This window comes from Lactuca sativa, chromosome 1 (genome assembly GCF_002870075.4).
Source record: "Lactuca sativa cultivar Salinas chromosome 1, Lsat_Salinas_v11, whole genome shotgun sequence".
Classification (NCBI taxonomy): Eukaryota; Viridiplantae; Streptophyta; class Magnoliopsida; order Asterales; family Asteraceae; genus Lactuca; species Lactuca sativa.
The window spans coordinates 22099103-22171191 of NC_056623.2; the positions used below are offsets into that span (position 1 = coordinate 22099103).

Here is a 72089-nt window from a genome sequence, read left to right on the forward strand (position 1 = left end):
ACCTAAGACATCACAACTTTCCAATTTCAAATGTGCAGTAATAAGAAAACCTTTTTTCAAATTCCTCATTTGATGAATGTTATAAACCTTCTTAAGACTTGTCACTTAATGTCATAATCTTAACTCTAAGACTTGTTTTGGAACGAAGTATGATTGGCTTCTTGATTTAACCATTTCTTCAATTCTCGATTCCTCTTCTTAGACATACAATTGCACTAAGACTCACTTAGAGGATCAATTGAGATATGGTTCTTAATCATTAAGACCTTTCATAAAACATAATAAAGGTACTCTCCCTTCTTCTTAGAATAGAGAAACTTTTATCTTTCTGCCTACTTGATTCTTGTTATTCGTTCTGCTATTGATTTAAACTCTTTCAAATCAACTCGGAATTACACTTTATCTTATAAGTATAATCATATCCACTAAACCTTTAGTAAATCATGACGAATATCTTTGTCACTCTTGTGGTGGACTTGATCAACACACAACCTTGTGTACTTGATCTCCTAGTCCTTCACTTGACATTTTGTCAACGAATTAGTCTAATTTCCAAATATGAAACTTCTCATTCATCATGTAATACTTGTTGTATGATTCCAAGTTTCTATCCAATTGAAACTTGGGCGATGAGAAACTTTCCCTATTTGATAAATTCTTGACCTTTCCACAAATAACATAATTAAGAATCGAATCCATTATTGCTAATAATTGAAACTTTCAAACATCAATTTTTCATACACGCCATTGCAACGATAAATAAATAATATAAAAATCAAAATTTATTTTATTGCGGAAAAATTTGTCCTTACAATGCAATTCAATTGAAAAACTATATTGTTACATATTCCTAAGCAATCTATTCTAACTCCACGTAGTAGCTTAAGATTCTAATCTTCAAGTAATGCGATCGTAATCCATTTCTTCACGATTAGATTCCGCTCACTTCTTCCCTTAAGCTTCCTCTCTTTTCTTTGATCCTACAAAACATCGAAATGTAATCTTATCACATCATGTATTAAGAATCTAGAATAGGAACTTAAAAGAGTTAGTTAATGAATTTTACCTAAAGCGGAGCCATACGTTTTGACTATCCCATCTCTTAGATCTCTTAGGTAAATAGGGCAGCTTCGTCTCCAATGCCCCTTCTCTTGGCAATAAAAGCAAATTGACTTTTTTGGAACAGCACACAGAACTACTTTTGACTTTGCCTTTCTCTTATCATCAAACTTTTCGATCATGGCATGCCTTTCGTTATATCCATAGAGGTCTGGAAGGCCGATCCACCAATCAACTTTGCTTTTCCAGTGCGCCAAATCATTGTTGATTCAACAGAAATAAGCATATAGGTGAGATCAATGAGGGTTACGTCGTGGTTCATCATATAGTACTCTCTTACGAACTTACTATATGAGTCAGGAAGTGATTGAAGAACCCAGTCAACAGCCAGCTCCTCACAGACAACAGATCCCAACATTCTTAATCTATCAATGTGTGACTTCATCTTTAGGATGTGTGCACACACTGATTTTCCTTCTTCATGTTTACTTGCCAAAAGGGCTTGAGTGAGTTTGAACTTTTCAATCTTTTGAACTTGTGGGTTAGGGAGAATAATAGGAGGAGGTGGAGGAAGTGAAGCATGATCTCATGTTCCTCGATCGAATCGTGGAATATCATCTTCATGTGAAAAGCTTGTTCCACAGGATTTGGGAAGACCATAGTTGTCATACTTTGACATCTACAAAATGGGAGAAAAATTAAATTCAAGTTAGTTGATTGATTGAGTCCTTAATAAATCACCCAAATAAGATATTAAGGCTAGGACCCAACACAATACTCTACAACCTAGAAAAGGGATGCCCGCAAAATATTAAGAAGGAACGAAGTGTGTGATGTGCACGACCAGCCGGCTCAAGTAAGTATTCCCCAAAGTACCCATACAAGCTTATGTTATGTTTATCAATTTCAGTAGAACAACATGCTAGAATAGGACTAAGGATCTATGAGTGATGCCTTATGTGCCTGCTTTATGTGCTTCAGCATATGAAAAACTGCATGCTAGTATAGACAGTAGTAGGATAGTCTGTTTAGGTTATGCTTGGTAGTATGAGCTTAGCATTGTATGCTAGTGCAGTTTCTCGTTATGAGGGTAGAGTTGCTTGAGTAGTTTCCTGTGTCCGAATGCAACTTGCTATGTGCTTTGTGGGACTCCGAGTAATGGGAGTTAGCCATTAGGTGAATACATCACATCACATATGATCAGGGTTGAATAATCTCAGAGTGTTGGATTTGGCCCTACTGTGCAGCTCTCGTTTGATTCTAACCGTTGTAGGGACGAGTCTGTTACTCGAAGGATTATCTGAGACTCACCACATGTGATCGTATTCAGGTAATGACTAATTGGCATTACAAGGAGGCCTTCAGCAGCTGAGGACCGAGTAGGGTGGAGTTAGAGATTTTCCTAGGGCAAGCCCAGGATGAGTATAGCAGTGATCAGTGGTAGTGAAAGGGACCTGGTGGAGTCAAGGCAGTCCTTGGAGAAGGTATGGATAGATATGGAAGGTAGTATGGGCCCGTACTACTGAAAGCAGAGGATCCGTACCCGAACCGAGGAAGGCCAAGATAAGACCAGGGAACTTGTAGTAGGTGTGATCCCTCCAGAGATATCAGAATCGCTAACAGTTATTATTTATGTATTTCAGAATGGTGGTACTACGCTCGAGGCTAGCAGTTGGCAGTACAGGAGAGGGATCGGGTTCGGGATCGGGTTCCGAGCCAGTAGATGAGGGGCTACGCGAGTTCATCGCGTCAGAGATCACCAGAGGCATCCTTGAGTCGACCCCCATTATCATTAGGTCGATCAAGGAATGGATACTGGAGTTGATGGAGGATCGCCTCAGGGCATTCAGGAGCGACATGGCATCTGGCCAGTCAGGATCTCGCACACTGTCCTTCAAGGACTTCCGGGGCAGTGGTGCACCAGATTTTCACGGGGCGAAGGACCCCATAGCTGCCAGGCGATGGATTGCAGACATTGAGTCTGCACAGTTGACTAGCTTCTACCCTGAGGGGTCGAAGGTGAGATATGCAGCAGGATGTTTGAGAGATCGAGCTAGGGATTGGTGGGAGTCCGTTGGTGACTCGTTGGGAGCCTCGGATGTCGAGGATATGACCTGGTCGGACTTTGTAACCAGGTTCAAGGCAGAGTTTGCGCCGACTATCGAGCTTCAGCAGCTGGCCAGGGAGTTCCTAGGTATGAGACAGACGACGGAGACTGTGGCGGAGATCACCGCCAAGTTTCGGGAGAGGGCGTTGCTGTTGCCCCAGTACGTGGGTGATGATGATATAAGGAGGACCCGCTATCATGACATGCTACGAGCTGATATTCGGGAGCATGTAAGTTTTTCAGTTTGCCCTACCCTAGACTCTATGATTGCCAGGGCAAGGGAGAGGGAGATAGATCTGGAGCACATCCGGAAGAGGAAGGCGGAGGAGGGGCATGTTATGGGGGCTTCGGGGAAGAAGCCCAAGGGACCAGATGCGGGGCTGAAAGGCCAACAGGGGCGGGGCCGCTGCAGGAAATGCGGCAAGACGCACGAGGGAGCATGCAAGTTGGGATCGTCAGGCTGCTACAAGTGCGGCAAGTTAGGGCACTTCAGCAGGGATTGTACCGCCCCTGCACCTGTGATTCAGACATCGGAGTTGTTGTGTTTCCACTACAACCAGAGGGGCCACAAGAAGGCCAATTTCCCCCAGTTGACAGCATCAGCGCCGGTTAAGGCGCCAGCTCCAGCTACCTTGCGGATTATAGATGGCCGACAGGGCAAGGCAGAGGCTCCAGTGGTGAGGAGCCGAGCGTTTCAGCTGACTACAGAGGAGGCACGCGTCGCACCCGATGTGGTGACGGGTATGATTCTTTCCCTCTATCTTATTTTTATGATGTTATGATATTGATATGCGCTCTGTGTATATGCGTTAGGATCGTTCCATGTGAACGATATTCCTGTTCAGGTGTTGTTTGACTCGGGTGCCACCCGATCATTTGTTTCCCTTGCGCTTAGCAAGAGGTTTACTGAGTCTTCGGGCATATTGGATTGCCCTTTAGAGGTAGAGATTGCCGATGATCGATCGGTGCGAGCGTCAGCAGTATTCAGGGATTGTGTCCTAAGGTTATTTGAGGAGCGTTATTTGGTGGATTTGGCTCCCATCCCTTTGCGGGGGAACAAGGTGATTATAGGCATGGATTGGTTGAGCCCTAATGGGGCGGTGATAGATTGCGCACAACAGTTAGTGCGGATCAGGACCCCAAGTGGGGGAGAGTTGGTGATCCACGATGAGTGGCCACAGTGTGGACCTACAGTATGTTCAGCAGTGAGAGTTATGCGCTACCTTCAGCAGGGTTGCACGGAATATGACGCGTATGTTATGGATACCCGGGAGAGGGGTAAGGCGGCGGTGAGCGAGGTTCCAGTGGTGCGAGACTACACTGTTGTGTTCCCGGAGGAGCTTCATGGAATACCTCCGGAGCGTCAGGTAGAGTTAAGGATCGACCTAGTTCCTGGTGCGGCTCCGATAGCCAAGGCACCCTATCGGTTGGCTCCCCTCGAGATGCAGGAGTTGTCTACGCAGCTGTAGGAGCTGCTAGACAAGGCATTTATTCGACCGAGCAGTTCACCCTGGGGAGCCCCGATCCTGTTTGTGAAGAAGGACGGGTCGCATCGGATGTGTATAGATTACCGGGAGATGAATAAGGTGACGGTGAAGAACCGTTACACACTCCCGAGGATTGATGACCTCTTTGATCAGTTACAGGGAGCATCTTGGTTCTCCAAGATCGATTTGCGTTCAGGTTATCATTAGATGAGGGTCAGAGAGGAGCATGTACAGAAGACCGCGTTTCGGACGCGTTATGGCCATTATGAGTTCGTGGTGATGCCGTTTGGGCTCACCAATGCTCCTGACGCGTTCATGGACCTCATGAACCGCGTGTGTAGACCGATGTTGGATTGGTCTGTGATAGTTTTCATTGATGACATCTTGGTTTATTCCAAGACGCAGGAAGAGCACGAGGAGCATCTGAGAGAGGTTTTGGAGACCTTAAGGAAGGAGAGCTTGTACGCCAAGTTCTCCAAATGTGAGTTTTGGTTGCGCGAGGTGCAATTTCTTGGGCACCTCGTCAACCAGAACGGGATTTCAATAGACCTGGCCAAGGTGGAGGCCGTGATGAGGTGGGAGGTTCCGAAGTCTCCATCCGAGATTCGGAGTTTCCTAGGATTAGCAGGCTACTATTGGAGATTCATTCATGCTTTCTCCAAGATAGTCGTACCCCTGACACGGTTGACTAGGAAAGCCGTGGTCTTTCGATGGGGGGGGGGGGCTAAGCAGCAGGCCGCGTTCGAGATTCTGAGGCAAAGATTGTGCGAGGCGCCAATCTTAGCCCTTCCTGAGGGTGTAGAGGATTTTGTGGTATACTGTGATGCGTCTATCTCGGGCTTAGGCGCAGTATTGATGCAGAGGGGACATGTCATTGCTTATGCCTTGAGGGAGCTGCAGTCTAAGGAGGCAAACTACCCGACGCATGATTTGGAGTTGGGGGCGGTGGTCTTCGCCCTCAAGATTTGGCGGCATTACCTTTACGGGGTTCGATGTATCATTTACACAGACCACAAGAGTTTGAGGTACCTCATGGATCAGCCGAATCTGAACATAAGGCAGCGTCGGTGGTTGGACGTGGTGAAAGATTATGATTGCGAGATCCGTTATCACCCGGGAAAGGCCAACGTGGTGGCCGATGCGCTTAGCCGTAAGGCGGCACCAATCAGGGATGTGTGTATGAGGATGACGGTGGTAACTCCACTGTTAGAGCATATTCGGGAAGCTTAGCAGGAGGCTATGAAGGAGGAACATCGGAAGAGTGAGCGAATAGTGGGTCAAGTCACCTCCTTCGATTATGATAGCCGAGGGTTATTGACACTACACCGTAGGGTGTGGGTGCCGTATCACGGAGGCGTGTGCCAGATCTTGATGGATGAGGCGCACAAATCCCAATTCTCTATTCATCCAGGGGCGACGAAGATGTATCGGGATCTTCGTCTAGACTATTGGTGGCCCTGCATGAAGCGGGATGTGGCGTGGTACGTTGAGCGGTATTTGACCTGCAGGAAGGTCAAGGCCGAGCATCAGAGACCGCACAACAAGATGTAGCCGTTGGATATCCTGTTGTGGAAATGGGAGGATATTACGATGGATTTTATCACAAAGCTTCCCCGGACGGCGCGAGGAGTAGATTCGATTTGGGTCATCGTGGATCGGTTGACCAAGAGCGCCCATTTTATTTCGATTCAGGAGAGTATCTCGGCCGAAAAGTTGGCCGATATCTATATCAGGGAAATAGTGGCGTGGCACGGGGTGCCAGTGTCAGTGATATCAGATCGAGATGTGCGGTTCACTTCTAGGTTTTTGAAGAAGTTTCATGATGAGTTGGGCACTCGTCTGCATTTTAGCACCGCCTTTCACCCGCAGACGGATGGTCAGAGCGAGCGGACCATCCAGACATTGGAGGATATGTTGCGGGCATGCATGCTAGACTTCGGTGCTAGTTAGGATACCTATCTTCCCTTGGCTGAGTTCTCGCACAACAACAACCACATGAGTATTGACCGTCCCCCATTCGAGATGTTGTACGGACGGAGGTGCAGGACCCCGATATGTTGGGGTGAAGTTGGCCAGAGGGTCATGGGGAGCACCGAGGTGGTGCTTAAGATGACCGAGAGAATCCAGCAGGTTCGAAGCAGGCTTCAGACTGCGTAGAGTCGACAGAAAAGTTACGCCGACAAGCGTCGATCAGACCTGGAGTTCCAGGTTGGGGATATGGTTCTCTTGAAAGTGTCGCCTTGGAAAGGCGTCATTCGATTCAGGAAGCGGGGCAAGTTGGGCCCGAGATACATTGGTCCGTTCAGGGTTGTAGCCCGGGTGGGCAAGGTGGCATATAGGCTGGATCTGCCAGCCAAGCTCATTCAGATCCACAGCACCTTCCATGTATCCCAGATGCGGAAGTGCCTACTGGATGATTCAGCGGTGGTGCCGCTAGAGGATATACAGGTTGATGACAACCTGAATTACATTGAGCGCCCAGTCGCAATCCTCGACCGGAAGTCGAAGGATCTAAGGAACAAGAGGGTGGAATTAGTGAAGGTGCAATGGCAGCACCGAAAGGGTTCGGAATGGACTTGGGAGCCGGTTGAAGAAATGATGGAGCATTACCCCGATATGTTTCAAGATCGAGCAGCAGACTTCGAGGACGAAGTCTAAAATAAGTGCGGGAGATTTGTAGCACCTGGTTCCTGGTATGTAAAATTTATCTAAGTGTTTTGCATTTTCATCCTTGGACTCGGCGAGTTGTAGGCCCGACTCGCCGAGTAGAGATGGGATTTGGAACACGTTTAAGTTGGCGACTCGGCGAGTCCATATTCTAGACTCGGCGAGTCCCCGTTGTCTGATGAAACCCTAAATTTCAAGGGTTTGCACCCTATTTAAGTCATCTTATGCGCCCCCAAGCTCGCCCCCTTCACCCTCAGAGCTCCCTATATCGTCCAACCCTTGTTCCTTGTGAGATTGAAGTGCCTTGGTGTGTTTTCTTGAAGATTTTGAGAGGAAAGGAGAGTAGATCAAGAAGAGAAGATGGAGGCCAAACATCTTGGTGTTATTTCAGTGATTTTCTTGAGGTATAACTCAGCTTCCCTCTGTTTTCATGCTTATAGTCCCTTATAGCTCCATTAAAGTCCTTCTTGAGCCATTTCCAAGCTTGATTATGAATTAGGGTTTGTAATAAGTTGATTAACCCTTAGATCTAGGCATGATTGAGCTCCAGGAGCTTGGATCTACTGCCTTTATGGAGCCATATTGCATGAAAGCCCTAGATATACTCTTTTAGTGCATTTTGAGCCCTAAAACCTTCATTGGTGTTTATTTACACGTAAAGTTGGAAACTTTACGTGTTCATCAAGCCCTAGAAACCCAGATCTAGGTATGGCATGAGCTGGATTCGAGCAAAATCGATTATATAGTATTTGCATGTGAAAGACTCGGCGAGTCGTTCATCGGACTCGGCGAATCGAGTCGCGAGTCCCCGAGTTTTCCCCCTTTTCGTGTTTGCGGAGTGGAGTAGTGAGTCATGGGGTGTGACTCAGTGATTCGGAAGCCAGACTCACCCATAAAGGAACTCGGCGAGTCAATGCCCTGGCTCAGCGAGTCCAAGGCAATCTTCTTGCCTCAAGAATAGACTCGGCGAGTTGTTCATACAACTCGGCGAGTCTCAGCATAGAGTGTTCTTCGGATGAAGATGAACTCGACGAGTTGTTCATACAACTCGACGAGTAGGATGATGGACTATTGGACTTTGGTTTAGAAGGAAAACTCGTCGAGTTAATGCCTAACTCGACGAGTAGAGACGGGATTATGGTCAGACAAAGGGATAGAGACTCGGCGAGTTGGCTCAACTGGAAGTTGACTTTGACTTTGACTCATGGCTTGGTTAGGGGTAAATGGTCATTTTACCCCGAGGTCGATTAGCAGTATTTGACTGAGTGTTTTGTGGGGATTATAGCCGGAGGATTTCCGGGGAAGCAGCAGCAGAAGACAGTCAGTTCCCATGCAGAACAGCAGCTACCTTGAGGTGAGTTACCTTCCAGTAGCGGTGGGTCTACGGCCACAATGTCGGCCCACCAGTAGGAGTTGTATGATAGATGATTGTCTCTGTGATATTCATCTAGGGTTGCTACTACCTTTGATATGTTATTGTGCTAGTATAATATGATGTTATGTGCTAGTGACAGTAGGGGGAGATAGTCCCCCAGATTACCGGTCGATAGGGCCGAAGGGGTGGTCATGCCCAACCATGCTAGATAGATTATGTGATATATGTGTTATGTGGCAGTAGTAGGGGTGGAATAGCTCCCAGTACCCGGTCGAGAGGACCGAAGGGGAGACCAGCACCCAGATATGCTAGTCAGTATCCGGTCAAGAGGACCGAAGGGGAGGCAAGCTCCCAGATATACTGGTCAGTATCCGGTCGAGAGGACCGAAGGGGAGGCCAGCTCCCAAATATACTAGACAGTATCCGGTCGAGAGGACCGAAGGGGTAGGTCGGGCACCCACATATGCCTGACAATATATGTATGTTATGTGATTGTATGGTATGTGGTATGTTGGGGGAACTCACTAAGCTTCGTGCTTACAGTTTTCAGTTTTGGTTTCAGGTACCTCTTCTTCGAAGGGGAAGGAGCTGGAGCGGTAACGGCCCATCACACACATGCCTTGTATTCCGCGCTATGAGATCCTCCTGGGAATTTGTACTCTGACATTATTATGTTTTATAAAATGTTTTTCAAGACATGTGATAACTTTTATGAAATGATATGATCAGTGAACGTTTTATTTCTAATGTTTGCTAAGTATATGTTTTAAAAATGAAATTTTTGGCTCGTATTTTTGGGATGTTACATAAACTCAAACATCAACTTTCATCAGGAAAGTTTAGTTCCATTCACGAACTGTTTTGAACATCTTAAACTTTTTAGTTTTCAAAAATGTATTAGGTGCAAATAGTTCAGGTTTATACCTTTAAAATGACTACTTGCACATATTCACACGATTTTTCTACAATTTATGGTGATTTTTACAAAACTGCATATCACTGTAGCTACGAATTCGGACCAGTCTGTGAATTTGAACGTTTTCAAACCAGTTACAGGCTTCTAAAAATCACAATAAAAATTATGAACAAAGTAGACACATTTTCTATAGCCAGAAAAATGTATCGTATGATTTTTCTGTGATTTTTCTAAATCAGTGAAATGGTAAAAAAACGAATTTACAGTTTACAGCTTTCATAACACTTTGTAACATGTTGAGCAAAGTGTTAATCCTTGAGGAATTCATATTTTGCATGTGTTTTCTGTTGTGATAAAATTATATAACAGAAAAATGTTCACTAAATTGTAAGAATCCTTTATTATTACAATTATTACAAGATGAGACATAATAAACATAGTTATGGTTTTGCTATACATTCTACTTACACAGTAAAGGTTTCCACACATTACCAACATTTTGATAAACTATAATAGGTATAGTTTATGTTTCATATACATTACAAACAATTAGGATAAACTATAATAAATTTGTGAGCCATTCGCTTCACGTTACTTCCAAAGTAACGAAATCAAAAGTCCTGTAATTGTAACCAAAGTCTCTTGTAGGGAGAGCATGATAGTTGTATATAGATCTATATTGGGTCTGACAAACCCACACCTTAGCTGCATGCAACATCTAGACCGGCAGGTCTGGGGTGACAAACGTCATTAACATTCTGACGCCTGAAGAACGTCATATACAAGGCCGACTGAGTCATAGTATGGTTATAATAACTCACATGGGGTATTAACAAAACATAAGATTTACGGGATTTTCCTTTAATTAAACGAGTTTATGTCGATTTAAACTTGCATAATTTACAACTTATATGGAAAATACTAGTACATTATTGGTCTTGGCATTTAAGGCTACAATACATTTTTAAAAGGAAAATATTGGATTTTTTGAAACAAACATTACTTCTACAACGAAATGATTTCAACATTTCATTCAAAAGCTTATGAACTCACCAAATTAATTGTTGACACTTTTTCAAAAGTACTTGTATTCTCAAGAAATCAGTAAATGAGGTAAACAACTGCTTTTGAGGATGGGACGCTAAGGCGTCTAACATTTCATTTTTGTCAACATAATGTAATTGATTTAGAAACATGTAAACTTATACTATGATGTAACCTTTTCAATTATATTCATGTTGGTTTTGTTTTCTGTGGTCACTATTATACTCGTTGTTATGATATTGTACATGAATTCCTCCACCTCCGGACGTTTCCGCCATCCTTGGTTTGGGGGTGTGACAGATTGGTATCAGAGCATAGTTTATAGTGAACTTAGTATATCAAACCATATAAGATATACAAACTATAAACACAATGGGACTAAGACTTTCTGATTCAAACCATTTTCCATACAATTATACTTTTATAATATATATATATATATATATATATATATATATATATATATATATATATATATATATATATATGTATGTATGTATATAAGGTATAAGTACATCCATGCATGCCGGTATAGTGGCACACCTAGGAGAAATCACAAGAAATAAAAATGGATGAGTTGTACACTAACATTATGCCTTGGGATATGTAATCAAGTCTAGGAGGAATATATCTTGATCAACTATATTCGTCCAAGAAGTGACTAACATATGCTAGGGGATAGTAGTAGTGGGCATCAAGTCTATTAACCTACCAACACTCGTACAAGAACTACAATTAGAGTCAAACAACTATTTAAAATACTATAGGAGTATTTTATATTACTAAAAGTTCAATTTTATTTTAAATTCATTTTGTGCCTCTTACCCCCCTATTCTCGTACAGACGACATGGCGGGATTCCATCTACCTGGAGACCCTTACTTCCCTAATGAGGGCAACGCTGGATGGCTCGAGGCAAAACCCGAGGATATGATCGAGGAGGATCCTGAGGAAGACCCCGAAGAGGCCAAAGAAGAAGAAGAAGAACCCTAGGAAGAAGAAGAAATGGAGGACGAAGAAGAAGAGGAGGAACCGGAGGAAGAAGTCATCAATCCTCCTTACATCGCCAGGGTGCCTGAGAACCGTTTCGGCTACAACGGGCATGAGCCCCATTGGGCAACAGTGATCGAGAGGTGGAGCCATCAACAACGACAACGATCACCATAGGGCGATCAACGAGGTTACTGCGACCTCAGTCACGGGGGACCGGCTGACAGAGCCCTCCCCGTCATGGTCCAACAAATCACAAACCTGGGAAACCAAAATAGGGAAATGGCAGATTAAGTTTAGGATCTCAACGTTGTTGCAGAAGCCACCAATGCACGCACCAGGGAGTTGGAAAGGGACTTCTATCCCATGGACCAACTTATCGAGGACCTTACCGCCGCTCGAGCAGAGGTAAGGGAGTACCAGGTGAGGCACGCAGCTCTCAAGGAGAGAGTGATCGTGACCGAACGCCGGATTGCGGAGCTTCAGGGAGCCTCGACTGTGTCTCAAGGCCATAATAGACCAGATGCCACCCGCCTCGGGTAGTGCTTGCACTACTCACATTTTGTTATAAAACTAGGATTTCGAGTATGTGTTGGTGCTATTCTTTATTGCATGTAGGTTCGACCCTACGACTAAGTGATTACACTGTTTGAGGGATCGTTATGCTGTCAAAATTTTTCTTCTACATTGATGTAATGTAGATCTCCTATGAGGTCAAATTTTCCTAAGCATTATGTACCCAATTTACATCAATGAAATCAACTTGCATTTTATTCGGTGTTTGACATTGGATCTCATAACTTGATAATACAAACGATTTGCAAATGATAACTCTAAAATTCTTAAGGTGTACCTCGAAGTTATGTGTAACTAAGGGGCGATCGACTTACAAATGATGAGTCCGCCTTAGGACATGTTCCTTGTTTGGTTGTGGGTTTAGGACAAACTCATTAGGTTCAATGGTTTATCAAAACTTAATTACATGCAATTGGCGTACATCGAGTGAATTTTAGGAGTGGATCAGGCACAGAGCAGAACACAAGCTTTCGGTTGAGTCACTATTACTAAATTCATAAGTTTATTTTTAAGTGGTTCCTAACCAGAGTGAAAACGTTCATTTTTACAGACTAGTCCCAAAATGTTCTGAAATGAGGGACTCGCCGAGTAGGTGCTGGGCAGAGAAACCCGAATTTATCGGGTTTGGGACCTATTTAAAGGTCCTTATGGACTTCATTTGCAGCCACTACACATTGAGAAACCATAGAGAGCAGAGAGGAAGCTTGTAGCACAAGAGGAGGGCTAATTCATCATCCTTTGGTGTGTCTTAGAAAAGGTAAGGAAGGATTTCGAGTTGGGATGTCTTGTGGGACTCAAATCTTCCATCATTTCATTCAGAGCTGTTGTGAGAGGTAAGGATTCATGTCCATCTTCGTTTGATTTCATGAATCTAGGGTTTATTCATGCTTTATTTTGCTTGAATCTAGAGTATGAGAGGTCCCATGGTGAAATGATTCCTAGATATGGACCTTAAGAGGTCCAAAGAGTCCCTTCCATTCTGCTTTATGCCTTTTCCTTGGAGTTATGTGCTAGGGTTGTCATGATATGAAGGATTTCACCAAAATAAGCATAGAGAGTCTTGCATGTGTGCCAAGATTTGACCTTTACGTGGTTATTGGTCATAGGGAAGTTAGATCTATGGATTAGAGGAACGGATCTGACCTCAGAAGTTCAAATGAGTGTTGTCATGGAAGCAACTTGCCGAGTTCATGAGAGGACTCGACGAGTCGAGTCGGGGTTGCCCCGCGATTCATACCAGGTGTAACTCATCGAAAAAGGGGTTGGCTCGAAGTGTCAAGCGAGGCTAAAAGGAGGATTCCGTGGACACGTGTGGACTCGTCGAGTCGCCCATGTGCACTCGACGAGTCGGGTCAAAGTTTGACCGTTGACTTTCGTTGACTTTAGGGTTTTGGTCAAGACTGACTTAAGAGAGTTCAGGGAAGGGTAGAATGGTCTTCTACCTAATCTTTAGAGCTGATACATTGAGAGAGTATTGATCGGGGATGTTATTTGAATAATAGGAGGAGGCCAGGTCGGGACGTTGAGCACGAGAGTTCATACAACTTCGTTTGAGGTGAGTCTTCTCACTATACTTTACCTTGAGTGGTAATTAGAGTTATGTGGCACAGTTATTGTATGCTATTTATGTGATGTGTTGCACTGCATTATTTCTATGTGATTTATGATGTATGTATATCAGAGTATATTAGAGTTAGAACCGGAAGGTTCACAGAGCTAGGACCAGAGGGTCCACAGAGTTAGGGCCCAAGGGCCCGCAGAGTTATAGCCTCGAGTGGCTAGTATGAGTTATGCGTGGTATTTTGGGGAACTCACTAAACTTCGTGCTTACAGTGTTTTGTGTTACATGTTTCAGGTTTTCTCAGGATCACGGGACGGCACCGGCTCGATTGTACACACCAGAGGAAGCGTTTGTTTTGGAGGATCCTGGTTTATTAATTGATTGAACAAAAGAGTCATGTATTGTAATTTAAATAAAAATGAGATTTTTATGAAAAGTTTTAAAGAGATAAGCGAATTTAAATGAAACATTTGTTTTGAAAATTTCGGTTTTACAAGTTGGTATCAGAGCCTTGGTTTGAGGGATTCAGATGCACCTTCGGGTAAATCTGGACTCAAACTGAGGAAGTAAGAAAAGTTTTCAAAGAAATGATTTTCTAAAAGTGAATAATCGTTCAAAGAGAAAGCGAGAAAGAGCAGTGTGTACAATCAGCCAGAGCCCGAAAGGTGATTTCCCAAAATACCCTTACTTTTGTGTGATGAGATATTTATGATGCATTTTATGAGATATTATGCATGCTAGATACAGGGTAGGTATTTTATATCCTAGGACTAGAGTGGCCCTATTTGTGATGCCTTAGCCTAGGAGTTGCTGTTATATGTGATGTACTTTTGAGTATGAGTGAGAGTATTCAGTTGGAATCCTTTTAGGGGATTTTAGTAGAGGAGTAATCTAGGAGAGACGCCTAGATGAGTATTGTGGTGCTTATCGAAAGAATAGTTAGAACCCGCAAGGGGTAGAGTTGCAGAGTTCGGTGGTACTTTTGAGAATGAGCAGAGTAAGCGGAGTTATCACCCACAGTGAGTTCTATGTATTCTTCGATGCCCGAATGCTGCTTGCTTCGTGCTTTGTGGAACTCTCGATGATGGGAGTCAGCTACCAAGTGAATATGACGATATTCAGGAGGTAGATGGTTGGCATCATTAGGATCTCTTCAGCAGCTGATGGTGGAAAAGTGGGAGGACCAAGGAAGAGCCTAGGGAGTAACCTTAGCCAGATGAGTACGCTGGCGGAGTAGAGCATTTCGCTAAGGAGCGAGCACGCGTGGCGGAATTAGTGAACGAGAAGGTTGAGCAGCTACTTAGGAGCTCTGGAATGGTCCGTGTGGAAAGTATGGGTAGATGTGGCAGGTAGTATGGGCCCGTACTACCGAAAGAAGAGGACCCATACTCGATACAGGGAGTATTCTGAAGGTTCTAAGTAGCAGATTGAGGAGCGATGTTATGGTTCGTGTACCATGCATCGTAGCAGATTGAGGAGTGATGTTATGGTTCGAGTACCATACATCGGAGCAAATTGAGTAGTGATGTTATGGTTCGAGTACCATACATCGGATCAGAGTGGGAAGTGATGCCATGATTCGAGTACCATGCATCTTAGCAGATTGAGGGGTGATGTTATAGTTCGAGCACCATGCATTATAGCAGATTGAGAAGAGATGTCAAGGGCTGAGTACCATGGTTCTTAGCAAATGATGCTTGTGATTCTTCGGTTGTCCGATCAGGATTGATTGATGGACTTTGGACGCGATGGGGTTTTAGGCCTGAGCGCCATGATTGAGTCCGAAGAGGCATCCCTTGAGAGGGAAGTCAAGAGCATTTCAGAGTACCTTGGTAAGATGTCAGATGTAGTCGCAAGACTCAGGGATCAGTAGAGAAGGCATTTATGGGGGATTGCGGTCTGTGTGAGTAATCAGCCGATGGAGGAGATGTCACCTTCTGTGGCTTGTTGGGTGCTATTTATGTTTCCTATGGGAAGTAGGAGAGGCGTGAGATTTCAGTTTTGGGTTTAGGAGTAAACCCTACGGGTTGACATTGATGACGAGTTTTTCCACCAGAGTATTAGGCAGCATGTCTGCCGCAAGGAAATGATCTACCATGAGCAGGTAGTTAGTGGGGACTGAGATGGTCAAGGACCACATTACACCCTAATTGAGTATAGTAGGGCGTGTGGTAGCGGTATCAGCGGGTAATCCAGACGAGTATATCAGAGCGGTGGCTCTTCTGTCTATGATGGGTATTGAGTATGGTAGTGGAGTCCCTGTTCTTGTGATGATTCACGTGTTGGGACGGGGGTTGAGAAGTCGAGGATGAGGAGTATGATGATTTATTGTTTCAGTCTAAGAGTCAGAGATAGTACTGGACAATTGAGATGTTCGGTATTGGGATGGTATGAGGCTTCGAATGACTAGAAGCAGTCGTGATGAGAAGTTCCTGAGGATTTCATCGGAGAGTTAGGGTATTTGAGGTTTCTTGATCCCTTCGCGGGGAGATCATTGGGCGTTGGGTGGCACCTTCCAAGCGTAGGTGCGATGTTTCTTGTGGAACCCGTCTATGGGGTAGATTGTTGATGCGTCAATTGGTGATGGTTCGAACCCTAAGTGGGGGAGAACCGGGTATTTTATTGAGGGAACCAAAGATTTGTGCAAGAGCGGTTAGGGGTTGGATACAGAGACCTACGGCTCGAATTCATGAGACCAGGGTCATTGGTGATCAAGGAGAGGTGCAGAGCGAGATAATGCATGTGGTACGTGTCTGAGAAAGGATGAGAGTCTCCACGGCAGGTGGTCAATGATCAGGAACCTGGTGGTGGTTAGGGTCTTTTCAAGTGGAAGGCTCGTAAGGATGGTATGGGCAGTTGAGAACTTCTGAGTCGAAGTATGGATTGTATATGCCCCTTTTGGGTAGATAGAAGATGATCGAGCAGCCAACTCCCAAGCCGGGAAGTTGAGCACGAGATTTCATCCGACTTCGTTTGAGGTGAGTCTTCTCACTATACTTTACCTTGAGTGGTAATTAGAGTTATGTGACAGAGTTATTGTATGTTATTTATGTGATGTGTTGCACTGCATTATTTCTATGTGATTTATGTCGTGTGTATATCAGAGTTAGAACCGGAAGGTTCACAGAGCTAGGACCAGAGGGTCCACAAAGTTAGGGACCAAGGGCCCGCAGAGTTATAGCATCGAGTGGCTAGTATGTGTTATGCGTGGTATTTTGGGGAACTCACTAAGCTCCGTGCTTACAGTGTTTTGTGTTATATGTTTCAGGTTTTCTCAGGATCACAGGACGACATCGGCTCGATTGTACACACCAGAGGAAGCGTTTGTTTTGGAGGATCCTGGTTTATTAATTGATTGAACAAAAGAGTCGTGTATTGTAATTTAAATAAAAATGAGATTTTTATGAAAAATGTTAAAGAGATAAGCGAATTTAAATGAAAATTTTGTTTTGAAAATTTCGGTGTTACAAAAATTGTATGAACGTGTGCAAGTAGTCCTTAAAAAGGTATAGACCTGAACCATTTTCATATCGAACAATTTTGAAATATACAAAGTTTAAGCAAGGCAAAATAGTCGGTGAACAGACCACAACTTTTCTGTAATAAGCTGATTTTTAAGTTTCGATATGTTTTAGTGACATAATTTGTATTTTTAGTTTGTAACACCTTTATATCATCCAAATATGATTTGTTTACTTGTATACCCCCCCCCCCTCTAAAACTTGACTAAAAATGAAAATGAGGGGTATGAACTCACCTTGAGTATGTTTGTAGTTGGTTAAAGGGATGAAGATGAAGATCCTCAAGCTTAGAACACTTGAAGATGGTATTACCCTACATATAATAACATATATAAATGTGTGTAAATGCAACAAAACTAGTATGAATGTGTGTAAAAACACTATATCTATGGAGGAAAGCTTACTAAAATTTGAAGAACCAATTTATGGAGAAGTAACCTTGAGAAAAATGGAGTGTTATTGAGAGAATGAAGAAGATGAAGATGGTGAAATAAGAGGGGGAGGGGGTTGGACGAAATTTATGGGGGAGGGGGAAGGTAGGGTGATGGGATGTTTGATTGGTTGTTTGGGGAATAACAACATGAGTTGCATGGTTACTTGTTGGATAAAGGCTTGGGTTGCATGGATATGTGTTGGATAAAAGGTGGCAAAGTGGAAACATCAAGTCACTAGGGAAAATCCTACCCTTTTACTCCCTAAACCAAAATCCCTTTGAAATTCCCTTAATATGGCCGAAATCCCAAGTGATTTCGGCCTAGACTTGTTTGGTTTCGGTTTTAGCCCCCTTTTAGCTCGTGATTTTGGTTTTGAATCCTCCCTAGCTTGTGTTTTCGGCCTAGGGTGTTCTAGGTGTGAAATTTCGGCCTTGAGTGGTCCTAACAAAACCGAAATCTTAAGGGGTGAGGTACTTAGGCCAAAAATTATAAAACATTGTTTTAATTCTATGATTTATGTTCCAATCATTTGGCTTTACTTACCCTTTAAGTGTTTACTATCAACATGATATTTAAAGTATGCATATATACATATATATACACTTATACAAACAATGCCCTTTTTGGCTTTCAAGTTTTATTGTAGCAAGGTTACATTGTGGTTTTATGTTATACATTGATACGCCCTAGACCTTGCTTGCTCCAAAATTTTCTAGTTGTCACATGATTCCTAATTACCACGACGTAGTAAATCGAAACTTCGCGATCGTTGAGATTGACTTGGAGAATACGAGATATACATGAGGACCACGACGTGGTGATCATATTTTCAGGAATCTATATATTTCAAGCATCTAGACGATTTTAAGGGGGATTTATGACTTTTATTGATCCTTGGTCGACAAGAAACCTCAGAGAAGCTGTTTTGAGGGTCTAGAAGGCGACCAAAAGACCGTTAAGCTGACAGGAGCGAAGATCTGAAGGATTGGAGAATGGATTCATGATGAAGATCATTTGGTTTATTATCGTGACCATGTATAGCATTCCTCTGTGATTCCTTTATGTGTTTACTTTCTGATTTGGGTATTAAAACCTTTTACTTTGTGTTTATGATTGAATGAATCTTTGAATTTATGGTTTCACTGCTATTTGGATTGTTTATTCTTATTTAATTTATTTTGTCAAGTTTGATTGAAGATCCATATGTGTTAAAGATTGTTCCCTATTGCTGAATTAATAAAGTTTAGATGACCATCTGACTGTGTTAATTTGAATCATAGTTGCCCAGTGACAATTGGTGATGACTAGAGTTTTGACCAAAATCTATGTTAGGAAATAAAGTAATGAACTTTAATGTGTGTGCATAAGTAGAATGACCATTCTCTACATGATTTAACTCCTATGATCATTAAGGTTAAATAAGATCAAATATTGTTTAATACGAACTAAATACTGTTTTGCATGATTGTTTGTTCACTTGATCAATGAATTAATAGTTGTGTTGAAATCAAATGATTACTAGTTGTGGCCATGACACTAGTCATATTAGGAATCAGTGAATATGAATAAATATCCATTGTATTAGTAGTTAGCCATTAATTTGAGATATAATTTATCTAGACCAAAGTACCTAAAGAAATTTGTCTTCCAGTCAGTTTATTGATATCTGATGTTAAGTGGTATTTAAAGTATTTAATAAAACTCTTCTTAATGCTTATGTGTTTTGTGTAACTTATAATCAAGCATTCTAAAATTAATTCACCAGCATTCCCCATGTGTTCGATACCTGGTCTTACCACAACTATACTATTGCATGACTAGGTACACTACCTAGTGTGTTTATTAGTTCGGTTGAGATAAAATCAGTTTTATAAATTTAAAAATTGAATAATTAAAATATATATAAAAACACATATTAACCACCTGCCTCCGTTTGTTCCATTCGTTCCTAATCAGACAAAATTAAGGATCGAAAATCCTGATCCCTTTCCCTACCTTCGACCTTTTCTACTTCCGTTCTCCCTCCTTCTTCAGACCGGTCGAGTATTGATGGTACCCTCTGTGGTATCGGAAAGCGCTGGTGCTTCCGGTTGTACTTTTCTTTCCCGATCAGTTGGAGATTTAACCCACATGGGGGCATCGGAGGCTGACGCTTCCCCTTTCTCACAACTTTCTTGAATTCAGTTAGGATTCCATAGATCATCCCCCTTTGACTGATGCATTTGTTTTGCTCAACCTAATTATAAGTGGACGAACGCCCCTTTCCCTTTGTTGGATCCATTTGGCGTAGATTAGTCGAATGTATACGAAATGGGTTTTGATTTTGACCTGGTCAAAGTAAAAAAAAAAATCAAACTTGCATTTAAAATGAACAAAATACACCCTCACTTGAACCATTTATGCAAAATCAGTCCATTCCCCAAGCTTTAGTGTAATTTATTCAAAACAACCCCCAATAGTTAAATTCATTACGAATCGGTCCCGAGAGTATTTCAAAGTTCGAGAATTGTAGATTTGCGATTTCACACAACAGGGTTCTCAAAAGAAATCAAATTCGAACAAATGGAACTCACGCTTCAAGGGTGAGTTTCGACGACCCCTCTTTTACCATTTTAATATTTGGGGAAGAATACATGCGTGTGTATTAAAGTTTGATGATTTTCAAGTTTTATGTAGAAAATAGCACCATACTTTATTATTTGTCAAATGTTTATGAAATAACAATTTAAAATTGTGATAAATCACCAGTAAATCTATTAAGTTAAAGTAGATTGTTAAAAAACGATATCTTTATACCTTATGTGAAATATGAATATAATTAGGGAAAATAACATAAAAACACTTAAGTTTTCTAAAAACTGTTCATTTTACCCTTTAAGAAGTTTTTGGGTTAATAAAGTCGGAAATTTGTCTATTTTTTTTTGCGATTTTACCCTTTTGGCAGGTTACCCGGTTTGGGTAACCGGTTGCATGGCACGCCACATCTGCGATGACTGAGACAATTCATATGACATGGCGCTGACTATTAATTAATTTCGTTTGCTTATTTTAAAAAAAGAAGCGAACATGGGGACAACGGGTTTCAAACAACCGGCCTCACAAACAATATAATCCTGCTTTACCACTAGGCTGATCCACATTTTATGTAATTGCTCCTGATTGCTTACTTATATTATATAACCCTTATATTACTATTATTGTTACTTTTATTATTATTATTATTATTATTATTATTATTTTAAAGTTTTATTTATACATATAAATACTTAAGTACACATTTATATATTTTAAAGCACGTATATATACCTTTAAAATATATTTATGTATTATAAAGTTGTATTTATATGTCTAAATATGTATGTATTTTGTATAAAAACATATTTATACATGTTAAATGCATAAATAAATTTTTATAGAAAAAAAAATACGTTTTTAAAGGTATTAACATATTTTAAAGGTATTAACATGTATTAAAGGTATTTATATAATTTATATATGTGGTTTATACAATATAAACCAGATTAAACCATATTAATAGGTACTTTCATATTTATATTTATGTTATTATTTTTATGCGGAATAAATATAAATTCAAACATGTAAAATACAAATAAATATAATTTTTTAATACATTATTATATTTTGTAAATATATAAATACGTATTTAAATATATAAATTTGTTTTTAAACGTATTAGTACCTTTAAAATATATTTTTTAGATTTAAAAACGTATTTTTTAGCTTTAAAAAAGTATAATACGTATTTTTATATATTTAAAAACGTATGTTTTAGCTTTAAAAAAGTATTTCCATATTTAAAAACAAAATCTATATTTAAAAAATACTTCTGTGTATAAAAATATATGTCTACATTAATAAAAATATCTGATAAGAATAAATAATAATTATTATAATAATCAAAATAATCTAAGTTATTTAAATAATAATAACAATATTTCAGTGTTAGTTGATATATTTAAAATGCCACCAGAGAAGACACAAATAACGTTACAACCTAATATTAATAGCGTTGGTTAGCTATACCGAAGACCGGGGTTCGAGTCCCTCGTGCCTTGTTTATTCGCAACAATCTTTATTTTTAAGGAAATGATTTTAGTGCCACGTCAGCCACAAATGCACAATCAGTGCCAACATGGCACGACAGTTGTGCAAGGTAACTGACTGATGACCCTCAAACCGGTTAAAGGGGTATAAATGCAAAAATTAAACAAAACTTTCGGTTTTATTGAACCTAAAAATAGCCAAAGGGTAAAACCAAACATTTCTTGAAAACCTAAGGGCTTTTATGTCATTATCCCATATAATTATTAAGAAAAATCACAAGATTATAATTAGATTGCTATAATAATACAAGTTGACATTATAATTCATAAAAATGATGATTTCATATGTATAAGTTAAAGTATCTCGTGGAAGTATGAAAAGATATAAAAATGACCCGAAATATTATTCGCATATAAAATGAAAGTATAGTGTCATAAATTTTGGAAAGACTAAGTTTATGAAATTATTTAATTATTAGTTAAAATTATCAAATTTAACTTTTAATATATAAGGTTGTGCAACGATGAATGGAACATGTATTAATATATTTTTATATTAATTATAAAAATATAACTCGGTTTACTAAGTTATAGATTTGTATTGCAATAAATAACATGAATCGACTTCATGACTTAAGAGTCGTTATTTGCGAAATATTGTATAAAATTAATCATGTAAATTATAAATATTATGGAAATTATTGGGTTCATGTTGGTTGAAACCTGGAAAATATCATATGAGAAGCCGTTATGTTGCCCAAATTTCGTCATAACAGACAATAAGAAATTTGGAAATCCATTAAGTCTTATAAATCCTAAATACTAAAAAAAAGACTTCAATCAATATTATTCCTAAACAATAAAACTATAACTAATCAACAATATTATACCTGAGGGTTTAGGATTAGGATGCTTAGAAACATTGTTAGGACCCATCATACCCACGGGACGTTCTATATGAGTTATGTTTGCTCTAAAAGCTTTATGAGTTAGGATCATTTCCTAAGCCGCATGTGCTATGTTTTGTAATCACACTAAGACCATACATCTTAGCAAATTTCCTTTGTATCATAACCGTTAATTCGTACGGAACGAGGAACGTCGAGTATATGTTCTGGATCACATACTTATATGGGTTGACATCCCGCCATCGGTTGCTAGCTACAACCATCGGCTGACGAGTCGAGCTTGGGCGTTGGTGTTTCCTTCACTAATTTTTTCATCACGTCATCAAATACGTGGTGTGGTCTTTCAACACAACCTTTCAGTTTTGGTGTAGAGGTGTTCGTCACAGTTCGATTATGAGCTCATTATAGATCCCAAATTTGCCTTGTTACCGTATAAGATTGATATTGGGTTTATATGGGGTTTTTGTTCACTCACACTAGTTGGAAGAGACTGTATCTATTGGGATAGTTTTTGATTCGAAACGATGAATGTCAATACCATAAATTAAGTTATATGACACTTAATTAATATCACGACATGACTGATTAAGGTTTAGAGTTGAGAGAGGTAAGGTATGTATGAATAATAAGTGTGCAAACCTTTGCTCATTTTGGAGAATATTCAATCTTGTTAATTTAGAAATTTTGGTAAAAGCAATTAGGGTTCATGCCAGTATTATGTTTAATTATTCTTTGAGGACCTAAATGTTTAGTTGAACCTATATACGTTATAATGATTTTGTGGCCCCCTTTATTCTTGTGCAATCATGGGACAAAAACACAACCTCGCTTAGTTTAAGGTACGCAACATGTTTAGCATCGTGTACTTGAAATGTATCCAAGAAGACCAGTACCTTTAACCAATAAGGGTTAAAGTTAAGCTTCCTTGCTTAAGCATGTAGGGATTAAGTGAAAAAAAAGTGAGAAATTAAAAAAAAAGAGAGAGAGAGAGAAATTACCAAAAAAGTTGGAAGAGTTTTGGAGCCATAAAAGAAAAAAATTGAAGATCAAAATTCTGAAGAATTCAAAAAGTTGAAGATACCAAAAATCAAACAAAAAGGTAGGGAATTCAAAGAAATCAAAGATCAAATGTTAAAGAAAGTAAAGAATTCAAAGAGCTCCATTGTGGTATCAAAAGTGTAATTTTTCTAGATTATGTGTGCTTGGGTAGTTTAACCAAAAATACCTTGAGGTTAAGAGAGTTTTCTGCGGATGGATTCGGAGAGATGCATAAAATGACCATTGTTCAAAAGAAGTGAGCGAATGTTTATGAGGATTGTAAGTATTTAGAATTGAGGGGGTCCTTAGGAAAAATTTTAAAAACAAATGCATGCGTTGCGGTCTTGTCATAATGGATGGGTTTGATTAGGATTGTTTTATGTGATATTAGTGTGTTAAAATTCAGTTTTGCTTGGGGGCAAGCAAAAGTCAAGTGTGGGGTATTTTGATATGTGCATATTTAGTTACATATTTTGTCTAAAATCTTAATACTTTTTGGCTACTTTTTCCTAATTATTGAACAAAAGGTACTTAATTTAGTTTAAATTGTATTTTTAGCCTAAAAGACATGCTTGAGTTAAAAAGGAAGCATAAATAGCAAATGGAAGCTCGGGGAACAAACAAAGAAGAAAATGGAGTCAAAAGAATGAAGGACTCGACGGGTTGGCCTTCTACTCGCCGAGTAGACACGAATCTTCGCGAACCATCAAGTACCTTACCACGCACGAATTTTAAGTGATGGACTCGCCGAGTTGGTCTATGGACTCAACGAGTCGCCCCTGTTTTCATAAAACTATATAAAGGGCATAAACTCACGAGACAAAGACTTATCTCTAGAGACTTAGCTATGATTGGAGGTTTATTGAAGCTCTGGAGTTTGAAGATTTCACCCTAGAGTTCAATTTGAAAGTGATCAAAGGCAACATATCTCTATTTATTCGTAATCTATTGAACAAAACCATGCTTTTACTTCTAGATTTAGTTTTTGAGTTATTTTTTGCTGTAATTATGAGCTAAAACTCGTATCTTCTGTTTAGGGTAGATGAAATTGCTAATATAGTTTGATTTTATGGTTTGGATTATCTAATTTGGTGAAAACTGTTTTGCTAAGCTTGTTATCGATCCTTATGTGTTGACAATAACTGTTTTTCTGTTAATTACCAAGTCTATTAAGTTGCATGAACATCCTCTTAATGACTTGCTTCATATGATTTATGTGAAAACAACATTATATGCGTAGTATTAGTGAATATGAACCTATGATTAATAGAAAACATGTAAGTTAATGTGTAAGCTTGTATGATGAACAACCATACAAGATGTTGATTAAATTAATCATTTTATTAGCTAACTACAAGTCTTACTTAACCCGAATAAAAAATACTAGGAAATTCATTAGTTTAACCAATTGGTCACTGTTTAAATTAATTTGTTTTCTAAGGATTAGTAATAGTGAACACAAGTCTAATCACATTTATTGGTAGCCAATGACAAAATAATCCATTGCACGTACCATAAAATCAACTATAGAAACAAGTGAGTCGAACCTAAATAGAGGTCTCTTTTAATATTGAATCTAGTTATCTTCAATTACCTTAGCTGCTATTTGTACATTTTTGTTTAAAGTATTAGTTAATTGTTAAGTTTCTAGTATTGAAAAACTCGAGAAAACCCCTTATTTTAATTGTTTGTTTTAATTAGGTAATTTTAGTATTTCATTTAGCTGTTACCGTTCCTGTGTTTGATACCCTGCTTGCTTAAACTAAACTACTATCGATAGGTACACTGCCTGCGTGTGTTTGTTTTTATTTGAGTTTGTTAGGATTAAAACTAGTTCGTCTAACACACATCAACCATCCAAGTTAATGATCCTTCTACACCCTCCGCTCTACACTTCTCTGACTGCAGCAAATCATATGTAAATCTTGTGTAACGCCCCGATTCTCAGGTATTGTTTAAATAAGAATTTTTGGGTTAAGCTCTACTCGACGAGTTGGTTGACCTACTCTTCGAGTAGCAGCAGGGTGGAATCGCGTGTTAAGTGACCTACTCGACGAGTCCATATTGGGACTCGGCGAGTAGGAGTTGGCAGATGAAACCCTAAATCCCAGGGTTTGCAACTCTATTTAAAGGAGCCTCAGCCTCCTTTGGCCTCTTTGCAGTCTTTGAGAGCCCCTTAAAACCCTAATATGCGTGTGTGTGTGCCCATTGTGTGTTTGAAGCTTGAAAAGAAGATCTTTGGAGGGAGAAGGCTTGGAGGAGAAGGAGATTGGAGCAAGTAGAGTGTGGGAATCAACTCCTATCTCAGTTATCATCTTCTGGAGGTAACCTCATCACCTTTTCCCCTGTGAATCTCTTCTTTTGGTTGAGTTTTAGGGTTTTTGGTGAGATCTTAAGTTGGAAAGATGAGCTAAGGGCAAGATCTGAGGTTGTAACTTCAGATCTGGGCCCTCCTTGGATTCTAGAAGCATAAAGTTTCAGTTTTGGTCATGATTAAGGTCCCTCTTGAGCATGAAGTTCCATTAAGAACTTAAAATAGGCATTTAGAGCCTTTAAAGTCATGCATGCACGTAAAGTTTGCAACTTTACGTGATAAGCATGCCCTAGAAGCTTGGATTCGTGATTTGGAGCCGCTGCATGGCTCAAAACAAGTATGTATAGAAAGAGGACTAAATAGACTCGGCGAGTCGCAAGGTTGACTCGACGAGTCACATGAAGATGGCCGTGAACTCGATGAGTTGGATGAACAACTCGGCGAGTCTGATGAAGATTACCATAAGACTTGACGAGTTGAAGAACAACTCGGCGAGTTGGATGAGTTCTCCCTGGATTATGTGTGCGTGTGTATCCATCGAGTTGCAAGGAGGGAACTCGACGGGTGGCCTTAAAGTTTGAACGAGGATCGAAGGAACTCGACGAGTCACCCCGATGACTCGACGAGTTGGATTGTACTTCAAGGAACTCAGCGAGTAGCCGAGGGTACTCGATTAGTTGGGGTCAACATGGACTGTTGACCTTGACTGAGGACTTTGAATTTGACCATGGGTTGACTGGTGGGTTATGGAGTACCTTATAAGGTTAAGTACTTATGAGTATATTGTACTATGATCATAGGTGGTGGAGCCTGTGTCGAGTGATCCCGGAGTTGGAGTTTATCCTCTGAGTCAACATTTGCAAGGTGAGTTATCCTCACTATATCGATAGGGTCTACCGTACTAAGGCCGACCCTTTTAGTTGTTACTATTATGGTATGCTACCTGGTTATGATCTGTTAGATCGGAATCAGGGTACACAGTATGTTATGCTCTTATGATCCGTAAGGATTGGTATGTTAGTGACCTGTTAGGTCGGTACTCTAGTTACGAGAGAATTCTATGATTGATGATCAGTGTGATAGATATGTTTGATGTTTGTATATCCCAGTATATGATAGATATGCGCACATGGTTATTTGCTTGATTGGTTGGGTTGAGGTGGTCCTGCTTTGTGCTGAAGGCCAACATACCTTATGAGCGGTTCGAGGAGGCTGCAGGCCCACGAGGCAGACTAGTCATGCCGAAGGCTCGAGATAGATTCAGATAGACTGTAGGCCCAGTAGGGCGGTCCAGTCATGCCGATGGCCAGTATGCATGTTGATTGATTGATTGTTATTGATATGGCATTGTCAGTGTGGTATTGGTATTTTGGGGGTAGCTCACTAAGCCCTCGGGCTTATAGTTTTCAGTTTATTGTTTCAGGTACTTCAGGAGATCATGGCAAGGCGAAGGCGTGACCGTACTGCTCCTCATCCTTATGTTATGATTTTGGGACACTCTGATGGATATTGATTTGAAAATATTTTTGTAAACAATGCTATTTGATTTTTATTATGATCGAAAAAGTTTAAATTTGGTGTAAAATTTATGGATGTTACAAGTTGGTATCATAACCTTGGTTTGAGTGAATTGGAGGAACACTCGTGTGAATCCAGTCTCAAATCAAGGAGATTTTCGGAAAGTAAGTTTTAAAAACGGTTTTCAAAATAAAGGATGGAGGATGCAGAGGGTACGATCAGCCGGAGCCTGTAAGTAAACCCCAAAATACCATACAATTATTTGATATTCTGATATGTTAGAACAACATGCTACTGCTAGGCTAGGGATCCTCAGGAATCGCATGATAGATTTGCCTGATTATATGATACCTATTAGCCTAGGGTTTCTTGCATATGGATTTGACATCATAACTGTAAATGTTTAGTATATGCATCACGACTGTGTATAGTCAAGATCTTATAGCCTGAGAATGTCTGATTCGACCTTAGGGTAGGATGGGATATTTGAAAGTATATCGGGTCCAGCGTTATGTGCGACTAGCATACACTAGCATTGCAGGGGTTGATGGAAGTTCCATGAAGGTGTGAGTTGTGCAGAGCTGTGGGATCAGTTGTGAGATAGGCGATGTCCCCTAGTAGTGAGGGTTGAGTGCGCATTATGTTGAGTATAGTTTTAAGGCGTTGTGGTGATACTTGAGACAAATATGGGTAGGTGTGGAAGGTAGTATGGGCCCGTACTATTAGAAGCACAGGACCCATACGCGTAGTAAGGAAGTCACAACCCCTAGGATTTGTGGGTTTTGGTCTCCCGATATTATGTTGTTTATCTGATGTCTTGAGTGTACTTTTTAGTATGGTGGTGACAAGATGTTTTGCTGTTGGGTTCGGATCAGGATCGGGTCCGGATCAGGGTCGGGAGACAGAGGGTCAGAGGTGCCGGTAGCACCTGAGCCCGTGGTTCAGATAGGGACTGAGGAGCTAGATGCCAGGATCCGGGAGATTCTACACGAGGAGGTCGCTGCAGCTTTCCGAGCGCAACTACCAGAGATGTTTGGGTTGATCAAGACCGCGATGGTTGAGTATTTTGATGAGCGATATGCAGCTCTGGCAGAGATAGCAGCCACTGCAGCCACCTCGGCTGTAACTGCGGCAGGGGTTGGAGGAGGAGCCGACATGGCTTTCCAGTACCGGGACTTCGATAATACGAAGCCCCCGACATTTGATGGTACACAAGATACGATCAGGGCTATGCGGTGGTTGTCTGATGTGGATGGTTGTTTCTTCACGTGCTCGTGTACTGCTGACCAGAAGGTCAGGTGTGCTCTGAACCTGCTTAGGCTCAGGCCATTATCCTTTTTGAAAAAATGAGGGTTGCTATGGTCATCCTCATCTTCATCAGCATCCACATCCTTAACCCCATGGTCATCCTCATCCTCATCTTCATCTTCATTTTCATCTTTGTCCTCATCCTCATCCAAATGGCATGTCTCAATTTCCTTAATTAGTCCTGCACCATCAATCACTTCTTCCACTATGTTATCAATAACCTCTTTTTTGTGTTCATCCAACCATTCATGCATGTTACTATTACCAAAATGGTCTACATACATAGGGAGTATAACACCACATTCATAAGCTATTGCTATAAAACCGACATAATCCATCTCATTGGAAATTAAGGTCTAACCTTTGGGAAAATCAATATATGGCTAGCAGTAATAGAGTTTCTCACACTTTTCTCTAGTGAACCTTTCGATAAACTCATAACACCTGTTCTTGTCCATGTCTGCGAAATCGATGTCCGACAACCTCTGAGTAATCCCCTCGGTGTAGCATATGGGGTATTTTGTGAAGATTCATTGGAAATACACATCCACTTGTGTAACAACCCGAAATTTCATATCACTTCTTGTACCACAACTTGTAATCCAATCCGATCAACCAAACGTCATTTTCAAAATCGTTTCCGATTTCGCCATTTTATTAAGTCATTAGTTTATACCGACCTAAAATGACGTAATGGGTGTCTTAATACATTTAGAAATCATTTTAACTCCCCACTTTAGTAATCGGAATAAGTATAGAATCGACCGTATCGAGTCACGACAATTTGGTCGGGTATGACCAAAAGCCTCACGTAACGTCAGTATCGGGTAAAATTCCGTCGTGTCCAATTCCCGAACACTATATAAAGTGTTTTAAGACTTCATTTGAAGCCTTTGGCCAATTTCTCATTAAACTCTCACAACCTCTTTCCTCAAGCTAGAATTAAGGTCCAAATCTCAAATCTAAGGCTTCAAATCTCTAAGGTACTTTCCCTAGCTTGTATTGTAACCTTCTTAGCCTTCAAATTTGAGTTCAAAGCATGGATTAAGACCATATTCATGAGTTTACGGCCATGGAGCCTTCATGGGCCGTAAACTCATATAGCATGGGTTTTTAAGCCCCAAATCCCTTCCTAAGCAATTTTGGACTTTAGTTATGGCTTAATGGCTTCATGGACAAGACTTTTATCATTTGAAACATGGATTTTTAGCCATTTGAAGGAGTTTACGGCCAAGGCATAAGCTTGGGCCGTAAACTCATGTAAATGAGGTTTTCATGAACTTAAACCCTTTCAAATCATAGTTGGGACTTAGATATGACATTAAGGCTTGCTAATCTAGACTTGGAACACTTTAAACATGATTTTTGGGTGATAAAAGTGAGTTTACGGCCAAGACATATTCTTGGGCCGTAAACTCCTCCTAAATGGTGATTTAGTGCCTTAAAACATGTCAAATTGCTTTCAAACTCAACCAATGGCTTTGTAGTAAAATCTAGATGCATCTAAAAATAGTTTAAGGGTTTGTATCACATCGAAAATGTAATTTATAGGAGTTTACGGCCTAGGAACATACCCTTGGCCGTAAACTCATAAAACTTGCTTAAGGATGCATCAAATTCACTTATATGGCTTGTATAAAATTCTAGAATCACATGTGATTGTTTTTAAGCATCAAAAACTAACTTTTCATGAGTATTAGAGAGTTTACGGCCATAGAACATGCCTCTAGGCCGTAAACTCCCAAAAATAGGTTTAATGGTGTTCTAAATTCATTTCAAGGCTTGGAAAATTAACTAGAATCACATGTGATTGTCCTTTGTAGCTTAAACTAATCATTCTTGGCCATGAGTGAGTTTAAGGCCGTAAACTCCAAGAGTATGGCCGTAAACTCCCTTTTAAATGGTGTTAATTCATTGCAAGTGTTCCAAGGCATTTTTAGATATCCATTCTAGCAATCCCCATGTCCATTTAAGCCCTTAAACCTTCAAAATCACACCAACATGAGTTTACGGCCGTAAACTCATGTGTGGGTGTGTTTTGTGGTTGAAAACTCTTTAAAATATTTACTCTTGGGGAGTAAACTCAAGTCCCAAGTCCCTAGTGCCATTACAAGTCCGAAGATGTCACCCGGGTCACTCCAAACGCTCGTTTTAAGGTGTTTAACGTTGTTGGAATGTAATGTTCCATATAATTAGTGAATGTATCCCTAATTGTATATATATGGACATTATTTCATTTTACATAGGGACATCGCGAGTAATCAAACCCTGAACCAACATCTAGTATCCAAAACCGACGCATTTCCGAGTCCGGTGAGTTCATACCTCTACCCTTTTTCACTGTTTTTCACTGTTTTCAGGGGGGGGAAACACAAGCAAAGTACAAGGGTTTTCTTGTACTCAAAACTTATTTTCATGTGTGTATTTCACATTTCATATGCTTTTAATATTGATTACACAACTGATAACTGGAAGAATATACAGATCACTTAAACATTTATTTGTGAAATGGGTTTTATAAACTATTGTGTTTTATATATTTCACAAATGGTTTCCACACTTTATCAGTTAAAAGCATGACATTATAACACATGAACAATATAATTAGTACACTGTCTTGTCCTCGGTAACATTCCACAGAGATACGCGAATGGAGGATTTTCCTATTATTACTAGTAAATTTGTTATTCCGTATGATTGGAGACACGTCCTCGGCGAACACTCCACAGAGATACGCGAGTGGGGGACTACACCCGTAACCAGAATCTCTGGAATTTAGAGAGCGTGACTTGAGTGTATAGATCTATACGGGGCTGACTACCCCACACCTGGTTGCTAGCTACAGCCGAACCGAAATGGTTCAAGGGTGACGAAAGTCATAAGGATAGTGGACTACTTATTGCCACAGGTTCAGTCTTTAGTATGGTTATGGAACTCGCAACTAGGATAACAGAGATTTACTTATAGTAATAATGAACCACTTACTACATTTTTCAGATAATCAGGATTCAATTTACATCTTTTACATCTTTTACATAAGATAACCAACATTCAGGAAGGTATGGGACCTTCCTGGGGAAACTTTGTACATAACCAGGTTTAACAGAATACATCTTTCACATTGAGAACCAACATACAGGAAAGCATGGGGCATTCCTGGGTAACATATACATAACCAGTAAAGTGTAACCAACTGTATAACATTACATCTTTTACATTAACTAACAATTCAGGAAAGTATAGGACTTTCCTGGGATTACACTGGTACATAAAAGGAATAGAACAATGAATTGGATAATCAAACTATACTTTACTTTTGTGATACAACAACCAACTTTTAAGAAAATATGGGATTTTCTTGGCGTGTGTTACATTTCAGAAACAGAAAGGAAACATAAACATTTTTACAAAACAAAACTACTTATGAACTCACCAACGTTATGCTGATTTTCAAACTGCTTGTGTTCTCAGGTCAACGATAGTACAGGTACCCGAAGACTTACTTGGTTCTGGATTGTGTGCGTGCAAGGCTTGTTCATTTTGTTTATATCTATATTATGTATCACAACTGTATAAACTATGTCTTTTGGAAACAAATTGTAAAACTTTTAATATGTAATGTAATGTTTGTTTCACTTTACTTACTATGTACATTGGATTTGATACTCAACGTGGAGTCAACCCCGGAAATGTTTCCGCCTTCGGTTTTCGGGGTGTGACAACTTGGATGAACACGGGATCCATGTTTGAGGTTTGAGGAGACGAAAGCAAGTAATGGTTTATCGAAAGATATGGAAGTGGTGAATAGTCGACGGGAAAATATCTTGTTTAAGTAAAGCTATATAATGAAAAATGAGTGAACAAATTAATATGTAGCATTATTAAATGATATGACATATACAATCAGCAAGCCAATGGGTTTAAGTAACACATGTGACATAAATATGACCGACTAACCCCTCCATAAATAAAATAATGACGTAATCGACCCGCCAAAATAAAGTTTGTTCCCTTATAAAGCCACTTAAAAAGTTAAGTGACTAAAAGGGTAAACCCTAAAAAGTTCATAGGTCAAGTCCCGTTTGATACACATCTTTCCAGGTCCAAACAGATCTTTCTGGCTGAATGGACCGGAAAGACTGTTTGATTTGCATAAAAGAAGGGGTCTTTCCCGGTAAGATATGTCTTTCCCAGAAAGCCCCAAAATCATATCTTTCTGGCTGAATGGGCTGGAAAGATAATTATACACCAAATCCCGTCTCTTTCTTTCTTTATTGGATTATTAATTTTTTTAAATAACTTTTTTTTTAATTTATTTTTTATTGAATTATTTTTTTTCATCATTCAACACAGTCAATCAGATGTACAATCAAACAATATGGTTTCTTTCCCAGTCAGAAAACTTTCCCAGACAACACTTTACCAGACAGAAACTATCAAACGAGACCTTATTTTCCCTAAGTTATAAGTCACTTACTTCTTAAAAACTCATTTTTAAAAGATAAACAAAAAATTGTTTTTGAAAGTGATTTATTAGATATCCAAACATTATTTTAACTAATTGCCTTTTAAAAAGTTAATGAATAATTTTTAGAATACCATTTTATTATTGATTTGAAATAGAAAAGTAACACCATTTTATTATTGAATTGAAATAGAAAAGGGCAAATTCTTTATTAGTTTTGACTTCTGATTGACAAAATTGTTGGGTGCAATTTAGCGAGTCCTCCGGTTGACTAGCCCTAAAATACTTTGCAACTCGTTTCCGCCAACTCTCAATCTCCAGGTCTTGTACTCTTGTACTCGTGTACTATCCCTTTTGCTGCAATCACTCCAGACATGGAGCCAGCTGAGTCTCCGTTTAGGGTAATGTTCTTCTTTTCCCCTTCTCATTTTTATCAACTAATTATTCAATTTGCTTAGGGTTTTTTTCGATAGAGTTTGCATTCCGATTCCTGTTACTTCCCCTAAATTTACTCCAATCTTATGGACGTTCTAGAACTTGATTATAGCGTTTCGAAGCATCATTTTTTTGGGGTAGTTGTTGAAGATGACATGAATTTTGGAAAAGAGTAATAATCAGTACTCCCTTTGATAACATAAGTGATTCTGATGCTCTGCAGATAATCCTGGGATCGTCTTCCATTGCCCGTCGGAAAATATTAGCTGAAATGGGATACGAATTCGCACTCATGGTATTGTCTGTTCATGTTACACACACATTTATTACGTATATCTATATTTGTGTGCATATATAAGGTCAATTGTTCAACTCTTTTCCACTATTTAGTCTGCAGATATAGATGAGAAAAGTATCAGAACTGAAAAGCCAGAGGAGTTGGTGATGGCTCTAGCAAAGGCAAAGGTAGGTTATTGTTTGAACACCATTACAATGACATATTGTTCTCATATGTATCTTCAAATCCAGTCCTTTTATTATAAATTCTCATGTGATGTAACAGGCTGATGCCATTGTGTCCAAGCTTCAAACAAGTGATGATCAGAAGAAGGATGTGATACCAAGTATTCTAATAGCATCTGATACGGTATGTTTTTCTGTCAAACATAATCACGTGAAAGTATCAAAGTTCTCCATTCACCTCTTGCCTTCTTTTTCTATGATAAACTACATTTTCAAGTTTATAGAGCTATAGTTTTTGTAATAAGTAATGTTGGGGATATTATCATTCTAAATTTCAGTTTATTGTTCTTCATCTGTGTTAATTAATAGTTGTTATTAGGCAGAAGGTAAACCAAAGCTCCATAGTGGTGAAGACAAGGATGCTGAGCCAACACTACTAATTACTTGTGACCAAGTATAAATCAATTCCCTATTTTCCTTATGCTTCAAATGTTATTACATGTTCAAATGAAGCAATGTGAAGGGACATCCATTATCCATATCTAGCTAGCTATTTATTCTACAAACCCAATGAATTAATATATAAACTTTGAATCCCTCTATCCAAAAATGTTAGATTAATGCATAAACTATCAAGTATGCATTGCTATTAGCTGTTAATGCCTAGTAGATTTCTTTTTTTCATAAACTGAAAGAAAGTTTTGCTAAAATAATCAATTATGTATAGGTGGTGGTCTATGATGGCACAATAAGGGAAAAACCCTCGAGTGAAGAAGAAGCACGCCAATTTATCAAAGGTTTTGATTTTTTATTATTTTTTATTATTTGAATTGAATTGCATGCTTCTTGGTTTTTGTGGTTCTTATAAGCAGTGGTGACAGATTATTCTGGCAAGCATGCAGCCACTCTTAGCTCTGTTTTTGTTACAAATCTCAAGACTGGATTCACAAAAGTGGATTGTGACAAAGCAGAGGTACTATTTATTTTATAAACTAATGCATTTTTTTTTAAAAAAAATTTTATAGTATAATTATTAGTCATAAAATCATTCCTTAATGTGAAGTCATTTTTTAATGGTTGCAGATTTATTTCCATGACATACCGGATGATGTTGTTGAGAAGCTGGTAAAAGAACATGACCATTGAAATTTCTTGTTTTTAATTAATATTTGGAATTTAATAATTTATATAAATATATTTGTGTTGTCCCTCTATTTTAAACAGATTGAGGAGGGGCTTGTGCTTAGGGTTGCTGGGGCGTTGATCATTGAACATCCATTGGTTGCTCCATATGTTAAAAATCTGGTTTGTCTCACCTCAGTTTGACCAAAAAAAAGATAATGATTGTTATAAATAGTATTGTTTATGATATTGAGAATGGTGTGTGTGTGTGTGTGTGTGTGTGCAGATAGGCACAAGTGATAGTGTAATGGGACTTCCTAAAGCGCTCACTGAGAAGTTGCTAAAGGAGGCTGTGAATTCATGAGAATATTAGCAACTTTTTGACATGATTGATTATATGCAACTTTCCTCCATGGATGACACCATATTATTCCAGACAAGAAATCAGGGTTGTATTGTAATGTTTCTATATATGATGTGGTGTACCTGTACTTAATGGTGATTGGTGAAAACTTTCTATTCAAACATTATTGTTTGTTTGATGATGGCATATGCACATGGATTGAAAGATTTATCTGAAGGAAGTATGCATTTGTGTTAAAATTTTTAGTTGGAGTTGTAGTTTATAATTATTTTAATTGAGTTTTTGTGTTTCGAGTTAATATAACTGTATACTTGTATTTTAAATGTAATAGAAAGGAAGGAAATCCCAACAAAAAAAAATGTTGGGCCATTTATTAAAAGTATACATGTTGAGATATCGATTGTTGGACTTGGAACTTTTGTGGGGTACATTGGAAAAGTCATTTGCACAACTTCTCTTTTATTGTCACAATGCGAATGAATGCACCATAACACACATCAAGATGGATGAGTTTTTTTTTTTTTTTTTTTTTTTTTTTTTTTTTTTTTTTTTTCTGTCATTGATTGTTTGTTAAGATTCAATTTCATTACAACATATAGCATCAAATGTTTCTTCATAATAGAGTTTTTTTAACGCATCTCATTGCAGCGTTAGATGTTTATTACAAGTTTGTGCTGGTTAATCCTCATAGAGGTTGCCATCAAAGAGAAATACCAAGGGAAGTGGGAACCATGTTCATGTTCCTTGCAGTAGTCATGGGTGGATAGAATGAAATCTTTCACCCTAGCCTATGTTGTGGGCAAGATAGAGAGTGGGGAGACATGGATATGGTTTTTAACAAAGTTCCATTCAACAAAAATTTAGAAGACTTAGCAATCACATTAGATGAGATTCAATCCATTGAACAAGCAGTTGGGCTCACTTGGGCTGCTCGGGCATGTATTTCCAAACTTCGTTGTTGGCATTTGCTAATAACTATGATTCGAAATGTGGGATTAATATTCTATTTAATAATTGTTGTAGACCATGTTTTGCGGGATTATTGAGATTGTCACAAAGAGCTTCTCCCAAACAGTTGCATTTTTTTTATTGTATGGACTAATATAACATTATGGTAAATAGATAATTGATTTTTATTATTTACGAGTTTAGAATCCAACGATCTAAAATCGTTCTAACATTCATATGATAACGAAAATTTTCATATGAACCTAACCCTATATATACCGAAATAATACATTAGAAGATCCTCAAAAGATGATATTTTTCAAGATGAAATTTTATGAAATTCCTACTTATAAAAGACAGATTATTTATGAATGACATTCCTATAATATATGTATGAATAGTGAAAATCTAAAATGTGTAAGGTACGAAAATCTTATTTGATAAACATAAGGTAAAGTCTTTTTTTTTTTTTTTTTTTTTTTTTTTTTTTTTTTTTTTTTTTTGAAAGAGGTGAAGTCTTACAAACCACATGACAAAGAAGATGATAAACATGTATAAAACTTTTAAAAGGTATTTGAAATTTCATCTAAAAACTCCTTTTTAATTTACTACTTTTTGAAAAGTCAATAAGTTAAAAAAAATGTTTGGATACTTAATAAGGACTTTTAAAACAATTTTTGGTTTAGCCTTTGAAAAGAAGTTTTGAAGAAGTTATAATTTGTGACTTCTTGAAATGACTTACAACTTATTAGAATAAAAAATCAAACCTTATTAGAATAAAAAATCAAACAAAAGTCATTAAGTTAGCCAAACACTTCTTAACTTACTAACTTATTGACTTTTGCCACTAAAAAATTAATCCAAACACTTTTTTAAAATCTTTTTTTTTCCACATTCATAAGTCAATAAGTTTTTTTTGGATAAAAGTCCTTTTTAACTTTAAAATGAAATTCCAAACACGCTCTTAAAGAAACAAACCCGATGTGAAATGTATTCAAGTCAAAGGGAGCATATTCATGTGAGCAGGTCAAACAAAATATACAAGTACAAATTTTTAAGTTTTGTAAAAAAAAAAAAAGATAGTCTTTTGTAGGCCTTAAATCAATTTATAACTTAGCAAGCCTAAAATGCAAGAATTGTATCCCACGACAGATATTAAATTTGTAATCTCATTTCTAATGCCAGCAACCATGAGAAAGTCTGCGAGTATTATTATTTCACAACATAACATAAGAGTACGTAAAACCTCCAAAAAGACACAACACAACAGCATATCATCCATCGTCTCGGTTGCTACAACAACCATACTTACTTAACATCATAAACATAAACACCCCAACAAACAGACTTTACTTATTCATCAAACATGAAACTGAAAAAGCATCAGAGAATGTCGGCCTCATGAGGCATAAAGTCCTCACTAGGCCTATAGTATTTTGCAGGGGAGTACAGCCCCAGATTTCCCACCTGACTTGTGTACAGACAAGCAAAACGCTCCACCTATCACAATTCACAACCAAAATAACCAATCAATCAATAGAACTAACTTTTTTTTTTTTACACAAAACCAAATTATACAACCTAACCACACATGACATGTTCAGTTATGAAGGTGTGGTTAGGTTGTATGATTTGGTTTTGTGTTGAAACTGTAAAAGATTAAAAAGAAAAGGTGACCTGGTGTGCAAAGCGGGAGTTTTGGTACCCTGTTTTCATCAGCTGGCCCCACACCGGATGAAACTGTATTGAATGTATACACACATACATAAGTATCTATAGATGTAATACAATTACTTGTTAATTTGTAGTTTACCTTCTGGTGGAAGATCCTTTGAGACTCTTGATGAGCTGCCCGGACACGTGCCCGCTGCCCCTCAAGCACCTCAAGCTTTGCACTGATCTTTTCCTTTTCACCAACATCCAGATTCTCATGCCTGAAACCAAACCAAACCAAAAATATAATCACAAAATTTCAACTAAAAATAAAATAAAATAGTAGGGTAGGATACATTAACATACTCGAGGGACCACTTCAAATGATGAGTCTGGTCTTCAATCTGATCTCTCTCACTCCTAAGCAGTTGCAGTTTCTGCACAAACATAGCATATATAAATAAATAAATAAATAGATATTTAATATCTCACAACAAAAAAAAAAAAAAGAAAAAAAGTTTACCTTTCGAGTGTCACGTGAGGATGCCAGAACTTGAACCTCCTTTTCAAGTTCTGGAACAACAAGCATTGTCCTCCAGCCTATCCCCCACAATCAACCACATCACATGTTAATTAATAATTCTATAAATAAAAAACCAAACAAATCCATAGCTATTACCAAGAATTTTTTTGCTGCGTAAGATATCCCCATAGATATGATCTCCAACATAAAGAACCTAACAATAATTTCAATACCAAATCTTAATTGTAACAAACTAAAAAATTATTTGAAAACATATGAAGAAAGAGAGGAAAATACAAACACCTGTGAGCTTGAGCCAACATTGAGTAGTTTATGGAGATGCCCCACATTGCCTCCCTGAAAAACCTTGCATTGCTTCGGGATGTGATCTGGCAGATCTAGATCAGGGCACCCCACCTACTCATACATAATTTAAAAAAAAAAAAAACATTTTACATATGAAGAAGAAACACAAGGAGTTTACCTGAACATGGACATAAAAGGAAAAGGTTAACCAACCTGAGCAAGTGGAGTGCCATTATCAGTATTGATAAGCTTCCCTGACTCCGTCTCAACAGCAAAAAGATTAGCACGGTTTACATCATGGAAAAACCCTGGTTTCGCACTGCATCAACCATGCAAAATATTTACAAATAAACTTTTTTTTTTTTTTTGAAAAATATATAGTCAAGTTAAAAGCATGTTGCAGTACAGAATTTTTTTTTTTCAAAAAAAAAAAAAAGAGAGAGAAAGGAAAAAGAAAAACCAGAACCTGCCAGTGATGACAAAGTCAAAATGCTGGAGCCAATCAAGACTTGGAGAGGAGTCACCGTTCTTCGTCTGGGTCCCACAAACAAAATTCATAACAACATTTGTGTAATCCCAGAGGCTGCATTACATGAATAAAGAAAGGTCAAATGGATATTATTATTATTAAAGGTATTGAAACATTCAACTGTTTTTCACAAGGAACAAATAAAACTATTACGAATATAACATTGCCTATAGATAATAACTGTTTGATTGTAAAAGAGGAACTGCTGATGGAAAATTTATGTTTTATGAAACATCTTGAGGTAATATATTTTAAAATAATATGCAAGTTGTAAGCATTTTATATATACCTGTTTGTCACCAAGAATACAGCACGACCAGAAGTTTTAAGCATTTTGAGCATCGGGACTATCGAGTTGTCCTCATTGATATACCTGATAATTGAAAAACATATTTAAGGATATTGAATATACAAAGAAAGCCACTGACATGCAGAAACATATTTAAGCATTGTGTATTCAATTTAATCTTAGGGGTCTATTATGTAACTTAGCCTTGCTGATGTGTCCACTAAAGAGCTTAGCAAGACACCCCTGCAAGTTGAACAAGTGCAGTATCTATGTACCAACTCAAGGGGGGTGGCAGAGTAATCAACTAATCTTAGTTATTTAGCAGAGACTTGGGTTCCTAATTTATGGAGATTTTATTCTATTATTATTATTACCTTTTTGGTATCTTTCTTAACACATGCATAAATACCTCTATAAATTGACAGGCATAAAAGAAACTTAACAAAACTCATTCACAAAGTTGTTCAATCTTTGGTAAGGGAAGGAACTGATTATCAAACGACTTCAAATCTAATACTTAGTACTTAAACTACTTGCATTCAATAAATTAGTTTTGGATTCATGTTCGTTCGCCATTAGTCTTTACTCATATAGATATCAGAAAATGGTTATAATTAATTCAATATTAGATTGGTTGATTTTTATGTTTTTTATATTATGTATACACACTAATCTAAGACTAATGATTGAAAAAGTAAAAGTGACAACACCTAATATGTTCAAATCTATTTTATTTAAGAAACTTGCACTTTTCATCAGTTACAATTATACCTCACTTGGAAAGTTGTTCAGCCTTAGAGAAAGAGAATTACCAAACTTGGAAAATTTTCATAATTTATATTTTTGTTGTTTTCTTTAACAGTCAAAATGATGAGTTAGTAGTGATAAGCTATGCGGTATCACGTGTCCTTCCGTGTTGAGTAGGAACTCGAATTGGTTTCCACGTGTATACAATAAGCGGTCATTACAGACAGCTGGAGTGGACACCTCTCCTCTAGAATTTATTAGCATCACGTCACGTGTCCTTCCGTGTTAAGTAGGAACTCAGACTCATTTCCACGTGTACACAATAAGCGCTCATTACTCATTACACTTTACAGACAGCTGGAGTGGACACCTCTTTTACAATTTATAAGCATCACGCATCCTTCTGTGTTAAATAGGCCTTCCACCCCCAACTTTCATTTTCCTCCTAGCCCAGGTAAGCTCCACCTCCGGTAAGTCCCTTTCTTCAGACTCCTTCACTCTTTTCATGTAGAGCACCTTTCACATATATATTGTAGTAGTTTCTCCAATAAATATACACTATTCTACTCTGCTTTGTAGAATTTCATGTAGAGCACCTTTTACACTTCACCTCTTTTTCCTTGCTTCTTCTCTTACAGTTTCTTCATTTATTTAGTCTTTCCATTTTGGCCCATAAATCTGTATATTTATTGTATAGATAGCCGGTTCCTAATATTAAGTTGTTGCGGTATCTATATATATATATATATATATATATATATATATATATATATATATATATATATATATATATATATATATATATATATATATATATATATATATATTACCATCTTTATTTATTTGATATCCTTTGTATGTATATTTATCTTGTTAGAGATTTACATTATCTATTGAGCTTTATAGATATTACATTGCAGTTATTTGCATGTTAGTTACTTAGTTATTAGAGAGTGTAATTGGTTAAGTAGTGATACTTGGGACTGAGAAGGCGAGGAATGGAGTAGGTGTTCTGTTGTCTCCGAAGCTGAAAGAAGATGTTGTAATAGGATTATGGTCCTGAAGATAGCATCCGAGGAGGTGCTGAACATTGAGAGTGTGTGCAAAGATTGATGCAGATCATGCATAGCAGGTATGGAATAGAGCAATCAGTTCCATCAAAGTGGTTGCCAAAGACACACTTCATGGAAGCCAAGGTACAAAGTAAATCATGGTGGTTGAGCAAGGGGTTCCAAGCTAAGATTAAGGTTAAACAAACTCGTTTTAGGAAGTCTTCTGAGTGTAGTAAGGGCAGGGATAGAGGCATAGCATAGGAAAGATATAAGGGAAGCCAAAGTAGAAGCGAAGAAAGCAGCGATCAAAGCCAAGGCCATGACATACAAGGAGATGTATGGGAGATTGGGTACAAAGGAATCTTCAAGCTAGCAAACCCAGACAGAGACAAAAAGACAGGAAATGTTAGGTATATTAAGGATGGCAATGGTTGAAAGATAGAGGATATTAGAGGAAAGGGTAGCTATTTTCATTCCTTATATAAGAACTTAGTCATACAATAGAACTGGGGAGAAAGTGTTGGAGGCTACGTTGCGAAGTGTCTAAAATTAATTTGGAATCTTGGAAGTTAGAAGGGCCTCAACGAGAGATGTAAGGGCTATTTGCTGGTCAATGACTTGCTTGTGACTGGGTTCTAGTTGGAGACACGACATCTATCATGATAGAGATTAGGCCATATTCCTGACTACGCATTAAAACTTTTAATCTGACTACTCTGAAAGGATTAAATCAGTAGGGGTGGAACAAGGATTTTTGTGGTGTTGTGTCACTACAGCAAAAAAAAATATATACATATATTTCAAAAAAAGTAAATTAAAAAGTAAAATATGGTAAATAGTTATTGCAAAAAAATTTCGTTGCAAACACTGGATGTACATGTTTTAAAGCATGTATTGTCATGTGTTGCAACTGTCATGTTGTATTGTGAATGTAAGAATTTTTTATCCCCACAAAAAAATATATCATAAATATTTACTAGACACGTTTTGTTCCATCTTATATTTAAATTTTAAGATCAATTACTTCAATTTCATCCTCAAATTTGGAAAAAATTACCTCTGTTAATAGTAAGGTCAAATGGATATCACTAGATAGTTTGAGTTCTAAAAAATAATCATCAAAGAAAAAGATATCAGGATCATCATAATCCACTTATAAAATTCTTAACAAAACTTATAACGAACATCAAAACAACTATGAACTGATTTAGACTTCTGATTAATACTGAGCAAAATTTTCAACATTTAAGAGTTCAAAACATGTTATATTTATATATTATGATAATTAGAAAAATTCGCATGTAACGTGACACCATGGACATCACAGACTCGTAGTTCCACCCCTACTGAGAAGAAAACTGTAGTCTTGCAATGTTATAGTCACATAACATAAGCCAAAAGCTACTTTTTTAAACCAGAAAACATAAATTGACAAGTGAAAAACACGTACTTTTTTATATCTTTTGCAACCAATGTCTTCAAAGTTCCATCACGATGGCACATATCAACAGCAGAGCGGACATCGTTATACAGATGAGAGTAGCTGCAACAAATTATTTGAAATGTTAACATATATTGAGATACCATTCCAAAAAACAAACATGTGTGCCCCTTTATTTAGTTCCCTTTTCAACACAAAAATAATGATTTTCAGATTTATTACCATGAATAGCCACATACATTCCATATAGAATATACTTTAAACACTTATTTTCAGCTTTCAAATGACAAAACTTACTTTATTGTTGAATTTTACTTTTAACTCTTATTTTCTCAAAATTTTCTTTCGGACTTCTGTTTATTAACATAAGATATCTCAAAACTGAAAAGATTATTTGCCTTTAATGTGATTAAACAGAAACATTAACAAGTTGCGATTGAGCAACAGAAACCAAAAGAAAGAGCACATCCACAGGAAGATGGCATGTGAAAATAAAAGAGATCAATGCAAGAAAAAAATATCATACTTTCATTTACTTGTATTATAACATCTTACTTCCATTTTTTTTTCTATTACAGCATTGTACTTTCAATTTTTTTTCTTACTACTTCCATTTTTTTTTTCTTACTAGGACATCATACTACAAAACTATACCTAATTATAGCAGTGAAAATTTCTTTGTATTTGCATAATATTGCTATATGTGGGTAGAATTATCAATATACAAATATGCAATGACAATAAATGAAAGTAGGATGCTATAATATAGAAACCAATGAAAGTACGTTGCTAGATTTTGCAATTAAGCCGATATAGAAATGAACGTACAAATGTAAAAGATTTACGGTCTGATATAGAAGAAATGCTAATACAAATGTACAAAATGCGTCTTTTTTAAAGGAGCATTTTCTTTTTCAAGGTCATCTAACTTGAAACGATCATCACATTACAGAAGAGAACTTTAGTCCACTTCAAATATGGAAAATCAGGCTAGTGTTTTTTTTAAACTCTGAATTTACATTTGTAGATATGCTGTTCCAAAAAGATTCTTTTGTAAGACCTTTTATAAATTATAGGTGGTTATCAATTATATTAATTACATCCAAGTCATTCTTACAAGTTACCATACTTGAATTTGAAAAGCAAGAGTTAATACAAGAAAGTTAATAGCAATCAAGTGAATCCCACGACATATTGAATGAATGTTTTTAAGCCAATTACAACTACAGCATCAAGCAGATACTGGAAATATGTTTAGTTGGTTATATTTGCAATTAAGAAAATAAAAAAGTTTTAAGTTATCTGCATCCCTTACTCTTTTTCTTCTGGTATTTTCCCTGGGTTATTATCCTTGAAGTCAACCAGCTGAGCAAATAAATAAGCTTCAGCTAGAGAGAAAAGGGTATCAATATGTGCATAGTCAGGCCCATCAAATGCATCTCGGACAAAGCTATTCCCATATGTAGAAACCTTTTCATTCTTTGATATCAGCCTAAATCCATGATAGGCTACTTTCACATATTTGTGCCTGTCCATCTAAAAGAGATATGATAACAAAAGAATTAGAAATTGGGAAAAATCAACAATCTAAGGGCGTGTTTGGTAGTGGAATGTTTTCAATTTTCTAGAAAACATTTTCGGAAAATGGAGTCGAGTTCTCATTTTCAGTTTTCAGTGAAAATTAAAAAAAAAATGTTTGGTTAAAAGTGGTGGAGTTTTCATTTTCTATTTTAGAAAAATTAACAAACACGTTTGGTTGTGTATTTTCTACCATTATTCATTTTCCAAATTTTGTAACTTCAATCATTAAAATATTTAACATATTCGAAAATAAAATGAAACAAAAAATTAATATAACAATCATAAAATTTAATGTGTAATTCAACATGCCAACACCCACCCATCTCACCCCTCACCCCCACCCCACCTACACCTACACCCATACCCACACCCACCCCTACCCATATCCACACACCCACCCACATACCTACATCCATCCACCCCTACACCATCCACCGATACCCACCACCCACCCACCCCCACACACACTTAGGAGTGGGTAGGGTGGGTGTGGAGATTTGGGTGGTGTGAGGGTAGCGGTAAGGGTATGGGTAGGGGTGTGGGAAAATAGGGGGTATAAGGGCATGAAGTAGGGGTGGGGGTGGGTGGATGTGGGGATTTGGAATAGGGTGGGAAGGGTTGGGTGGGTGGGAGTAGGGGTGTAGGAAAATGAAGGTAGAGGGGTGTGAGGTGGGAATGTAGGTAGATATGGGGATTTGGGAAAGGGTGGTGGGGTTAGGTAGGTGTGGGGTGGGATAGGAGTAGGGGTAGGGGTAGGTGTGTAGACAATTGTAGGTATAGGGGTGTGAGGTAGGGGTGGGGTGGGTGGATGTGGGGATTTGGGATAGGGTGGGGTGTGGTTAGGTGGGTTTGGGGTAGGATAGGAGTAAGGGTAGGGGTAGGGGTAGGGGTGTGGGCAAATGAAGGGATAGGGGTGTGAGGTGGAGGTGGGTGTGGGTGGATGTAGGGATTTGGGATAGGGTAAGGTGGGGTTAGGTGGGTGTGGGTGGGATGGGAATGGGGGGTACGGGTAAGGGTGTGGACAAATAGAGGTATAGGGGTGTGAGGTGGATATGGGGATTTGGGATAAGGTAGGGTAGGGTTAGGTGGGTGTAGGGTGGATAGGAGTGCGGGTAGGGGTAGGGATGTGGACAAATAGAGGTATAGGGGTGTGAGGTGGATGTAGGGATTTGGGATAGGGTGGGTGGATTTAGGTGGGTGTAGGGTGGGATGGGAGTGGGGGTAGGGATAGGGGTGTGGACAAATGGAAGTATAGGGGTGTGAGGTGGATGTGGGGATTTGGGATAGGGTGGGGTGGGTTTAGGTGGGTGTAGGATGGGATGGGCGTAGGGGTAGGGGTAGGGGTAGGGGTGTGGACAAATGGAGGTATAGGGGTGTAAGGTGGGGGTGGGCGTGAGTGAATGTAGGGATTTGGGATAGGGTGGGTGTGGGGTGGGATGGGAGTGAGGGAAGGGGTGGGGGTGGATGGATGTGAGGATTTAGGATAGGGTGGGGGTGGGGTAGGGTGTTGGTGTGTAGGGGATGGGTTAGGTGGGTGTAGGGTGGGATGGGAGTGGGGTGTGGGGTAGGTGGATGTGGGGATTACTGGGTGTGTGTGTGTGTTTGGTGGGATGGGGTAGGGATTGGGTAGGGTGGGATGGATGTGAGTGTTGGTGTTTGTGTAGGAATTACATTTTAGAAAAAAAAATTAAAAAAACATAAAACTTTGGAAAACAATAAAAACCACTTTTTCTAATTTAGATACAAGTTGAAAAGTGAAACAAAAAATCATGATTTTTTTTTTTTTTAAAAATCAACCGAACAAGTTTTCAAAATTTTCAATTTGTTTGGAAATTTTTTCTGAAAAACTAAAAACTTCTCTTTTTTTGAAAATCAACCGAACAAGTTTTCAAAATTTTCATTTTGCTTGAAATTTTTTTCTGAAAAACTAGAAACTTCTCTCCAACCAAACGCATCCCAAGGCAATTAGTTCAAAATATGCCTCGTATCTATGTAATTAGGAATAAAACCTTCAGTATATTTCCTCTCTTTTTATCAAGAACCAGTCCTCTGACCATGTATGTCCAATCAAAAGACCATTTCAGTAACTGCATCAAAAGAAAAAAAAAATCATATTTTAGAACCAAAACCAAAATATTTCTATAAAGCAGGATGACGATAACAAACCTCTGCAGGGTATCCCAAGTTGCTTACTAGCTTTTCAACTGTACCATCATATGCAAGGGACTCAAAAGTGTCAGCCTTGTACTGTGCCAAGGTATAGTCCATATCAAAGCCAACAGCAACTATATTTTTCATATTCACAGCACTGTTACAGAAAATCTGTTTGCCTATGTCAATGTTTTGCCTTCCTTCAGGCGATGACCATAAGCCTGGAAACTGAGCATCTCCACAGCCATTAGTTCCTTGTATCCCTGACATAACTCCATCTGCGCTGTAGCCATCCATTTCACAACTTGCTCCTAGTTACAGATCCTGTTTAATAGAAGAATAGTGATTATCTTTCTGATGGTTGATATAAGCAACTTCACTGAAGAGAATACTAATTGTAAGGATAAGTAAAAATGACACAAAATTCATCAAACCTAGATACAACCAAAAGAGAAAGAAAGAAGAAACATCAACATGCATTTGAAGCAAATTTCAACATTAGACACATGTTAGGCCTAAATTTGAACAAGCAAAGAGAGCATTGTAGTAAAATTGCAAAACAGGAGAACTGAAACCTGGAATCGATTAACTAGCAGGCCAAATTTTCATACCATCACCTAAAGAAATACGAAATACAAAAAGATAACATGCGCCTAAAGCAAATTCAACAGTAACCGGGTAAAAGTCCTTTCAGATCAAAGAAGAGGAGCAACAAAACAGTAGAATTCGAGTAATGTCTATCGAACTAACACAAAAACTCGAATTATTCAGCCGATCAACACAAAAAACCTTGCATGCAAAGTAACTAAACCGTACAGAAATAAGCGAATTCAAAAATTACTAGAAAAGACACTTCAAAACAGATACAAAATCAGAGCATTTGAAGTAGATCAATAATAATAATAATTCGAACAAACGTTGAGACCTTTTGGCAGTGCGGAAGTTTTAAGAAGGAGAAAAACCTAAATCGGCAATTGAAGAACCAAATTGGGGAAAACTGGAATGCGAAGGGTAGAGAAGATATAAACAGATTAAAGAGGTGGGGGTTTTGGGTAGACGCATCTTATCACTTGTCTAATAAAGGCATTCTGGGGCGGTGGATCAACGTGACAAGTGGAATCCGATATGAGAACACGCAGCATCGTCGTGTCAATTCGTGTTGACGTTCGATTGCAACCTGGCAGTGTTGTTAATGATGATGATGCAAGATACCGCTTCAACAAAATGCGCTTACGCACATCAGTTGGAATTTAGCGATTAATAGCAGGATTCGTAATTGAAATTTGATGATAGTTCATTTCTGGACGGAACCGGATTCCCCTGAAAACACGCTTCGTTTTCAGGGGAATAGTATTTGAGAAGGGTTTGTGTGAAAATGGCGGGGTGGCACACGTGTATGGGCGGTTGTTCGGAGGACGTTACCACAGTGAGTCGTGGCCGTGGCGGATGATGGTGGTAAGCGGAGGGTGGAGGTGGTTTTATGCTTTTTGCGGGTGGTGGTTTGTTGATGAACTCACGGAGGAGGAGTGAAGCTGGGCGGGGGAAACTGGATTTTTGGATGATATAAAACATTAACCCCTTGTAGTTTTCTAGTGTTTCAGTATGGTCCCATGTGATTTGACATATTGACTTTTATGGCCCACGCTTTAAAGCATGTACATTTTTGTCTCACTAAAAGTGGGTACAAGACAATGAAGCACAAATAAGTGCATCCATTGATGCTTGTCCAAATGTAGATGGACTTTAAATGTCCACAGCTTGAAAAATTAGAGTTGAAATGTAAACATAATTGTGATTATATATAAGTACTAGCTAATCATTATAACAGTAATATTATGTCGTTTTATAGTCATGGTTTTTTTTAAAAAAAACATTAAATGATATTTGCCAAAAAAATTGTACATCTATAAACTAAACAAATCTGGTTATTTGATCAATTTGTTAACATATCTTAATCAAGCCCTTTCAATTCAAAAGAGTCCAAAAACGTTTAAATGTACTTTGTGCAGATAGTTTTTATCCAAGTCACGTTTCCAATACTTACACTAGCAATATTTATGTGATGAAAAGAGAAAATGGTAATATGTAGATCTTTTTTTTTTCTTTTTTTTTATTTATTTTATTTTGTAGAAACTAAAGGATGTTCCACGTGGATATTAAAGTTCAACTTAAATAAGGCTTTTTTATATACACATTATGAGGGTAGTTTGTTGCCACCATGACTGGCCACCACAATCATGCACACCATCATGTGTACATCGTGATAGTTGTGCGTGGTTGATTGTGTTCATGATAATGAAGGCTGACAACCCATGTTTTTTTATGTTTTTTTTCTCTTTCCTTCTCTTTCTCTTCTTCACCATAGAAGTATAATCGGGACCACATGTAGTTGTGTTGCTTGTTGACCTGGAAGCTCTTTAGATGTCTTGGTGTGGAAAATATACAAGGCGGTCTAATAAATAAATTTGATTGATTTCAACTTCATTTTGTGGTATCTATAGAGACAATAAAATATCTTTGATTTTTCTTTAAAGACAAAAAATCATAATAAAAGGAAAATCAAGATACAATTGACACTATTTCAACAACTAAAAAACAAACGAAAACCAAACATAAAAATTTCAAACTAATTCAATTATTCAAGTATTAACTTTTTCTCTAGTAATTCAATATTGAAAGTTATTTGAGATTTCAAGTGCTAAATTTCACTCTTTTTTTCAATATGAAGATTCGTCTCTTTTAACTAGTGCATTGATTCTTTATATAATATAACACTGATAGTTATTTATTTTTGTTATTTAAAGTTGAATTTTTCCTTTTGGGTTTATGTCTTTATGAGGATGAGGATGAAAGAGTGAACTTTTTTCTTATTTGGATTTTATTTACAAAGGTAAGAATAGGGATGCACATGTTTTTTTTATCCTTAAATGGTGATTTTGTCTTTTTATATTTAAGTTCTTTAAAAATCTTGATTTTGTAACAAAAATGGTTGTGTGTATATTGATCCTAAGACGTCTTATGATGCCTTCAAACATGACTTTTTGTAAATTAGCATGTATTTTTATTTATAATCGAGTTTTATAAATTATGGAATCAGTTAATCAAATTGGTATTGTTCGATCACAAATCCTAGAAACATACTATGAACTTCTAAAAATTTTAAACAACTATGACACTATTTACTATTCTGGTTTCGATCTTTTAATATAAAAGAATATATAAAACATAAAGTTACAAGGAACTTGGTTGCACTTGCACATATCTAACTTTGGTGGAGCATCATAACTACAAGTACTATATTTGCGATATTTTTATCATAAAGGACTTTAACTTATAATCTACTGAAAATAAGGGGGTGTCAAGAAATTATCTTGGAAGGTAGCAAGTTTGTTAACTAAAAACTGCCAGGTTGTCAGGGGCTCGAAGGCCTCTCATCAGAATATACTTGATCCCTTATGTAAATTTGATTATCTAGAGATATTGACAAATTTAACTATTATGAATTATATTTTGTCATAAAATATCCAAAACGTATTCATTTTTAAGCAGGTGGGCCAGTTGCAAAATACAAAAGTCCAAAAAGATATCCCCATATTTAAACCAAATATTCGATCATTTCACTTAATTTTACATTACATTTCTAAACTCCTCCACCACGAAACCCCAACGATCTTGAAAACTATTTTCTTTTTTGTTTATCATGCCAAACAAATTATATGTTAAAGAGAGGATTTATAAGTTTGGAAAATTAGATAAATTTAAAGGCAATGATTTTCTTAGGTGGCAAAAGTAGATGCATTTTCTTTTGAATACTACAAAAAGTTGTGTATGTTTTGGGCACCCAAATTCTAGAAGTTATGGATGATGAAAAGCAGGAATAAATCCACAAAAGGATCAAGTAGGAGAGTAAGGATTACATATGTTTGGGACAAATATCTTGAATGGGATGTCTGATGCCCTTTCGATGTGTACCAGAAAGTGGAATCATCAAAAGAATTGTCGGATCAACTTGGAGCAAAATATATGGCGGAAGATGCTTTAACAAAGAAATTCATGATATATAATTTTAATGAATTATAATATGGTCGATTCTTGACTAGTGATGGAGTGGTACAATGAATTGCTCAACTTCCTAGACAATTTACTCAACACAATATGAAAATGGATAATCCATTTTGGTTTCTAGTGTTAATGATACATTCATTACCCCTAATTTGGAAAGACTTTTGTTAAAACATAAAAAAGAAGTGTAAACAGTTCAATTAGTCGATCACTTGCAATAAAAGAGTCTATTTGTGCATAAGAGAATGCAAAGCCCAATGATGGTGCATTTGCGTATGTTCACATGGTGGAAGAAAAAACTAATTATAACAAGTATAACACCAAGAACAAGAAACAAAAATTTGGACATCACGTTTGCTACGACAATAAACCGAAAAAATGGTTTGTGGGTGGTCACATAAAGTCGTTCACATGAAGAAATATTATCGTGTAAACTTGAACAATACTAGAGCAAATGACAGTGAGTCGAGATAAGAGTCTATAGACCAGTCTCAACTCTAAGGTCAAATTTCATGTCATCTTTTATTTATATATATATATATATATATATATATATATATATATATATATATATATATATATAGGAATAACTGTGGATCAATCAATTCAAACACCTAGATTAGGGTATATTGATAATTTTTCTTTTATACACCTAAATTAAATTCCAATATATATGGAAAATTGCTTATATCATGCATGTCTGCTCCATAACCCTATTCCTCTCATTTTTCTTTTATATGAATTCTCAATAATCGTGAAAACCCAAACAATGAATTGGATAGTTCGTAGCGTCGCCCTCTTCCACCTCCTGCTTTTCTATTTCCATTTCGCTCAAATAATTTGAAATTGAAGGTAATTTGTTTCAAATTGATAGCTTGCTGGTGTGTTCATTGCGTCTTGCACAGATTGTGATGCGGTAGTATGGTGGTGTTAGGGCGGCGCAGGGAACCAACGATGACTATGGTGGCCAGAATTGATAAACTTCAATCACACATTAGCATCTTTTTCCCTAAATCTTCATTCGCGATGACCAACAAAGTTTATTTTTAACCTAAAACAAGGTATTGCTATTTAATTTTAATTGAAAATTATAACATATATTTGTTTTTACTCCAAATCAGTAACGTAATTCTACTTTTAACCCAAAAAAAAATCGACTAATATAAACTAATCGTTGCCAAAAACTATTACCCAAAAAAAATTATTCATCGTGCGGGTACCCTATATATATATATATATATATATATATATATATATATATATATATATATATATATATATATATATATATATATATATAAGGAGTTGTTTAAATGAGAATTATAAAAGATTAAGAACCTAAGAACCCCATTAGTTAATAAATATTTACATGATATTCTTGATGTGAAAATCTTTTTTTTTTCTCTCTTTTCGATACAAAAAGGGCAGAATTGTAATTTTTGCAGTATAATATTTTCATTCTTATATGCTCTCATATTTGAACACAAAACTTATATAAATTACAAGTTTATACAGTCCATTTGTACTTTAATTCACAAAATTCACAATTTAATACAAACCATTTTATACTAATTCACAAACTTAAAGAAATCAAAATTTCAAACCCTACTACTACCACCACCATACGCTGCCACCAACCACCTATACCAGCATCGCAACCATTATTTTCTTCTAAATTAGATCTGTAAAGAAAGTCATGCATTAATAACATAAATACTGCATTCACAGTCTAATAAAACTATTTATTTCACTCATTTTGAATTTAATGCAAAATTATTATTAAAACTAATGTATTTTTATATACTTATACAACACAACAAATAAATATATTCAGGAAAAAATTAACAAAAAATTTATAAAATCATTCATATTTTAAATTGTGAATTTAATATATTAAGTTGTGAATAAAATTTACATTATTTCAAAAGCAAACAAAAAAATTATAAAATAATCACAGCTTAATGTCAATTCATTCACAACTTTATACAATCAACTCATAATTTAATACACAAAATTTACAGCTTAATATAATCAATTCATAGTCTATGAAGAAAATATACAGTTTAATGCAGTCAATTCACAGTTTAAAACACAAAAGTCATAGTTTAATACACAAAATTCAAAGTTTAATACACAAAAAGTATGCATCCATAACCATATTTTCAGTTTAACACTCTTTATATAGTCAATACAAAGTTTATACACAAAATTCATAGCTTAATACAAGTAACTTCATAGTTTCATACACATAATTCACAACTTAATCTAGTCAATTTACAGTTCAAACAGAAAATTCACAGCTTAATACAGTCAATTCGTAGTTTAAAAAAGAAAATTCATACATAAATCATTCATATTTTAACACAAAATTCATTAAAAATTCACATCTTAATATAGTTAATTCACAGTTTAAACAGAAAATTCACAGCTTAATGCAGTCAATTTAAGATCTTAAACATAAAAATCACATTTTAATACACAAAATTAACAAATTAATATAGTCAATTCACAGTTTAAACGAAAAATTCATAACTTAATGTAGTTAATTCACAATTTAGAACACAAAAATCACATCTTAATACATAAGATTCACAATTTGTTACAAGAAATTCACAGCTTAATAAACAAAAAAGTATAAAATTCATAGTCATATTATCAATTTAAAACTCTTGATACAATCAATCCTAAGTTTAATACATTAATACACAAAAGTTATATATTCATATCCATATTCTCAAATTAAAACTTACATTTATGTGTTTATATATGGAGGCATATCTATGTATTAAATTGTGAATATAATATATTAAGTTGTGAATAAAATTCACAGCATAATATATAAAATTTGTAATTTAATACAATACATTCATAGCTCATTTACAAGTATAATCTCATATTTCGGTGTATTAAACAATTAATTAACTATTCAATAGATACGTAAATTATCTAATAGTTCAGAAGCAAACATCAAAATAAAAAACATATACATTAATCATAAAAGAGGACAACTTATCTGGAATCAACAAAGAATATGAGTTTGAAATAGAATATATCCTTACTCTACCACCACCATCGTCATTAACACTGCAAACTAACATACACCGCAATCAACCATCGCCACCACCAACCACCTGTGTCAACACCTCCAACATCCTTCCATTCTGGATAAAAGAAAAAAAAATCAAGATTCACAGTTTAATATAACGTTTCAAATAGTAGTTGACAACTTAATTCAATATTTCACACACTAATTTACAATTTAATACATAAAAAAAATATTCGCAGCAATGGCAAATCCAAAATTCAATTTCACGAGTGTCCATTTATATAAGGTAGCAAACATAATTTAAAAAAAATACTAGTGATGTATTACAAATGTTCATCACATATTCTCATTTTTTTTAAAACAATTTACAAATAAATTGCACCGCATACAAAAGATAACAACATAAAAAAATCAAATGGAAATTTGTTTACCGACGCTATAGCAAAGTGTTGTAATTTCTTTTTCATTAAAATAATAAACCATAAACGTAAGTAAATTAATGATTTTTTATTTTTCTACATAAAACTAGACATTATTACCTAGAGATGTGATGTCAATTACAAAGTCTAGTGCTTCAGTAGTCTAATTCTATCAACGTTTTAGACTAGATTTTGACCTATATATTTATTATTGTTTTTCTTATATCCTTGTACTAGCTAGTTTTTTAAGGTTTTTAACGTAATTCCAGTTTAATATCTTTTATTTCTTTCTATCTTCGATGTATTTTTCTTTTATATTTTATAAGTTTGAAAGTTTAAAAACAAATTATGTTATCTATAGAATTTTGTTTTTTTGGTAATCATATCACATCCTCCCTCCTAATAAATGGGTGTTAATTTATATTAAAAAAATAGTTTAATATCTTCAAAAGATTTCAGTTTTATTTTGTGGTCACAACAATTGTCCATTATATCCATCTACGAATGTCTATTAGGATAATGCCATATACTCCATAAATGATTTTCAGAAGTCAGGGGTGTCCATGGACATCCTTAACATGAAGGTATCATCATCTCTGATTCACAACTTAAAAACTTACACCTTAACAAATTAATATATAAAAAACAAATATTCACAGTTTAAAGACTTACCAAATTTACAAACAACTTTAAGAGATCCATGATGAAGAACACAAAAGCAGATGTGCAACTTGAAGAACACGACACCTTATCTTGTCGGAGATTGCATAACTGAACATCGGTGGCGACAGAAATCATAGATCGGGGTCGAAGCTCACAGATCTGACATTGATGATGCTAGATATAGTAGATCTGGATTGAAGCTTGTAGATCTGAACGACATTATGGTAGATCCACTGGTTTTGTACGACGAGCAGTGGCGATGATGTGGGGTTCTAGAGGTGGTGATTTGAGGTAGATGTTCAGATGTAGTTGTGGAACAGATCCGATGCGTCAGAGGATCGTGGTGATGGTGTTGGAAATTCGTCGAAGATTCTAGATTTGATGCATTCGAGATTTGATGGTGAAGAAGAGGTGATGGCTCACCAGAGTAGATATGGCATGGAAGGAGAACACAACGATAATGGTGGTGGTTCACCGCAACATCAACAAAGACAACACATTGACATTTCCAGATCTGAAATTCCGACGAAAGGTATAAGTTTTATTGCTGGTGGTCGTGGACTGCGACATGGAGGTGCCGCCGTCGGCTGTGTTATCGGTGGTGAGGTTGTCGATGGTGGTGGATGTGGTGGTGTTCATCAGAAATGGTTGAAGGAGATGAGAAGATATTTGTTTTGTTTTTGGTGTTCAGTTTTGACAAGAATTTCCCTTATATAGTTAGGTTCAAATGTTTTCACTATCTATTGTGTGGACCAATCATTTTAGTTATTTTAAGAAAGTAATTAATGCATATTAAATGCTGAATATGTAATTGATATCCATTATATCTTCAAGTAATATGCATTGATTACTTTCTTAAAATAACTAAAATGATTGGTCCATAATCAATCATACATGCACACAATAGATAGTGAAAACAAAATAACCTAACCCTATATATATATATATATATATATATATATATATATATATATATATATATATATTCGCGATGATTATTGTTAAGAAAAATGCAACCATCGTTCGAGTTTAATTTTGTGGTATATAACCACCATGATTCCCATAGTCTAAAATATAGTTTGTTCCGTTTTGTTTTCTGGGATTGTTATGGTGAGGTTTAAATGAATAAGGAGTGAAGGTGCGTTCAATTATGAATGGTGAAGGTGACGAAAAAACATAACGGTGGAGTCTATTGATGGTAATTAAGTTGCTTGTTAAAATTTGTTCCACATTTTTAGATGAGACTAAAATTTTAAAATTTATTTGATTTTGTATTTTCCCCACTTATTTTGTATCTGGTCCATGCCTAATGTCACCTTAAACAAACTTGTTTTATGTACAGGCCAGTGTAGCAAACACTACCTTATTCACCTTAAACCAACTAAGTGTTCCTATCTTTCATTTTAAGTTGTTTTAAGACATGAAATTGTTTTCGGTTGAGGAGGATTATTAGTGGGATCACTTCTAGAAGAAAAATGATGGTTTATTTGATGAAGAGATAGATACCGAAACATAGGTTGTAGTGGACTATATTTATATAACTGAAAAAAAAAAATCCAAAATGCTTGATCAATTAAATAGATTGGAGCTTGCTTTCGTCTTCAATTGATTTATGTAGTTCAAATCATAAATTAGATTCCAAGTTGATGATAATAGATGTTGAATTATGTGCTTAATTTTTTTTATAATGTATTTAGTCTATAACTAAGGTTATTAGAAGTCATTATATAATCGTTTGTATTTGGCTGAGAGGAGACTAGTCTTCGAATGGTCCAAACGTTTTTTGGTCTTTGCCGACTGGATTCCTCATGGATTTCTTTGTCTGGTCTCATTCTGGTATATACCAGTTCGTTATCATGGTGTCTACTTTCGCTCTTTTCGTTCGAATTCGAGGTCTCTCTTGTCGTGTTTCAGTCTCGTTATTTTGGTATAGTTTTGCTTTTTTCGATTCGATTTGGTTAGCCCATTGCTACTCTCATGTTCTATTATAATTATCATATATATATATATATATATATATATATATATATATATATATATATATATATATATATATATATATATATATATTTCTTTTCTAATATGGAAAAATTACTTTTGCTAGGTATATAATGAAAATTATTGTTTGAATTTGGATGCATTTAAAATGGTAGTTGGAAATTTATAATTTATAGCAAAAAATGTGTGTTGGCTTTGATTTTAATATTGTGCTCACTGAACTAACTAAAAAAAATTAAACTGATTGAATGAAATTGAAAATGATGATGATGTTTTTAGGAAAGAAAGCAAGAAGAAAAAGGAGAAAAGAAAGAATATTCCTATATTTGCATCCTACATCAATGACCAGAGCAAAGAGGGAAGGGTAAAGTGCATAGAAATGGTTTCAATTTTTTTGGGATGGATCATTTTTGGCTATGCTTAGAAACATTTTCGGTCCTTTTTGTTTTTTGTTTGAGTTAAAGTTGTTTAGATCGGTCCAGTTTTAAAAATTGTTGTTGGATACCGGTTTAAGTATGGACTGGTTCGATCCCGTCAATTTGCTTGGATTGGGTCACACTCTAGAACTTCATTTTCTGCTTGTAAAATTAATTTGAGAGTGCGATATGTTGTGTGTGTGTATATATATACACACACACACACAAAATGCGAATGTAAAACAAACCGAACGAATATTAAATGAAATATATACCGGTTTTAATAACAAAATAATGTATTTGTATTTGGGTTGAGAGTGACACGTAGATGCTATCGTATGCAATTATGTCTAAACTAGGCGAATCCCCGCGCATTGCGCGAGAATAAAATTATATAGTTAAAATAATAACTTTTACCAAATTCTTATTTAATATTTCTACTTTGAAACAAAATGTTAGCAGTAAAGCAAACATATAGTTAACATATTAGTTTTATTAAACATTATAGTTTAATTTTTAAGTCATTGTAATATATATAATTATTTGATAATTTTTTAAACCGTTTAAAATTGTGTAAATTATATATCAACTTAATGATAATATAACGGGTAACAAAACGTATGAACAAAAATATGAAATGCAACTTTTAGTAACATAAAAACAGAGAAACATCTATTATAACATTTGTATTAAAAAAGATATATATACAACGAATAATAAAAAATATGAAAAATAAACACTATAACTTTTAATAACATAAAAACACTAAAACATCTATTATAACATTTATATTAACTCTTCATATTTAAATCACAAATCTCTTCAAATACATTAATATTTTTAATAAGCAAAACTTTACAACCTTATAAAAGAAAGGAAAATAAAAAGTTATTAGCGATTACTAATTAATAATCATAAGTTAAAAACACTTAAGTTGTAACTAATAAATAAACATAAATTAGAAAACTCTTGAGTTGTAGTGTGAGTTTCAAATGAATGCGATTATATTTATTATTATTATTATTATTATTATTATTATTATTATTATTATTATTATTATTATTATTATATTCGTCTAAATAATTGATTTTGATGCATCATTTTAATCCCTTCAATTATTTCACATAAAGATATTTAATTATAAATTTATAACATACAAAGGTGCATATACATATTAAAAAAATTACATATAATATATATATTTTTGTAAATGTCATATGTAATTCTTGTCGCAGTAATATGGATAAATTACTTTCATATGAAAACATATCATGATAAGTCTATCATAATTACATATCAAATGTTCAAAATTATGTTATCTTTTAAATATGTTGTCTAGGATAACCCAATAAAAAAATAATAGAAAATAAAAATAATCAAAATAGAAAAACTACAATAAAATAAATAAGAGAATTGGGTGGTTGAATATATAAATAAAGATGTTACATAAACATACATTTAAATAAAAAAAAACTAACATTCGTCAACTTTGCTCAAATAAAAAAACCTATATCCATTTTATGAATCTATTTATTCATTGAACAACATTCAACCATAGAAACTTGATGACAATTATTCACTAACCTGCAATCAAAATATTTTTCATAAAAAAGAATAATCAGAAAGATATTTTAAGTAAAACATTGATGTCTGGAGAGTCACATTCAAGATTGAGTAATACACACAAATCACATATAAAGATTAAATGAGAAACTGAATATAAAGAAAGAATAGAAAAGCTTCATTTGTTTTGGTTGAAAGAAAAAAATCATATTACAATTATCATCGATGCGACATAACTCGTTTCTTCAAATCATCATATTTGGATCGACATAACCAATTTCTTCAAATCATCATATTTGGATCGTGAATGCTTCAACTACATGAAAACTTTTGAATCACAATATCTTCAAATCATTCTTACATGTAAGATTTTATATAACACAAAAGACACAAAAGATTGGTCTTTTTATAGTAAACTTTTCACTAAATGCTAATTAAACATAATATAAGTTATAAAACTTTTGAGTGTTAAATTATAATTAAGAAAACTTTTGAGTTGCATTAGTTAAAAAAGGGGGTTTCAAATGAATGTGGTTTGAGGAAGTTAAAAAAAGGGGGCTTCAAATGCATGAGATTCAAGAAAAAATGCTAGCTTTATAAGTATAAAGATTTCAAAATAGTTGAATTACTTTATCTGGATGGACCGATATGATTTCTAGAGTAATGCTTAAGTTGTCTTATCGAAGCACATATCAATTTTCAAAATAAAACGCCTACATACACATTGTGTAAGGTCAAACCTTGAAATATGATAATGTTTAAAACAGACTCAGCGTCAGCACGTATCTCAGCACCAGCACGTCAGCAGTTCAGTTTGTAATAGTTTAGTCTATTCAGTGCGTTGTAACAAATCTTGTATTTATCCTGTTTCCTTAGTTATCTTGATGTATTAGCTAACATATCCCTGAATTGTAGGGATTATCTAGAATAGCAGTATATATTGTTTTGTATAGGTTTGTGAATGGTCACGCCTTTCACAAACCCTAATCGTCGCTTTGTGCACACTATAATCTCTTTGTGAGATTATCCCTCTTAGTGAAAGTTTTTCTTCGTGAATTTCTCTTGTTCTTATTTATCGTCATTGTTTGATATATCGATTGATCTAAAGGCCTCTTCAATTGGTATCAGAGCGGGTTTCTTTTATCAAACAAATGACTTCATCTTCTTCTTCATCAAACTCATCAAATCATCCCTCTGCTAAAATCCCTCCTTTCGATGAAACAAACTTTGCTATGTGGAAAATAAAGGCTCTATATGCCTTAGAGTCTGTTGATGAAGACATGCTGGACATCGTTGAAAACGGTCCTTATGTTCCGATGTATCAGCCTCTTAAAAATAATGTTCCTGATGGTACTATGAAGAAAACTCCAAAAGAAAACTGGACAGCAGATGACAAGAGAAAACATGGTCTAGATGTTCGTGCTCGTGCCGCAATCAGTTACTCTCTGCCATACAATATCTTTGGGCTAGTTCAAAATTGCATCTCTGCAAAGGAGATGATGGATACGCTGACTGTATCCTTTGAAGGAACTGAAGAAGTCAAGGCTTCTCAAATAAATGATCTTAACCGAAGGTATGAACATTTTTTTGCTAAGAAAGGTGAAACCTTGACTCAAACTTTTAACAGATTCAATACTCTTGTTAATGATCTTCGGAGACTAGACCAGTTGAAGCATAGAACTGTTCTAGTGCAAAAGTTTTTGGATTCTCTGGGTGCAGGTTGGGAGAATCATGTTGATGTGCTGAAAAACAGTGAGAAGATCAACTCTATGGATTTACAAAGTCTCTATGGAAATCTTCGATACTATGAAGAATCCAAGCTTCAAAGAAAGGAACTGATGAAAGATTCTCAGCGTGAATCTTCTGTAGCCTTGTTCTCTAACAAAAAGCTGGTGTCAGATTCAGACAATGAAAGTGATTCAGAAACTGATTCATCTAAAACTGACACTGATGATCTTGAAAAGGTTGTGGCTAGTGCAGCTTTGATTGTGAAGACCTTTGAAAAATCAGGTCGAAACTTCTCAAAGTTTCAAAAGAAGATTGGTGGAAAATTCTCAAAAGGGTCAGGAGCTGATAAAAGGCATGGTGCTGATAAGAAAGAGAAGGCTCAGTGCTTTAACTGTGGGAGCACTGATCATTTTGCAAAGGATTGTAAACAAAAGAAACAAGGCTCAGATGAATACTGGAAGCAGAAGTACAACAAGCTGATTGAGAAGCTGAAAGCTGAAAACTTGGAACATAAAGTGCTTGTAGCTGAAGAAGAAAAATGGAAAACTGATGAAGAGTCATCAGATGATGAAGTCAAGTGTCTCATGGTCAAAATAGAGGACTCGGATATTCCTGATAAAGACAAAAGTACTTTTGACACTGATATGTCTGATGCTGAAAATTCCAGGAAGCACAACATTGACTCTTCTTCAATGTACCAGGTTAAAAACTTTGTTTCCTATTCAATGAATGAAAAAATCAAAATGTTTGAGTATTTGGGTGTCATTAATTCTAAGAAGAATCAAACCATAAGAAATTTGCAAAATCAAATTGATCTTCTTGAAACTGATATATCCATGAAAAATAGCATTATTGAGTCCACTCAGGAAAATCTTAGAATTACTAGTTTGTCAAATTCATCCTTGTCTGCTGAAATTGACGATGTTAAAAATCTTTTGATCAAAGAACAAACTGTACTTCACACTTGGGCAAAATCTCATAAGAATGCCAATTATATTATTTCAGCTCAAATTCCACATTCTTGTGAGAAAATTCTTGGGGGTAATTTTGCAGAAGCTGAAAAAGTTTTTAAATCACAAGAAAAGGAATCTGAGGTCTATTCCATGAATGAGATGAAAAACAATTTCAAAAATAAGTTTGTCAGTAACTCTTTTGTTAATCAAAGTTTAATTGATGAATATTGTACTATTAATTCTGATGGTATTACTGAGTGTAATGTTGAAATTACCGGAATTGATCCTACCTCTTATCCTACACATCTTGTTAGACCAACCCCTCTAACTGAGAATATTATTGCTTTTCCTATCTCTAATGGAGTGTTTCATGCTATTCATGAACAACTCAAGCACTTCCCTGATTGTAATCCATCTATGAATGAGCCAAAATCAGATACTGATAGTTCATCTCCCAACACTGATCAAACTCCTTCTGACACTGAACTCAGTCGTGACTCAATGATAAACAAAAGAACTGAAAGCTCTATTGGTGAATCTTACATGTCAAAATGTGTTAAATCAAAAAATTTGCTCACCAAGAAGAACGTTGGAACTAGAGTTTGCTACAGATGTGGTGATTCCTCTCACAAGATCAGTGAATGTTCTTTTGATAAATCATCCACAAGAGCTGAAAATATTAAAGTTAGGAATGAAAAATGGACTCTTAAGTCAAACTCTTTAAACTATCTTCCTAAAGAGTGTTATAATTTATTATCAAATAACTTTGTGAATGACCCATCTTCGAATGGGTCAGTGTGTTCTAACTAGTTTGTCAGCACTGCAGGGTCAGGAGCATCTCTGGTACTTAGATAGTGGTTGCTCAAGGCATATGACAGGATCAAAGTCTCTCCTGGAAGATTATGTTAAGAAAACTGGTCCTGCAGTTACTTATGGAGACAATGGAAAGGGGTTCACTAAGGGATATGGAAACATCAAATGCAACAACGTGGTTTTTCTAAACGTTTCATATGTTAAGGGTCTCAAACACAACCTTATTTCTACCAGTCAATTGTGTGATGCTGACTATGAAGTTCACTTTACAAAGAAGGAAGGAAGAGTTGTAAACACTGACAAGAACATCATACTCTCAGCAAGTAGAAAAGATGATATATATGTTCTTGACATGTTCTCAAGTGACAAGGCACTGATGCAATGTTTCTTTACAAAGTCTCAGACGAATCTTAGCTGGATTTGGCACAAAAGGTTTTCTCATCTGAACTTCAAGAATCTATCCAAGATTTCCAATCAAGACCTAGTTAGAGGGCTCCCAAAATTCAGCGTTGTGAAAGACAAGATGTGTTCGGCTTGTGAACAAGTAAAAAAAACCAAGTCCTCTTTCAAACCCAAGTCATGTTCCAGTATATCAGTCCCTCTTCATCTACTCCACATGGACTTGTTTGGACCTATTCCTGTTCGTTCACTAGGTGGAAATAAGTATACTCTAGTGGTCGTTGATGAGTTCACTCGATTTACATGGATAGTTTTCTTGAAGAAGAAAAGTCAATGTGCACAGGAAATTATCTCACTGATTCGTAAAAATGAGACACTGACAGGTCTTAAAGTCAAGCAACTAAGAAGTGATCATGGTACTGAGTTCCGAAACTCAACTCTTGAAGAATTTTGTGATCATAAAGGAATTGGACAAAACTTCTCAGCTCCTCGTACTCCTCAGCAAAACGGTGTTGCTGAACGAAGGAATAGAACACTGATTGAGGCAGGAAGAACCTTGATGATTCATGCTGGTCTTCCTATGTCGTTTTGGGCTGAAGCTGTCAATACAACATGTTTTACTCAGAATCGATCTCTAATTCACAGGATTCACAAGAAGACTCCATATGAAATGCTGAAAGATCGAAAACCAGATGTATCCTTTTTTTCATGTGTTCGGATGCATTTGTTATATTCTAAATCAGCGTGACCCAAGATCCAAGTTTGAACCTAAAGCTGATAAAGGCTTTTTTGTTGGGTACTCATCTATTTCAAAGGCTTTTCGTGTTTTTCATGTGAACAAGCAATGTGTTGAAGAATCCATTCATGTGAAGTTTGATGAGGAATCATACACTGATGAAAAGGTCACTCATTCTCCTTCTATCTTTCAAGAGCTTCTCTCTTGTCCATTCGATGAAGCTCCTTCTGCTGAAGATAAGACTGATTCCTCTGATCCTATCATTCCAGTTCCATGTTCCTTGAATCAAGATACTGCAGCCACATCAGCAGATGATTCATTAGGTGCTGATGAAACCCTTGAAGCTGAAGACTCTCCTGAAACAGATAATGTGTCAGTGTCTATCCCTCCGGAATCAGCATCAGTCATTGTACATCGAGATCATCCTATTGATCGAATTATAGGGAATATTCATGATGGTGTCCGAACCAGATCTAGTGTACTTAATAACTTTTGCATGTATGTTAACTTTGTTTCAATGATCTTACCAGATAAGGTACACACAGCTCTTCAAGATGCTGATTGGATCAAGGCCATGCAAGAAGAACTGAATGAGTTTGAAAGGCACAAAGTTTGGACTCTTGTCCCAAGACCCTCCGGAAAGACTATCACTGGAACTCGCTGGGTCTATCGTAACAAGGTTGATAAAGATGGAATCATTACTCGAAACAAGGCAAGGCTTGTGGCTCAAGGGTTTACTCAAATTGAATCCATCGACTACGGGGAAACTTTTGCTCCAGTTGCTCGCATTGAAGCTATCAGACTGTTTCTCGCATACGCATCCTACATGAACTTCATTGTCTATCAGATGGATGTGAAAACAACATTCCTTCATGGTGTGTTAGAAGAAGAAGTATTCCTAAATCAGCCCCCAGGCTTTGTGGACAAAGATCATCCTGATTACGTTTACCGATTAGACAAAGTTGTTTATGGACTGAAGCAAGATCCCAGGGCTTGGTATGAGACACTGACTGTTGGAATAGTGTCTAAGGCTGCAACTATATTAGGCAAGTATTTGATCCGGTTGTGCATGGTCCTTTTGGGTTGCCTTCACCATAGCAACTTGATAGGATGATTTATTAAGAGAGAGTAAATATTATTAATATATTGTGTGAATAATATAATGAATAATATATTGTTATTTGATTAATATAAGTCATAGAATTAATTAGAATTAATTTGGTGACTTAAAGAGATTAATTAAATAAAGGGGTATAAACTGTCAATTGTTTGATAGTTAAGCTTTAGACTGTAAATCCATTAGGATATGGTATGGACGAATTCTAAGAGCTTTAGGAAAGCTAAAACCGTCCATATACTTATCTATGGAATGGATTTGGATAGCCTTAAGAGAAGATTATCCAATTAGGGTTTAGGTTGTAACCCTTAAGGAGTCTACAAGTATAAATAGACCCCATAGCATAGGGAATTCGACACATCTCTTAAAGCAAGGAACCTCTGGTCGAATTCCTCCCCTCTCCTCTCTCCTAAATCATTCTTATTGCTATTGGTGTTTGTAAGCCATTAGAGGAGTGACACTTGTGACTCTAGAAGCTCCAAGAACTCAAGATCAACAAGGAACTCAAAGGTATGATTCTAGATCTATTTCAATGTTGTTATTTAACCTAATTAGTCATTAGAAGACTTGGATTCAATGCATGTTTATTAGAAAGCCTAGATCCAAGCATTAGGGTTTTGCATGCGCACATAGGAAAGATCTTATGGCCAAAACCCAACAGTGGTATCAGAGCCTAGCTTGGTTTTCTTTAAATTGTTGCTTGATTAACTGAAACAAACCTGCAAAATTCGATTTTTTGGTTTCTGTGTCACTGACTCGGCGAGTCCCAAGGTGGACTCGGCGAGTAGGCCTGACTCGGCGAGTCCCCTTGTGCACTCGGCGAGTCAAAGCGTCAGGAATGACCAAATTCGGGATTTCTTTGTGTTTATCTTATGGAAACTTACCTTTATCATAATAGATCAACCTAAATCCGATTTTATGATAAATATGACTATTATCTTGATCTAGAAAAAGGTAATTATCAACTAATTAAATATTTAATTTCCTTATATGATAATTAATTAATTACTTAACTATTTTGGTAATTATCTTTCAAAGAAATCTTGAATAAATCAAATATAGATAATTAGGATATTAATTGTTAATTGGAATTATTTGTTATTTGATCCTCCATGTTTTAAATGTTTAAAAACCTACCCTCATGTTTTGAAATTTACTTTTGTGATTAAAAGTTTTAATTTAGACAACTTAAATTTCAAACCCTAGATTTTAAAAGTTTTAAAATACAACACTATACAAATATGATATTACTAGAATAATATATATATATGTATAACTAAATGCTAGTCTTACCGTTAGTAGGCCTCATTCACGAAGCCGATCTATAAGGTGGGTATAAGGTTGCGTCCTATAAAATGGCGCTTAATGGGTGTACACTCACACCCACCGCTTGCTTGATTGGTGGAGGGTCGTTAGCCGAACGGGTAGGATAGGGCAACCTCATTCTCTCATTAAAAGTATAATAAGAAATATAAAGTAACTACATATATTTTTTAAAATTTTCCCAATCCTAGTTACTTTAGGAAAAGTGAATTGATGCAATCCCATGAAATTACACTTTGCAACTTGCTAAGATGTTAGTGGAGCGTGTGTGGTTTACCGGCACACTAATTGGTTCTAAGCGAAGGTGGCAAAGGGTGATTCATTGTTTATCATAGTTCGATGGAGCGTGTGTGGTTTACCGGCACATCGAATAGGTGATTGTTACAATGAAGGCACCATGTGAATTTGCATGGTAATTCACACCCGCTTTATGATCCTCGGCATCCCAGTCACAAACGAGAGGGGCATATCGAGATTTAAACATGCCATTGAATAGTTTCAATGAATCTCATCCGAACCTAGGAATTCTCAAAAAAAAAAAACACTTAGGACTAATAGTGTAAGCTTTATGATGGAGAATTAGTGAATCGTCATTCACTTACCTTCAATTTATTTGCATGTTAGATTACGGCATCCCTTTTCTAGTATGTAAATGTTATTGTTGGATCCTAGCCCTAATTTTCTTATTGGGTGATAATTAGGGATTCTTATTCTAATCTATCTTTGTCCTTTTCTAATTATAGATGTCAAACGCAAACAACGCTGCTGCTAGTTCTTTCACGTTGATGAGCCTTTGCCAAAAGGTCACCTTCGATGGAACGAACTTTAGCGAATGGATAAGATACATTCGCACCATTGCTCGCTATGAGGATAAGGAGTATGTCCTCGATGAGAAGCTCGAGAAAATCAACCCCGAAATTGCTACTCCCGCCGAAATCACCGCCTTTGAAACTCATGAGCGAGATGCAACGAAGGTACATTGCATCATGATCGCCACCATGAACTCCGAATTCCAAAAGTCCTACGAGGACATGTACCCGTACGAGATGCATCAAGACTTATTGGAAAGGTACCACCAAAACGCGAGACAAGAGAGGTACGAGATTTTCACTAACATGATTTCTGCGAAGATGGGTCATGGAGAATCTCTTACCGTGCACTTGCAAAAGATGCAAAGGTATGTTGACCGCCTCCGCAAGTTAAATGTTGACTTCGGTGAAGACTTGGCGATCGACATGGTGCTTCACTCTTTGCCTCCGATGTACAACCAATTTAGGATGACCTACCACATGAACAAAGAAGAGGTCACCCTAAGCAAGCTCCAAGGTCTCTTGAGGGTTGCTGAGAGCAACTTCAAGGACAAGTCTGTTGCACCCACTTCCAATCCGCCCGCTGCTCCTGTCTTGGCTATTGGACAAGGGAAGGGAAAGAAGAGGAAAGCTTCATCGAAGAACTATCGCAAGGTGAAAGCCCGAGATGGTGCCTCTTCTAGTGGGACCAAAGTTGATCCCGCCAAGCCCTGCTCTAACCCGAAGGAGGCAGAGTGCCACCACTGCCACAAGATAGGACATTGGAAGAGAAGCTGCCCGGATTACCTGCAAGCAATCAAAGAGGGAAAGATCAAGCCATCTTTCGCAGGTATATATACAATCAAATCTAACGATTCTAATCATGCTATTTCTTGGGTTCTTGATACCGGTTGTGGTTATCACATTTGTTCTAATGTGCAGGGACTAAGAAGAAGTAGGGATGTGGAGCAAGGAAGGATCAATCTAATCATGGGGAACAGAAGATCGTCGCCTGTGACCAAGATTGGAGTGTATTCCTTAGTGCTTAGGAATAGTTTAGTTTTAGATTTGAACAATTGTTGCTATTCGCCAGAAATGGCAAGAAACATCATTTCATTTCATGGTTTATATAGACAAGGATTTAGATTTTCTTTTAATAATGAGAATGGTTCTATTTTGGCTTATCTAAATGGTGTCTTTTACTTTGAAGCTATACCATGTAATGGAATATATGAAACCGTTATGATTGTTGATAACTTAGGAAATGATGTTTTGAATATTGATTCTTCCACTAGTATGGATAAAGCATCCTTGTGGCATTGTCGTCTTGGACATGTCAACAAGAAACGCATAGCCCAACTCCAAAAGGATGGAGTGTTGGAGTCATTCGACCTTAGGGAAGATGACACATGCGAGTCTTGTTTGCTTGGGAAGATGACTAAGTCGCCCTTCACAAATACATGTGAAAGGGGCGAGGGTCTATTGGACCTAGTACATACCGATGTGTGTGGACCATTTAGATCAACCACGAAGGATGGGAACCGCTTCTATGTGACTTTTACCGATGACTATAGTAGATATGGGTATATCTACCTAATCAAGCAAAAGTCGGACACCTTTGAAAAGTTCAAAGAATTCAAGAATGAAGTGGAGAATCAATTGGGCAGGAAAATCAAGATGCTTCGATCCGATCGAGGAGGAGAGTACCTAAGTCTTGAATTCCACGATTATCTCAAGGAGTGTGGAATAGTTTCACAATTGACGCCTCCTAGGACACCGCAGTTGAATGGTGTGGCAGAAAGGCGTAATCGAACCTTATTGGATATGGTTCGCTCTATGATGAGTCGTGCTTCGCTACCAATCTCTTTTTGGGGGTATGCCTTAGAGACTGCCGCCCATATCCTTAACCGAGTCCCTACTAAGAAGGTTGCCAAAACACCTCACGAGATGTGGACAGGGAAGGCTCCCTCGTTGGCACATATCAAGGTTTGGGGTTGCGAGGCTTTCGTAAGACGAGATGCTCACGACAAGCTTGAACCTCGAAGTGAGCGATGTATTTTCATCGGCTACCCGCAGACATCCTTTGGATATCTCTTCTATAGACCGAAGGACAATGTTGTCTTCGTTGCAAGGAGAGGAGTTTTCCGAGAGCGAGAACTCATAAGCCAAGGAGACAGTGGGAGGCAAATCGAGCTTGAAGAGATTCAAGAGTCGATAGATGAAGGAACCTCTACCGCTGGCACTCAACCCGAGGAGGAAACTCCGGTTGAACCGATTGACGAATCCTTACCTCTTAGACGTTCCGATAGAGTTAGAGTTCTACCCCAGTTTTATGGTTTTCATATTACTACCGAAGGGGACACGTATATTAGTGATGGTACACTAGTAAATCTTGATGAACCTAATAGCTATAAGGAAGCCATGGCAGGCCCGGAGTCTGCAAAATGGAAAGAGGCAATGGATAGCGAGATCCAATCCATGTATGATAACCAAGTTTGGAATTTGGTTGATTTTGTGCCCGGACGTAAGACCGTTGGGTGCAAATGGATCTTCAAGAAGAAGACCGACGTGGATGGAAACGTACACACATATAAAGCACGATTGGTTGCGAAGGGCTTTACTCAAACTCCTGGAGTTGACTATGATGAGACCTTCTCACCAGTTGCGAAGATTAAATCTATTAGAGTGATGCTAGCTATTGCCGCATTTCATGATTATGAGATCTGGCAAATGGATGTCAAGACCGCTTTTCTTAATGGGAAGCTGGCTGAGGATGTTTACATGGCTCAGCCCGAGGGGTTTGTGGATCCGAAGCATCCGAATAGAGTGTGTAAGCTTGAAAAGTCCATTTATGGACTTAAGCAAGCGTCTCGCAGATGGAATCTTTGCTTCGATGAGAAAGTCAAAGAGTTTGGGTTTGTACGAAGCGAAGACGAGTCTTGTGTATATGTCAAAGCCAGTGGGAGTATAGTAAGCTTTCTCGTCCTATATGTTGATGACATATTGCTCATAGGAAACGACATCCCGACTCTGCAGGAAGTTAAGTCCTGGCTCGGGAAGTGCTTCGCTATGAAGGACCTCGGAGAAGCTTCTTATATTTTGGGAATAAGGATAGTGAGAGAAAGAAGTAAGAGACTAATTGGACTTAGTCAGAACACTTACTTGGAGAAGGTACTGAAACGTTTTAGTATGGAAAACTCAAAGAAGGGAGAATTACCAATACAAAGTAATGCCAAATTGAGTAAGACTCAAAGTCCGAGTACCGAAGCTGAGATAGCAGAAATGAGCCGAGTACCATACGCTTCCGCAGTTGGCTCAATCATGTACGCTATGACTTGTACTCGCCCTGATGTAGCCTTCGCTTTGAGCATGGTTAGCAGATATCAAGGGAATCCTGGCAAAGCACATTGGATTGCGGTGAAGAATATCCTTAAGTACCTTCGGAGGACAAAGGAATGGTTCTTAGTCCTCGGAGGGAATGATGACTTGAAGGTGCGAGGGTATAGTGACGCCAGTTTTCAGACCGACAGGGACAACTACCGTTCGCAGTCGGGCTGGGTCTTTACCCTAAATGGAGGAGCAGTGACCTGGAAGAGTTCCAAGCAAGAGACCGTAGCTGATTCAACGTGCGAATCAGAATACATTGCAGCGAGCGAAGCGTCGAAGGAGGCAATATGGCTAAAGAACTTCATTGGTGATCTTGGAGTCGTACCTGCCATAAAGGAGCCCATGGAGATTTTCTGTGATAACGAAGGTGCGGTTGCCTTAACCAAGGAACCGAGGGATCATGGTAGATCAAGACATATCGACAGAAAATATCACTTCATCAGACATCGTGTAGAAGAAGGACAACTCGTAGTGAAGAGGATATCATCAGAAGATAACCCAGCAGATCCGCTTACGAAGGGACTGAGTAGGGTTAAGCACTTACAACATGCTAGGAGTATTGGGCTGAAGGATGATATTAGCATAGATTAGATAGTATTAGAAACGTGTAATAGATAAATGTAAATTGACATTTGATGATTAAATAAAGGAGTTTTATTTATGAGTAATGATACTATCTTATGTTAATTGTTTAGCTATTGTTTCACTTTGCATGTTTTGACTTCCAGAATAATTGAGTTTATTAGGAATAATCGAATTATTCAAATAGTCCACAATCGTTCATATGTTGGGAGTAGATATGAAAGAAGATTGTCATGAATTGGTGTGTAGAGTGTCTAAATGGTGTTAGACATAGCAAAGGATTGCTGCAACGTTCATGAGTGCTTATGAACTAGTTTTGAGCATTGGAATAAACCCGCGCTTGCTGGAATGACCTTGTGGAATACGATATAAAAGGTGATCGCAAGACGATAATATCATATGGTCTTAAAACCTAGATATATGGTTTATTATTTGTTAATTGATTGTACATTGATAATGCGAAAACGCATCAGTAACTTGGTGTTATAAAACGTATTGTTGTGTATAGTTGATTAATGAATAAGTAAATGCATATAAGTCGAAGTTTATCTGTAACTTTTATCTAAGAAGGTAAAAGCGATATCTCGGCCGCTCGATGATTTGATTTGACTTATGTGCCGGGCCCGGTCAGAACTGAATTGATGTGTTCGATTAAGTTCTATGTCGAATAAATCAGAGATCGAGAAACCTAAATGCTTGACTAACCATTCCATAGGATTGTCAGCATGATATCTAACAGAGGACTGTACGTTCCCTTATCTAAAGGACAAGATTGATTAGATCAGAATTGACAGCGTCTTTGAGAGCTATGATTGCAAACCGAATTGTACTTGTATAGTTGCTAGACTTATCCAAGTGGGAGACTGTTGGAATAGTGTCTAAGGCTGCAACTATATTAGGCAAGTATTTGATCCGGTTGTGCATGGTCCTTTTGGGTTGCCTTCACCATAGCAACTTGATAGGATGATTTATTAAGAGAGAGTAAATATTATTAATATATTGTGTGAATAATATAATGAATAATATATTGTTATTTGATTAATATAAGTCATAGAATTAATTAGAATTAATTTGGTGACTTAAAGAGATTAATTAAATAAAGGGGTATAAACTGTCAATTGTTTGATAGTTAAGCTTTAGAC

The 72089-nt window shown here is 36.9% G+C and overlaps 2 protein-coding genes across 4 annotated transcripts; one reads left to right on the forward strand and one right to left on the reverse strand.

Moving 5' to 3' along the window:
* The first annotated feature begins 33591 nt into the window (after window positions 1-33591).
* LOC111875911 (uncharacterized) lies at window positions 33592-35973 on the forward strand. 2 transcript variants are annotated; one of them, XM_023872439.2, is made up of 10 exons: window positions 33594-33752; window positions 34010-34081; window positions 34177-34251; window positions 34349-34432; window positions 34628-34702; window positions 34976-35045; window positions 35130-35221; window positions 35332-35373; window positions 35473-35553; window positions 35657-35973. In XM_023872439.2, exons 1-10 carry the CDS (start codon window positions 33726-33728, stop codon window positions 35732-35734), a joined length of 696 nt encoding a protein of 231 aa, XP_023728207.1. In that variant the 5' UTR covers window positions 33594-33725; the 3' UTR covers window positions 35735-35973. The 2 variants fall into 2 exon arrangements, with proteins under 2 accessions (XP_023728213.1, XP_023728207.1); XM_023872445.3 differs by lacking the exon at window positions 34628-34702 and having other exon boundaries at window positions 33592-33752.
* Window positions 35974-37873: 1900 nt separating this feature from the next.
* On the reverse strand, window positions 37874-48495 carry LOC111875922 (uncharacterized). 2 transcript variants are annotated; one of them, XM_023872458.3, is made up of 15 exons: window positions 47917-48495; window positions 46970-47278; window positions 46813-46890; window positions 44538-44758; window positions 43232-43324; window positions 39983-40066; window positions 39631-39747; window positions 39378-39483; window positions 39162-39275; window positions 39015-39072; window positions 38859-38935; window positions 38702-38772; window positions 38496-38616; window positions 38360-38422; window positions 37874-38182 (listed from the first exon to the last, which is right to left on the reverse strand). In XM_023872458.3, exons 2-15 carry the CDS (start codon window positions 47249-47251, stop codon window positions 38066-38068), a joined length of 1602 nt encoding a protein of 533 aa, XP_023728226.1. In that variant the 5' UTR covers window positions 47252-47278; window positions 47917-48495; the 3' UTR covers window positions 37874-38065. The 2 variants fall into 2 exon arrangements, with proteins under 2 accessions (XP_023728226.1, XP_023728219.1); XM_023872451.3 differs by having other exon boundaries at window positions 47880-48495.
* Between the last annotated feature and the right edge of the window lie 23594 nt (window positions 48496-72089).

What these genes read in the sequence shown, in the direction of transcription:
- LOC111875911 (XM_023872439.2), top strand. Translation starts at nt 33,726, where the DNA reads ATGGAGCCAGCTGAGTCTCCGTTTAGG. An exon ending in AGCACGCCAATTTATCAAAG is followed by an intron (nt 35,046 to 35,129) that starts GTTTTGATTTTT and finishes CAGTGGTGACAG; the next exon opens with ATTATTCTGGCAAGCATGCA. An exon ending in CTCCATATGTTAAAAATCTG is followed by an intron (nt 35,554 to 35,656) that starts GTTTGTCTCACC and finishes GTGTGTGTGCAG; the next exon opens with ATAGGCACAAGTGATAGTGT.
- LOC111875922 (XM_023872458.3), bottom strand. Translation starts at nt 47,251, where the DNA reads ATGGATGGCTACAGCGCAGATGGAGTTATGTCAGGGATACAAGGAACT. An exon ending in GTTGCAAAAGATATAAAAAA is followed by an intron (nt 40,067 to 43,231) that starts GTACGTGTTTTT and finishes TTCAATTATCAG; the next exon opens with GTATATCAATGAGGACAACT. An exon ending in GTATTCTTGGTGACAAACAG is followed by an intron (nt 39,748 to 39,982) that starts GTATATATAAAA and finishes CATGTAATGCAG; the next exon opens with CCTCTGGGATTACACAAATG.